Below are 72,089 nucleotides of genomic sequence, written 5' to 3' on the forward strand. Positions count from 1 at the left end.
TTGATCATTTCCTGCAGCCATTTTGTCTCTTGTATAAAAGCCACCATTACCCATCATTGTCGGTTGAATGTTTGATTTAATTTCAATTACTTTGACCAAATATTGCAGCAAAAGCAATATACAAGGCTATTCCCCAACTCTTTCAAGTTGTCTTTCAACGTTTATTTATCACATAATATACAGTATATCATACTATATATTGTCATTGTCATTATAATTACATATACCATCTTGCTCATTTGAATGCATAGTTAGCCATGCAGTGCTGTGCTGCCGGTGCACTGGTGCGTTTGCATATGTTTGTACATTTCTAAGTATACATTGCATGGTGTTTCTGTGTTTTGAATTGTTCTTTGTATTGTGCTTTTTTTAATTACTCAATATTTGCAATTTTTTGCAGTGTCCTTGTGGAGCTGTGCAATATTAGAATAATTTGAAATGAGTGATCATTTACTATAAAATTCACAATGTTGTACAGTAGTTTTGTTTTCTAGCACACATCCATTAAGTCAGTCATTAGCAGCTTGTCAATATGAGCCATACACCCCCTACAGTCCACAAAGTCAGTCAGTCATTTTCCAACCCGCTATATCCTAACACAGGATCACGGGGGTCTGCTGGATCTATTCCCAGCTAACATCGGGTGCAAGGCAGGAACAAACCCCAGACAGGGCGCCAGCACACCGCAGGGCCAAGCATGCACACTGGGACAATTTGAAGGATCGCCAATGCACCTAACCTGCATGTCTTTGGACTGGGGGAGGAAACCAAAGCACCTGGAGGAAAGCAGACATGCAAACTTCATGCAGGGAGGACCTGGGAAGCGAAACCAGGTCTCCTTATTGCGAGGCAGAAGTGCTACCCACTATGCCACTGTGCTGTCTGTAGTGTAACATATTTTTTTTAAGTAATTCTAAAATGACATTTCTCTTTGAGATTAGCTAATTCTTTGTCATTCATGTGTCACACATGAGCGCCTTGGGGACAGCTTAAAGGTTGTGGTGGTGGTGGTAATTACTTGACATTCCCCAGGGTGGCACAGTATTCTATTGCCTCATCTCTTCCTTCCTCTACAGACCAGATATTTTATAGCCTCTGATGTAACCCCTGATGTGACCTCCCATCTCCCTGGATCCGTCTCTTCCTGCCTGACTGGCATTTAACCGGAAGTATTGCCATCTTGGATTATCTGATCTGAGACTCGCATCCTTATTGACGTTTCTTTTTTTGCTGAAAAGCTGCATTTACTTTGCCTTACAGTATATGGGGTTGAACTCTTTATATTTGTCTGTCCTCTTTAACACATGATAAATTCGGTTCATTTCAAAAGTCAGGCCTTTAAGTGTGTTGTTGAAATAAATACAGCTAATAAATGAGCCACAATTTTTACACTTCTTAACCAGACAAAGGTGTGAATAAAGATACACAGAAGCAAATCATTCAACATACAGAATATTTCATTTTTTTTCACCATTAGAAAATAAACACCTTCATAAAGTAAATTACTGGGTATGTTAATAATGCTCCTTTCTTAAAGATTTAGGTGGTGTTGAGACTTTGTAATCACCATAGGCCACCAGCTCTTCACAGCTTATCTTATAGCATTTAACGTTCCCGCTATCTGAGCTCCATTGTGTTGGGTTACTTTATGGGTGTAAGATTGAATAGAGAGATGGAAGAGAGGAATGCTGTAATACAGTAAAAAACAGGCAGCAGAAATTGTGATGTAGTTCACTATACCAGAGAAAGATGGGCTCCATTGGGATGATAAGCCTTGTAAAACACATTGTGAGCAAAAGGTTTGCTTGGGAAAGGGAAGGAAAAGTATGACCTGGTAGCATGAAGTTACAGGACAGGTAACCCACATGTTAACAGGGATTCCTGATCCTCTGTCTGGGCAAAGAACGAAGCTACACAAAGCACAGTAGGACACAAGAACAATTCCTGGACAATAAGAGCCAGATGAAGTTTGGTTATGGAAGTAATGGCAAGAGGCTGGCTACCTGCCTCTATTCACGTTATAACACGTGGTTTCTAAGTAGAACTTGTGGAATTGTGTTTTCCTTTGGTAGAGAACCAATCCACAAGCTGCTTAACAGACATATTTACAGTAGAGGAGGGAAACCCAATGTGCTAGAAATACCTTGCTATTTCCTAAATTGGTAAGCATGGTAGGCCAGCAGAGTTTTGATGTGTTTTTTTTTGTTTGTTTTGATGCTTTGTGTCCTCCTTTTGTTTATTCCTCCCTTGTGGGTTTGGTAAATGCATCTGCTTGATAAAGTTAGAATTTCTAGTTTCCTTATCCAGAGTACTGAGAAATGCCAGGACATGCACTCTTAAGGAGGCTGTTTAACAATTTATTTAGAATAACATAATACATTGCACAATATCAGAGAGCTCATATTTTATCTCCACTTGAAACATTTATACTAGAACCTTTTTGTTATGTAATCTTCAGACTTTTACATTGAGAATCTTCCCTGGTGATCATCCCAAAGCACTTCTTATGCAGCCTGCATTCCTGTAGTTTAAACCCTTTACTTTATAAGCAACCTCCTGGAGGCAAGGTTATTGTTTTCCTCCTCTTTAAAGACCAACCAGTTACAGTTTATGCATAAAGTACCATATGTGCTTAAATTGCAGCTCTGCTCCTTTGATGTAAAAATGCAAATGCAATTTATCTAATGAAAGGGCAAAAGTTCACCTAAGAAAAGGATGACAGCTGGCATCCTAAGCAGTTGTTTTTCTTATATCCTCATTAAAAAAAATATGCATATTCCATAAAATAATGAAAGAATGTAGTATAAAATATTTAAAAACATTGTTACCTTTACTCAAATTTCTTGCTAATTTGCTAAATATCCACTGATTTTACAATGTGCCATGTGCTGAAGCCACTCGTTGCTTGTTGCCAAGAATATAAAGCAGAGAAAACAGGATATGAATTGGAAACCCCAGAGGTTATTTATTTTATTAGGAATTGTTAAATCAGTCATCTCACATGCCATTCTGAACCTTCACTTTTTAATCACTAGACCACACTATACAATTGAATTTAATAGCACGTGTCATAGTGCACACCAGTCTTAGCAAGCCTAGTAAAGCTGTTTACACATTCTCAGTACCCACAGAACAGTGCCATCTAGTGTTGTTAGGTGGAATGTCAAATATTAGAAAATATATGGTCATTCAATACCAAATGGGTAATTGCAATGGCCAAGCAATGACATGTGTGAAGTATATCTAAGGCTGCATTTACATATTAGGAATGCCAGTTGTGTGTTTCATATTGTTTCCCAAGGATGTATTTTTCTTCTTTGGAACATTAAATTTAAGTAAGGTGATGTTTAAAATACGACACAAGTTAGTTATATGAGCAGGCTAAAAGGCAAGGGCTGAATGGAAGAATAGTGCTATGCTTCACATTTCAACACCGCCCAATTTAATCCTACTATCACCTGAGGTTTGCTTGTGAGCTTATTATTGACATGTTACTATTGTCTGAAGGAGATAAGCACATGACGAAAAGGCTTGTGAGGTATCCAAATGGCCATTAAAGCTGGCCAGAATTCACAGAAAAGCTTCACCTAAACTCAGCCAGTTCCTAACTTTGAACAGCAGGTTAGGCCAAGCTAAGCCCCAAAAATGTTCTTAAAAAAGGAGAAGGTATATGTATACAAAAAGAATAGACCTATTTATAACCAGAAGAATATCAGAAAGGTTCTTATTTTTTATTGTTTGCTAGTTAATAGTTAAGAAATCCTCCAGCACTATTATACCATGGAAGACCCACAGAGTGTCTAATTTAAAGAAAACATGCTGGAGAGCTGAGCATAACATGGAGAAAAACTTAATTGATTGTTCACTATGAAATATTGAAGGCTAAAATAACGAAATATAACAACATACTTCGTCTTGAGAGGCAGTGCTACCTCTCTAAAATTATAAATAATAATGCTGGTAATCCAAGAGTTTTATTCTCTACAATTGATCATTTGCTAAACCCAAGTCACTTAATGGAACACCTCAAGAAAACTACCAGTGAAACTTCTGAGGCTTTTTCTATTATTTTTAAACACAAAATTAATTATATTAGAAATAATATAGTACATCCTCCCAAAGCTGATCCAATTAAATCCCAGTATTCCGTTTTAAGTGAATTAAATTCTTCCACCAGAATAACACTTGTATTTAACACTGACCCCGTCTCTCTTTGTTCATTGACCCAATGTCTTACTTGTGTTTCTGAATAGATGAGTAGCAATTTTCTCAAAGTAAATAAGGAGAAAACAGAAATGAGGATATTAGAAATAAACGATCCATTAGGCTTAAATGTCAAGATGGAGGTAAAGAATTTAGGGGTAATTATTGACTCTGACCTAAATTTTAAATAAAATACTAATCAGATTACCAGGCCAGATTTTTTTCACTTGAGGAATATAGCAAAAGTTAGATTCCTTATAACTTTGCAAGATGAGTTCACACTTTTGTTTTTAGTCAATTAGATTACTGCAACTCACTCCTCTCAGGACTATCCAAAAAAGACATCAATCGATTACAACGAGTGCAGAATGCAGCTGCTAGAATCTTAACTGGGAAAAAAAGTCTGAGCACATCTCTCCAGTTTTGATGTCATTACACTGGTTACCTGTGCCAATTAGAATTGACTTTAAAATACTGCTTATGGTTTACAAAGCATTAATAAAATCTCACTCCATCCTATATTTTGGAATGCATGTCATCTTACACTAAAAAATCATAACCCTAGATCTTCAAATGAGTGTCTGATTATAATTCTAAGAGCTAAAGTTAAAATAAGTTGTGAGGCAGCCTTCTGCTGTTATACACCTAAAATCTGGAATTGTTTACCAATAAAAATTTGCCAGCCTAATACGGTGGAGCATTTTAAAAAACTGCTAAAAACCCATTACTTTAAAATGGCTTAATCGTAGCAATATTTTAGTTTATTACATTGTATTATCATTTTCATCGAGGCCCCACAATCTGTATTAATCTTTACTATTCTCTGCTGTTCTTTTTCCATTTTTTCTGTGGTATAATCTGATCAGGGCACCATGCAATTCCTAAATTGATAGACTGAAGGCAGCACCCTAGATGTCCGCATGATCATCATCATCAAATTCTTTCATGTGAAGCCTGAAAACCATGAGGACTGATTTAGATAATTTATGTTAAGTAGATTACCCAGTAGGGGCTGGGTGGTCTCTTGGCCTTGGAACCTCTGCAGATTTTGTTTTTTTCTCCAGCCCAGCAGGTTTTTTTTTGTTTTTTTTCTGTCCTTTTGGCCATCTGACCATACTTTATTCTTTGTTACGTAGTATTGCCTAATCTTATTTTTGTTTCATATAAACTCTTCTTTCTTCATCTTGTAAAGCGTTTAGTATAAAAATGTGCTATGAAACCAAGTCCCAAATACACTAACAAAAATCAAATCCTGGAGACAGAAGCATAAAATGCAGGGGGAAAAGCAAAATTAAAGACAAAAGGCAATACCTTTCTTCCACCAAAACAACTTCAGTGAACAGCTACCTCTGGGTTTAAATAGCCAAAGGGCAGATAAGTCCTGATTTAGGGGTGGCATGGCATCTTGGGGAAACACCCACAAAGAACATCAAACATGGGCACATTTAAATAAACAGTACAAAATGGATAAATTATAGTAATATTAACTGAAAAAAACATATAATTTAAAAAATAGTAATTGAAAAAATAACAAATACAACAATTACACAAGCACAGTAGTAGCACTGCTGCCTCGCAGTTAGGAGACCTGGGTTCGCTTCCCGGGTCCTCCCTGCGTGGAGCTTGTATGTACTCCCCGTGTCTGCGTGGGTTTCCTCCGGGCACTCCGGTTTCCTACCATAGTCCAAAGACATGCAGGTTAGGTGCATTGGCGATCCTAAATTGTCCCTAGAGTGTGCTTGGTGTGTGTGTGTGTGCCCTGTGGTGGGCTGGTGTCCTGTCCAGGATTTGATTCTGCCTTGCGCCCTGTGTTGGCTGGGATTGGCTCCAGCAGACCCCCGTGACCCTGCGTTAGGATATAGCGGGTTGGAGAATGACTGACTGACTGACTGACAATTACTGTGCACAGAAAACAGATACAAACCAGGGCAAAGAAAACTTTGTAACACAATTTAAACAACTTCAATGCACTTTAAAATCACTCCCTTATTTTCTTAACCAGTTTCTTCTTTCTAAGCTTTCAGCTTCTGTGTCCCTTTTCTCATTTTTAGCCCATTTTCACTTTGTGTTTTGATCTTGTATTAATATGTGACTGATCTGTGTTTTGACCTTTAACTTTTCCTGACTTTGTGCACACCTACTTCCTTCTTTTTTCTATTTTAGAAGGATCCATGCACAAGTTTCACCTGGCAACTATGTTTTTTTTTCTTTTTTTCTTTCTTTCTTTCTTTCTTTCTCAATCTTAAAATTCATGCTGTTAATCCTGCGTAAAGAATGCCATCTGCAGCTCTTGTCACCTTGATGTGAGTAAATCTTGATAAACAACTCAAGGAAAAGAGTAAACACACAAGAGCCCTCTGGGGAATGTAAGATTTCTGCATGTCACTGCACCACTCCTATTTCAGTCCTTTTACATTTTGTTTATCGTTCATTTACCACATCTTCCTCCCATGCATCATGTTACTCCTCCAACAGTTTGCATAAACCACCCAGCACAATGGTCATAATTGGTGCTGTTTGAAATGACAATGCTCAACCTCTCTACATGAAAAACAGAATATTTCAGCAATGTAGTACAATTATGTAAATTGTATTTCTTCCGTAATTCTCTGTTACCATGGAAATGCTCTTTGTGTACAATGCCTTACCTGCAAGTTACATGGCAGAATGCCACTGAGTTACAGGATCTTCATAAAATGGAATACATTATGTATTTTATAACATTTTGGATAATATGAACCTACAGCCTCATAGCGGAAACAATTGAAGAATGGGTGACCAGTCCTAGTATTTAAAAAAGATCAATCAACATCAGTATGGATACACATTTGTTAAGGAGGAATTAAATAAAATATGCAAAAAATAGGCAGATAAACTAGTTGGCCTTGTGAATCATATAATAAATAATGACTTTCAATTTCATAGCTAACATGATTTTCATTAGTGTTATCAATCACACCAAATTTCAAGATTTTGTAATGGGGCGGTTTTAACCATAGTAAACCAGAAAATGCGTAAAAATGAATTATTACATAGGAGTACATTTTCAAAATACACTTTAACTAATGTCATTTCTCATATCAATATGATTTACTGCATGAGAGAAAAGTGGGGATTTGGAGGCTAATTTTGTGGCAACCGGTGCCAAAGACAACTAACCTAGTAACTGCCATTGAACTTGTAAACTGCATTCCTTTATGAAAAATAAGGAAATTAAAGGATCCACAGAAAATATAAGCAGACATGGGTAGAATATCTGCAAACTCCACAGAGACTGAGCCAAAAATTGAACTTAGCTACTATACTACACATTACTATGCTATACTATACTACATCCTAGGCACAAGTATGAACCACTGGACCATTGTGCGACAAGCTAGCTTTACCCTGCTGGTGATGTTTTGTCAAAATAGTAATCCTGCTCAGTACGAGAGGAACCTCAGGGTCAGAAATTCTGTGTATTTGCTTGGCTGAGGATCCAATGGTGTGAACAAAAACAACAATATTTGTTTATAGAGCACATTTTGATACAAATAACGTATCTGGATGTGCTTTAACAGATATCAATGTGAAACTTACGAAAAAAAGAAAAACAATTAAGATAAGACAATAATGTTAAAGATATGTAACAAGGAAAAAAATAAAACAAATAAATCTATACAATCTTAAAAAACAGATAAATATCAAACTACCATCTGTGGGTTTATGACTTAATGACTTTAAATCAGAATACTGAATGAACGGCTGCTCCCTCTTCCTCTTCTTCACTGCATGTTCATGGGCAACCTTATGCTAAATCATTTGTAGAAGACCTTATTCACCAGATTACCTGGTTTGCACATCCACCAAGGGGTGGTATGGAAATGGTAATATTAAAAAGAAAATTTATAGGAACAAAGTGATGTACAATGAAGATTTTGCAACAATAAATAAATAACTCTCAATCCAGTTCAAGACTGTGGGAGGCGCAGTGGCATACAGTAACTATAGGCAGTGCCCACGGGGCTGAGGATACCGTAGTAACTTTTTTACTAACATGCTTGCCTCCTTAATACTGGAATGAAAACTTCATAAAGTGTAATTATGATTATTGCTCTTTTATGTAGCTTAAATACTGTATATTGCCAGCAGCTATACCACCTGATCTTCAGAACAGGTAATCCACCTGATGCTAAACATGTTTGGGCCCAGCCAATACTTGGATTGGAGTCCATCTAGGAAAAACTTGGGTTGCTGCTAGAAGAGGTGTTGAGGAGGGGCCATTTACCCTGTGGTCTGTGTGTGGATGCCAATGCATCAGTGCAGTGACTGGGACACTGTGCTGTAATAATTGTTGTGGTTCTTCTGATGAGATATTGTATAAAGCTAAGGTCCTGAGTCTCTATGGTAATGAAACATGCCTGGACCCCTTTCAAAAAGAATAGGGCATTTCTCAATTTCCTGGCTAAATTTCCCACCATGCTTGGTCATTCTGGTTACTAATCATTCCCTGTCTCTAACTGACAAACTATCTCTCTCACCACTTCACTATCTAATGGCTAATAAGTGGTGAGTATACAAATGGTTACCATTGCATTATCCAGGTGGGTGATATGGTATTTGATTTGACTCCTCACTGTCACTGTAAAGAGTTTTGGGAAGGTAAAAAAACACTATATGTACATAATTCATTATTATTATTATTATTATTATTATTATTATTATTATTATTATTATTATTATTATTATTGTGTATCTCATTGATACATTATTTTATTTAATTCAGTTAAATTTTACATGAGGGGCCTGAGTTACCTTTATTTTGCAATAAGCCTGTCAAATTTTGCCACTGGGGAGTTGGAAGTCTTTTGCAACACCATCAGGTAAAAACTAGCCTAGATGGGTTCAAAGACCGGACTCATACATACAGCCACAAGGTGCTAATTTACAGAAAGGTTTCTGGACATGGAATTAAAATCAAATTAATGAGACACAAGAAGATAAGGTGTGAACTTCACACAGACATTACCTTAGTGTAGATTTTGAACCCAGGAACCTAGAGCCATAAGGTAGTGGCACTAACCACAATTACGATAATAATGTTGTATGCAAAAGAATCTTGCATTAACATAGTTTGTGCAAAAGTAATAACTTTTATTTAACATGAACAAATAGATTGTTACAAGATGAGTTTCATATGGTAATTAGTGCACACTTCGGAACAGTGCTTCTCAGGTCTGGTCCATTTTCTTTTGGCTTTGCTTTACTGTGCTTTCAGTCGCTTAATAATTCCACCAAGTTACAATAATGTTTTATTTTAGCAGGATTTTTAAATAGCTTTACAAATTCATAAATTTCAAGCATGGCTACATCTGGAGTCAGTCTTTGTGCCAGCAACTGTACTTAAAAGAGAAAAGACTGCAAAGAATCCTGTGAGAAATACAGTGATAAGATACTTCTAAAATGCTGTGTTTTGATATGGTGATGGTAAGCTCAGATTTATGGTTTAGGGAAGGTGGGAGAGGTATTTTTCACTTAATAGAAGTGCTCTTCCATTGCTGTATAGAACTTCAGGTGAAACATGGCACTTTTTTGTTGCAGCATTTGTTAGGACATCTATGGCAAGTCAGCAATCCCCTTCTTTGGTGGAGGGCCAGCGGGTTTCTCAGGCTCTTTGCCTTTGTCTTCAAACATCAGGATTCTATCAAGGAGAAAGAAAGGTTTAAGGTGAGTAAAACATGTGTGCAGATACACTTAAACAGGACCTGTATAAATGTTAAAATACGTTATAATGCTGTTACTGCAAGACTTCTAAGACACTGTAAGACTGCTAACATTCTAGAACTATTTTCAATTTATTGCATTAGATCAAGCCCCCATCAACATTTCACATCTTTAAGTTACAAAAATGTCACTGCGCCTATTAAACTTGGAAAGGAGCAATCAATGAATCTATTTCCTAAGCCAGGTAATCCAACTGAGTATTGTAGGAGACACAGATTCATGTGCAAAGCAGAATCCTGCATTGGATGGGACATCAGTTGATGATAAGGCACACACCCACCAAGCTGGCTTTGCCTTACCAATTAAACTAAAACTTATAACTTTGGATTAAAAAAAAAAATCACACAGTCTCATAAAGAGTGAGCAGATTGCACATACTGTAGATAGACTGAGATAGGATTTGAACCCAGAACTCTGGAGCTGTGAGGCAGCAGTCCTAACTACCATGCTACCACAGACTAGTTAAGAATGATAAAATGCAAAATACCAGTAAACAAGAAGGACTTTATAACCTTTTTCCACTGTTGCTTTGCTTCAATCAGGCAGTAATTAGCTGTGACTGGTTTCTTCTTCTGTTATTGTGATGGCAACAACAACCAGCAATAGAAGGTCAAGTAAATGCCAAACGACAGACTAGCAGCATAACAGTTGCTACAAGGCAACATGATAGTAATTGATTTAGCGTCCACAGATGCAGAGAAGAGTATCACTGTACTCTAAAGGCCATTTCCTCCTTCACCTCCTGGTCACTGATGGTCTGTTTATCTTTACAGTTTATAAATACACATTCCATTTACTTATTGTGTGAAGTGACTGTGTCATGTTAAGTTCTTACGTTTTTCAGTCTACACACTTCTATTAGCTCAGCACATACTAGACTAAACTGCCGAAAAGGATTCCATGATGTTCTAAAAGCCAATGCATGACTTAGTTTTGAAATATTCCATTGAGAGCTTAAACCTTTTATGTTTATTGTTAACATGAGCAGTAAAATAAATTCTAACCCATTTAATATTATTTTTACCAGCAGGGCTAACTGGTGCTGCCCAAGGTGGAATAAAATACAGATGTACACCCTAAGGGAATTTGTTTTCCCCCAAAATATTTTGTTGCCTACTTTGCTGATTGGCACCAAGTCCCTAAAATGCCTCTTGAGGTAATTCCCTTAATAAAGCAAAGGTGCAGTCAGATTTCAGAATGAAACATAGCCTGCACAAATGGCGAATCTGTGCAACACTTGAGGGAGATGGATCAACTGTATAGATTTGCATATTGGACAAACTAACACATTTAGCTTTGTAAATTACATTTACTTCCTTTTCACTTTTTAACTGAGTGAACAGTGAATTCCAGTGGACTGGTTGTACTGGGGACGGCCCAGTGATTATTAATACTGCATCACAACTCTAATTGTTGGATTCAGTCTCTGGTCTCAGGCTATGTGGAGTGGGCACATTACTTTTGGATCTGTTGATTTCTCTAGGAAAAATGTTTCCCATCCACAGCTCAGTGATATGCAGTTAAGATTAATTTATGAGTGTAAATTGTATCAATGAAAGTGGGTGTGTATGTTTACATCATTGTGTACTGCAATAAATAGTCAGGTAGAACTTAATTTGTCCCCAGGGGAAGATCTGATCTTTTACAGAAGCTCTTTAAATAAATACATACCTAAATAGGAAGATAAATAAGAAAGTAAGTAAATAAATAAATAAATAAATACACACACACACACACACTTTGGTCTGAACAAAGAAGAAAATTAAAAAGAAAGAAAAATTCTGACTTGTCTGGCACAGTCACAGTAAGGCATTATGCAGAGGTATTGCTGTTGGTATAAAGGAGCCCAGTAGTGTTTCTTGATACACTTCTGCTGAATAAAGGTGTTGGCTGAAAGTACTTATTAGTGTATCAGAGAGAGAATATGCAGCCTTGTTCATAATGACACTCAGTTTTGCTACTGCCCGCAGGGGGACCACAGTGTGTCCAATAACTGAAATTGCCCTTTTAATTAGCCTGTTAAATCAGTGGACCTCTCTTGAAGTGATGTTACTGGCCCAGCACATCATAGCATAGAAAATTGCCATGGCTTTCACAGAGTTATAGAAGATATGAGGGATGAACAATGGACTACTATTCTTTCTTGAGATGGTTCCTTCATTGTGAGCAATGCTGACAGAACTGGTTTTGACTTCCTGTGACCCCATAAAGGTAAAGCAAAATGACAAATTGAATGATAGTTTCTTAGTGGAACTGCATGCCAGAGAAATGGTTAGTGCTATTGCCTGCCCGTTTCCAAGACCGGCACCATCTCTATATAACCTTCTACTCTCCTTGCATTGCAATGATTTTTTTTTCTTTGTACATTGCTTTCCATATATGTGTCAAAGATGTGCATGCTGCCTTTATTGGTAAGCCCAAGCTATGTTTAGGTGTATGAATGAGACCTGCCATCAGACAGAACCTCATTGATGTTCAGCTCCAGCCAGATGTCTGATGCTGCCTGATTAGGCTATATCTCTCCATGAGCCTATAATAGAAAGGTCAAATCAAAAAATGAAATATTGGATAGCTTGAAGTGTCATATAGGCAGTTAACATCAGGCTCCATTGTTAGGAAGGTTATTTTTCTAAGTCAGTTAAAGAATTCAGAACTACACTATGATTATAAAGTCAATCCTAATGTCCTCCATTACTGAATGATTTGGACCAATTACTGTTGAGGACAAGACAAGACTTATCATTTCGGCTGCAGAGAAAATAATTGGGTGTGATTTGCCCAAACTTCAAGATTTATGTAAAGCATGCATGCAAAGATTATCTCCCAGATATTATATCATTCAAGCTCTCTCTTTTGGGAAATGTTTACACAGCACTAAAGTAATTACAGTACATTCATTTGCATTCCATTCCATGGTGGCACATTTATTAGAGCTCCTGTCCAATAGTGCCAAAGATATGGAGTTAATTCCCATTTGAATCGTTGTCTGTTTTCTGTTTATATGACCTTCCCATGGGTTTCTTAGAGTACTCTGGTTTTCTTCTGACATAACAGAGATGTGTGTCCTGATTTAATAAATGACTCTAAACTGTTTCAGTAAGTTATTGAGTGATTGGTGATTTAAATCTGGTATGAATGAGTGCACATGTGACTTATGATGAACTGGTATTACGCCCATGATTGACTACTGCCTTGTACCCAGTGATGTTGAACACAAACCCTGGTCAGGTGGAGAGTAATCAGTCTGTTTTAGACATTGAAACTACAGTACTACTGTGTAGACAACATGCAGATTGTATGCCACTCCATTCCCTGTAACTTACTGCATCTCCAGAGTGCTATAGTCTGGAAAAGAACAGAAAGCCTCCGGAAATACAATGGAGTATAACATTCAAGATGATTCTTTTCCAGTTCCACACACTTTATTTATCATGATTTTTTATTCCTCCTTTAAAGATACCCAAACTCAAACAGAAAATAAAAGTCTAGATCTGTAAACTTGTACCTACCTAGGTGTCATATAATGCTTTAAATGTCGCTTCTTTCATTTGGATTTTAATGGCCTCAGTATGATTTATTACCTCCTGTTTTATTAAAATCAATAGACAGTCCTGTTTCAAATGCTGAATTTGTACTTTTTGTTAAGTAAAATCAAAACAACATTAAAATTCTATAAAAAGAATATAGACTGTTTTTAAAAATAATTTAAAAGTATGCAGCCAGCAGCCACAACAGATCGATGCTACTCTGATTGTTTTTAGAGTGTTCAAAACTAATAATTGTTTACTGAGTCAAAACATGCATTACTTTTGTGCTGTGTTCTTCACTAAATGTTCATCTTTGTTAAATCCAAAATACTAAGCCAAGTCTGACCTAAATTAAATATTTGTTGTACTTTCAGGTTTCCAAGTATTGAACCACGAATGAGCTGTGCAGATGAGCTTTTCTTTGCCTGTTTGGATTCTCAACTGTGTTTATACAATATTGACTCACAGTTTTAAAATGGCTGATTTCTTCCCCAGCATCATGCAGATGAAGTCTTTATAGCTGATGGTTTCACCAAATCCTCCTGTCACTTCAGATATCATCTTTTTGAGCTCCAAATGAGTCTTGGCCACACCCAGCTTTTCCAGCATCCTTTTCAGGCCCATCATGTCTAAAGCAAAGAAAGAGAAAGCTTGGCGTATATAAACATTTTTATTGAGCCTAGAAGAAATGGAGGAAGGCAGTTAGAAACAAATAACTTTGTCATCTCTGAGTAAACTCTTCCAGCCCATTTCCAGAACACTGCTGAGACTGCATACCTAGTGAGAAAGGAATATTAAAGCAATGGGTGAGTATAGAACATAATGTTCTCAAACTTGATCAATCTCTGTTAAAACCATGTTGGGATGGAGAAGCACCCGGGACAAGGATACATGTTTATCGCAGGGCCACCTTCACATATTCCCTTACGATGTCAATTTAGAGTCAAAAATTAAGACAAATTAGACACAAGCATGGAAATGGAAGCCATAACCCTGGATCCATGTGGCAGCAGTACGAACCACTGTACCACCCACTAAAGTATGTATCCATGTAAAATAGGGCTGCTGCAGATAATCATGAAGACACATGTACAGCAGGCAACATGACTATAATTCAATGCAATTCAAGCAATCCATCCATCTTCTTAATGCACTTAATTAGATTTTTAATTTATTGTACTGTATCAGATGCAAAGATGAAAATAATTGTGGATGAGATTTGAGTCCATGGAAGAGAAACATCTGACTCTAAAACCCACTTCAAGAGAATTCAAAAGTTCAAAGCAATGGTGCAATTGTCTTACTTGTATTTTAACAAATGGTATACAGGCAGAGTAAGTGAATGCATAGTGAGTCAGGATCAGGAACTAAACCACCAACTTGCTGGTTTAAAGTCCTATGCTTCTGCAATTAGGCCGCATAACTTAACTTAACTTTTTGAAACCTGTTTAATACAATTCAGACTCATAGTGGATCAGAGCAAATCCTGGAAGCACTGGGCACAAGACAGGAGCCAGCCTTGGATAGAGGGCCAGTGTATCACACGTATCAGTCACACACAAATCCACCCAGGGTTAATTTAAAAGCACAAATTAAAAAAAAAAAAAAAACACACACATCTTTAGGGGTATTAGAGGAAAAATAGAATGTGATTAGGGAAAACATCCTAAAAAGAAGAAAACAGGCATACTCCACATCAACAAAGACCAGGCATTGGATTCAAATTCAGGACTCAGAATCCGTAAGGCTGCAGTTTTAGCCACTAAGTTTCCTAAATGTAACACGATAGTTACATCAAAACTAATCTCTAAGCATTCCCAGGAAACAGGTGAGGCAAAAACAACATTAAGATGAACTTCTACATTGCAAGTTAAAGCCAATGAATATAACCAAATGCAAATTCCTTTAGGTGATATCGTTGGCCATATCCTTAATACACTCCAGAGCATGCACTCTGAAATTTTAAAACATCCTTCAAACAATTCTAAGTTTGTCGAAATCAATTAGCATTTCAGTGTTGAAAGCATGTATGGTATAAAACCTTGTCAAAAGTCAGACCACTAGGACAGCATTTTTTCATTTAAGAAACATAGCTAAAGTTAGACCTCTTATATCATTGAAAGATGCTGAGAAATTAATTCACGCTTTTGTTTTCAGTAGACTAGATTACTGTAACGCACTCCTCTCAGGACTACCCAAAAAAGACATTATTCATTTGCAACGAGTGCAGAATGCAGCTGCTAGAATCCTAACTGGGAAAAGAAAATCCGAACACATTTCTCCAGTTTTGATGTCACTACACTAGTTGCCTGTGTCATTCAGGATTGACTTTAAAATACTGCTTATGGTTTATAAAGCCTTAAATAATCTCGCTCCATCTTATATATCGGAATGCCTGACACGTTATATTCCAAATCGTAACCTTAGATCTTCAAATGAGTGTCTCCTTATAATTCCAAAAGCTAAACTTAAAAGAAGTGGTGAGGCGGCCTTCTGCTGCTATGCACCTAAAATCTGGAATAGCCTGCCAATAGGAATTCGCCAGGCAAATACAGTGGAGCACTTTAAAACACTGCTGAAAACACATTACTTTAACATGGCCTTTTTATAACTTCACTTTAACATAATCCTGATACTCTGTATGTTCAATTCTTCATAATAACTATTCATGGTGGCTCTAAAATCCGTACTGACCCCTACTCTCTCTTCTGTTTCTTTTTCCGGTTTCTTTGTGGTGGCGGCCTGCGCCACCACCACCTACTCAAAGCATCATGATGCTCCAACAATGATGGACTGAAAGCCAGAAGTCTACGTGACCATCATCATCAGGTCCTTCCATGAAAATATGATGATTTATGTTAGGTAGAATGCCCAGAGGGGACTGGGCGGTCTCTTGGTCTGGAACCCCTACAGATTTTATTTTTTTCTCCAGCTTTTGGAGTTTTTTGTTTTTCTGTCCACCCTGGCCATCGGACCTTACTCTTATTCTATGTTAATTAATGTTGACTTATGTTTATCTTTTATTGTGTCTTCTATTACTCTATTCATTTTGTAAAGCACTTTGAGCTACATTTTTTTTTTGTATGAATATGTGCTATATAAATAAATGTTGATTGATTGATTGAAAAGATTTTTTGCTGTTGTTTTCATGAAAACCTTCAGAACTTGTGACATCCATCCTATACACACAGAATATATTTATATTGTATTTATATTAACCATTATAGTGTATAAATGTTGTAATAGTCACAAATCACTGCTCAGCAATGGTGAAGCATGCAGTATATCAGTTAAGTGCCAACCCAAACATCTGCTCAAAGAATGTACTGCTGTTATTATTGTGGTGATGCACATTTCCCCAGTTCCAAAACTAAGAAAAAACTGGCTGTACTCTATGGAGTCATGAGCAAACTTCATATCTTCATTGGCTTTTTTTATTATTGTTTGAAGTTTAAATCATGTACATCTCTAATCAGATCTCCTCCTTTCCTACATGAGGAATGAACACATATGAAGTATGTAAGCCTGCAGCCCCTCACCCACCTCCCTCCACCATGTTAATCTTGTTCAAATGTGTGAAATTGGTGAATAAGCAGATAAGAATATAGGCAAAAGGAATTACATCAGAAAAAAAGGGAATGTTTCAATTGCAAAGATTGGAATATGCACAAGGAGGCTACTATCTGTGGCCATTTCACCAACATGGAGGACCATGAAGCATCTATGACAGGATATATCTGGAAATACATAGAAGATGTCTTTGTCTCCATGTCTATCACAACAAAAGACAGACTGAAGCCATGGATGACTACAAAGGTCTGCATTCTTCTCAAAACATGTAATGCCTTCTTCAGATTGGGTGACAAGGCAGCCCTCAGAATATTAACGCCAAACTTTCGTGTGCGGACAGAGAAGCTAAGAACAACTATAGTCATAAAATCCATGCCCATTTTCAGGGCACCAGAGACATGTGACATGTGTGGCAGAGTATTTAGTGTATCTCTTCCTACAAAAACTGCTGTGTTTGTCCACAATTGACTGTATTCACAGAAAATCCTTTTTGGTTATGTGCTCAATGAGTATGAAGAGCAGATGGCAGACATCCTCACAGACATCTCCAACATCTCGCTAAAGTGAAGTGGTCATCCTTGCATGCTTCAAGGTCATCACCTTCATAATAGCGTCAAATAAGTTAACCATCTCCTGCCTTAATTACTACAGTCCCAAGGCGGTCACATCAGACCTATTGAAGGAATTCAAGAGACCAATAATGGGCTACATAAAAACTTGGCTCCCTACTGGACTTTATCTCATCTACTTTGCATATAACTTTTAATATTCCACATAGAACATCATATCTCCATCCTTCAAGTGACCCTTTACCACCCAATAAAAAGAACACCTATGTTATGTTGCTGTTCATTGACCTTAGTTCATTATTTAACACAATCATTCCCAGAAGTTGATATAGAAGATGAAACTTCTGGGCTTCTGCAACTGGATTCTGACCTTGTTAAATGTGAGACCTCAGAAAGTAAAAATTAGGATCAACACCTTTAGCACCACATCATTCCAGCACAGCTCAGCACCAAGGCTGTGTGCTGAACTCACAGCTGTTCACAGTGCTGAGTCACAAATGTTCTGCCAAGTGTAGCTCTAATCACATCATGAAATTTGCTGATGATACAACACTTGTGGGCTTCATCAGCAACAATAATGAGTCAGCGTACAGAGTGGAGTTGGAGCTGCTAGCAGATTTGTGCAACAATAACAATTTGTCAAATAATGTGGATAAAACAAAAAAAGGAATAAGCTGATCCCTTTCAACTTTACATCAATGGCTCCACCATACACTGGATTAAGTCTGTCACAGGTCCTTAACAAAGAGTTAATGATATTTTAACCATGCAGTGCCCAGACACAAGGTCATTTAATACAGCATGGTATTTCTCTCTCTTGATTTCGGTACAAGTCTTGATCATGTGATCGTGTCATCTGGATCCCCTTGATCATTATGGTGTGTGGATACTCCATTTCCTCATTGAAATTCCTTGGTGAACCTGATTCACAGATACTCAAGCATTTCATAGAGTAGGAGGTATGGAGTCGCCTTTGGTCATTAAAACTCATGGATACTTGATTATTTTATCTGGGGGTGGTTAGGATTAGAGTAACTGGGGAAAAGGCCCCTTGGTGCACACCCAGAATGCCCTGATGGAGAAAATCTGTCCTAAGTGACACAGTGTGCTACATGGTTTTGTGTGCTTGAAGCAAGTTGTCAGACAGCATGATGTGGTTTGGTGCTCTGTAGTTGCCTAGCGATTTCTCAACAACATCCCTAAATGCCTTCCATGGGATTTCCTTCAGAACCACTACCAGATCTTTGAACCTTGTTTCATTCATTGATGGCAAGTTTGATTTATGGACTAACAAAAATCTTTCCTTAATCTGCCTTAATCAGTTATTTGTGGAAACATCTGTCTCAAATATCAAAATCTTTAACCTCTCACTATTCATCACTTTAACAATTTTTTTCATCATTCCAGATTTACAAGAAGAGGAGGCACAAATATATATGTTGGGTTGACAAGTGGTTTATGTGCCAAACTTTTCTGCCCTGGAAGCAAAGCCTTACAGAGATGCCAGTTGTTTTTAACCTAAGGTGACTTTTTAGCACAGCTGTCCCATTTGCAAAAGAAGCCACAGCACTTTGTATATCTGAGCTGCAGTATTACTGCTCTTAGATCACTTCAGATGTTGCGCTTGTAGTTGATGTAGTGTCTATGTGTACTTATTAAATGAGAGGAAACCACAAAAATGGAATATGATAGGAATATATAAAGTTGATTTGTGTTTGGGAAGCAAAATATTAATTGTTCAGTGTAACTTATTTAATGTGTCTGCTGTTTTCTGACTGAATAAAGATTTTTTTTTTTAACTTTTTGGGTGAAATCTACCCCTAACCAGTTTTATTTGTGCCACCCCCTCATATAGTTGAAAACTTAATTTGAAAGTAACAGCTAACATCTACCATTTTTTTACAGAAAATGTGCTTTGCCTATGGTAACTTTATGAGCTTTCTTTAATCAACTTCCATAAACACTTGTGTTTTCTATTAGTCCTCAGTTTGTTTGTTGTTCTTCTAAACTTCTTGTTCTTCTTATTTTTCTGTGCATAACTTGATCAAGGCAGAAAACAATCTTTTTACAGTAACTTTCAAAAATGCAGAATATTGAAAAAAAAACATAATTCTGGAAGACAGAAAGCTGCATTGTTCTGACTTTTCTAAAATGTTTCAGAATTGTCATTCATTTACACTTGTGTACTCAATGACTCATATTTTGGCATCTGCACGTGGTGGAAATCAAAGCTCTTTGTGTTTCTGTATGCAGCACAGGCACTTATTATATGACTGATAGTATACTCTGTGAGTCCTCCAAAAGCTGAGTAGGTATTTTATTTGTAGGAGAATGAGAAACATTAAAAACATCTTTTTCGTCAGGAATGATACTATACCGATCAGGGGTGCCTTGTTTCAAACTGATATGTTCTGCTTGCTACAATTTTGAGGTTTTGAAACATGTTTTCTGTGTACATTTGGAATTGTTGTGTTAATGTTGAATTTTTTGCTATTTTTAATAATTAGTACCATGATATCACCATATTAACATTGTTATCTGTATTTTGATTATAGATACCACCATTTAGTGTTTCTATCTCATGGAAGCGACCATGGTAGCTAGTTGTTTTTTTTTATAATTTTTTTAAGCATTTTATTAAAATCAAATAACACATTCCATACATGCAAGTCAAGTTTAACAAAACTAGGTTAAAAACAAATCAACCCCCTAGGCCAACAGAGTACAACTTTAAATTAGTAAAAATAAGTAAACATATAAATTAATAAAAGAATAAAATTAAATAGAACAAAAAAAAGAGCGGAGAGAATCCACTTCCTCAGTTTAAATGCCTATTCTTAAATGTTATTAATTAGATCCTGCCAGGCTTTGCAAATGTTTTGTACAGATTGTCTAAGTGAGAATTTGTTTTTTTCCAAGTTCAGATAATATATAACATCAGTTACCCACTGACTTAAAATAGGTGAGTTAGGGTTCTTCCAGTTGAGCAAGATAAGTCTACGTGCTAATAGTGCAGTAAAGGCAATTACCGTTTGCTTTTCCTTCTCCACTTTAAGCCCATCTGGAAGTACACCTCACACAGCTGTTAATGGGTTAGGAGAGATTGTGACACCAAGGTTGTCTGAAAGGCATTTAAAGATTTTAATCCAAAATGATGTAAATTTGTTGCAGATCCAGAACAAAAGGCCCGATGAGACTGGAAATTATAATGTTCACAGGTTGGATCATGCACTGGAAAAATTTTGGACAATGTTAAACGAGATAGATGTGCTTGGAGTATAATTTTTAGTTGAATAATTGTATGCTTTGCATATGTGCAGCTTGAGTGAATTCTGTGCATGGCTACCTTCCACTCCTTTTCTGAGATGTTGAATGAGAGATCCTTTTCCAACTGTACTCTGGGATCTTTGAAAGGGAGGGACTTTAAAATGCTTATATATATTACAGAAAATGTGAGGAAAATCAGGCAGGTTTTGTTTAATAAAGTTTCTAATTTGAAGGTAGTGAAAAAATTGTGTAGCTTGAAAGTTAAATTTGTAGTGTATTTGTTTGTAGAATGCAAAGATGTTGTCTATGTACAGATCTCTAAGTGATTTAATCCCAAATATTTTCCAGACGTTAAAAACTGCATACTGTACGTTTGAGAGGGTGGAAAAAGGTGGTTCTTGTGCAGAGGTGCCACAGATAAAAGCTTCTCTATCTTAAAATACTTCCTACATTGGTTCCATATTCTGGGTGAGTGAAGCACAATTAGGTTGTTAGTATATTGGCAATGACTTGTACTTATTGGGGTATAAAGCAGGAAACATAAAGAAGTACTACAGGATTTTATTTCTATTGCGGACCAAGCCTGTGTATGTTCATCCATTTGTGTCAATGTCCAGGTTTTTATAGCTTGTACTGTATATTTGCTGCCCAGTAATAAAATTGAAAGTTATGTAGAGCCATGCCACCTTCTGCCTTATTTCTTTGTAGGGTTGTCATTTGTATATGTGGATGTTTTGAATTCCAAATAAATGAGGTTATGGTTTAATTTCTTAAAAAATGAATTGTTGATGTATATTGGAATGTTTTGAAATAGAAAAAGAAGCTTAGGAAGGATATTCATCTTGACAATGTTAATTCTTCCAGCTAAATTGAGATGAATGGTATACCATCTATGCAAGTCTTGCTTAAATTTTTCCATGTAGATGGCAACAGTTTGTTGATAAAGAGCTTTTTGTTTACTTGTGATGTTTATCCCTAGGTATTTAAACTGATTACAATGATAAAAGGGAAGGCGTCCAATCTAATATTGTGTGCTTGAGAATTCACTGGAAAGAGCACACTTTTATTCAAATTAATTCTGAGACCAGAAGTCTATTGATATTCTGTTAGGGCTGTTAGGACTGCTGGTACAGTACTTTGTGGATCTGATATATATAGTGTAGTTTTCTATATTTGCATATAGAGAAGGTTTCTGTTCAAGTCCTTCCCTGATAATCCCATTTATCTCGCTAAACAATTTTGACATTGAACTTCCAGTGGCTCAATTGCGATTGCAAAAAGCAGTGGTGACAAAGGACATCCTTGTCTAGTACAACATTCTAGTTTGAAGTAGTCTAAATTAATGTTGTTAATACAAACTGAAGCTTATGGACTGGTGTACAGTAGTTTGATCTATGCACAAATGTTCCGGCCAAACAAAAATTTCTCCAATGTAGTGAAAAGGTAGTTCCATTCAACCATATCAAATGCTTTTTCTGCATCCAATGATAATAATATCTCCAGGGTGTTAGACTTTGTGGGTGAATATATTATATTTAACAGGTGTCGAAGATTAGAATCTAAGTGTCTGCCTTTAATAAATCCAGTTTGGTCTTGTGATATTGCTGAAGGAAGCAGTTTCTCAGTCCTTCTAGCTAGGACTTTGGAGAGTATCTTAACATCATTATTCAGAAGCGAAATTGGTCTGTATGATGCACATTGTAATTAGTCCTTATTTTGCTTAGGAACAATGGTAATTAATGCTTAGCAAAAAGCTTGAGGTAGAATTTTATTGTCTCTAGCTTCTGTAAATGTTGCTAATAAAAGTGGAGCTAGCTTAATTGAAAAATGTTTATAAAATTCAGCAGGGTAGCCATCAGGGCCTGCTGCTTTCCCACACTGAAATAAGTTTAATTCATCTAGTAATTCTGAAAGTGCCCGAGGTCTATCCAATTCCTCTGCCACAAGAGTATCTAGTTGTGGTTTTTGTAATGTATCCAGTAATACATTAGGTTGTGTCTTTTTTTCTTTAAACTCAGTAGAATATAATGACTTATAATAGTCTCTAAATGTGTGCATTATATTTTTTATGGTCAATGATTTTGTCTCAGTCTGTGTTGGTGATTGCTGAGATAGCATTGCAAACTTCCTGAGCTAAGATCATATTAGCTTTCTCTCCATGTTCATAGTAATGTTGTCTTGATTTAAAGATGATTTGTTCTGTTTCTTTAGTTGTCAAGAGGTTGAGTTCTGAATGCAGAGCCTGTCTTTTCTATGAAGTGCCTCATTTGGACGCCTGGCATGTACTTGATCTATTCTGGTAATTTCACTGATTAGCTTTGATACCTTCTTAGTTTCCAATTTGCTTCTGTGGGAAAGATATGAGATAATCTGTCCTCTTAAAAAAGCCTTCAGAGTTTCCCAGAGTATTCCCGCAGAAACCTCTAAGGATGTATTTGTCTCCAAAAAATATTGATTTGCTTGGATATAAATTCTGCACATGTTTTGTCTGCTAATAAAAGTGGGTTAAGACACCAGCTGCGAGATAAGTATGTCGGGCATAATGATTTTAGCTCCATGATCAAGGGGGCGTGGTCAGAGTTAACAATAGCATCATACTAAGAAGATTTAATCATAGGCAAGAAATTGTTATCTATAAAGAAACAATCAATTCTTGAGAATGGGTGATGCACTGGTGAGTAGAAGGAATATGCTCTTGAGTTTGGGTTTAAAAATCTCCAGGGATCTGATAAGTTGTGATAAGTTACAAACTGTGTAATTGTCTTTGCAGTGCTAGATGTCATCATCCCGGTGGCAGGAGTCCTGTCTGGATTTAAAACACAATTAAAGTCCCATTCCATTATAATTTTATGAGTGTTCAGATTGGGAATGGATGCAAATTGGGTGCTTAGATATTTATCAAAATCACTTTACAGTTAAATAAATTATCCATTACGATCACATATCTCCCTTCAGGATCAGATATTAGATCTGTTACTACAAATGAGATTGTTCTATGTATAAGAATTTCTACACCTATAGTTTTCTTTGTAGAGCTGGAATGGACCTTCCAGCTCAGAAAGTTAAATGTTCGGTCATGGAGACATTGCTTCTGAATGTTTGTTGTCATTTTGTAGTCTTAACTTAAGATAAGACAGCTTTGACCTTAATTTACAATTTTCCTAGGAGTAATTGCCATGAAGTTTATAATTATAAGGATTAAAAGGACAGATTAGATATAGCTTGCTCTCTTTTTCTCCCCCCCAGTCCCCCATTTTGCCCCCCCACGTGAGGCTAGACCCCACTTCACAAAGTCCCAGTCCTCTGATGTACCTAGAGACCGAGCACATCCAAAACAAAACAAGCTAGTTTTATGACTGGTGGCAATGCATCACTGTGATGGCAGCTCTTAATGCTATAAAGCATGTAGCTCTCGACATCCATGTTTTTGGATTCGACACTAAAACATTTTTGAAGTGTTTAGTTAGCTAAAAAATATCTTTTTCCCAAGTCAGGACTTTTGTGCTTTTAGCTGAAGTATTTGCATAATATGCATGGTATTTTGGGTAGGACTAATCATTTGATTTAGATCTCAGCATGTTTTCAATCTTTGATTTCATCTTATCTCCTATGCCTTCTTATTTTTATTGTCTATTTTCATCCAGGAAGAATGCATCTTGTTTCTGATAATAAATATATCTTTTATTTTGCCAATGTGTTCTCTTCACTTCCTATCATTATTTATTTTTGTATTTTTTGCCATGATCTAAAATGTTGTCCTTACCTGTGATGCATTGTCTGTATTCATTATGAATTATATGTCTGATTGTTCCATACTATGAAATACATGAAGGTACTCATTTTGAGAACTGTATTTCATTATTTAATGAAGTGTTTGGAGACAGAGTTAAAAGGAAAAGGTGCTAATCAAAATGGAAATTGACTGATTCTGTGATTTGGAAGTCAGACTAATACTGTCACATTCATTTTATCACTTTATTTTATGCATTATATATCAGAGAAAATCAGTACACATTGTATTAAAAACAAAATTACAATGATGATTGTGTCCGAGAGACATTTAATTAAATCATGTTTCTATTTTTTGTTTTTAATCATTTAGCCACTTTTTTTCCAGCTGGTTACCATGGAAAAGGGACTTGCTGTTGGCAGTGCAGTCTGGACTGACATAAAATATGTGGGAGTGTTTGTGAGTGAGTGAGAGGTACTTTAGCTGAAGTACCAGAGGCAAGCGTCAGTATAGGTGTGTGTGTGTCTGTCTGTTTGTCCATAATGCTGTCCCCACACAAATCCAGAAGCATAAGATGATTTTGTAAAGTATGCTATTTTCTGGTGCAATTTTATTCAAATATATTTCTTTCATTTTCTTTAATGGTCCTGTCTATATTTCCAACAGTAGAATAACTAAGTTCTCTCTGAACATCAGCCATAAACTTTAATTCACAATAGATGCACTGGGTTTCCTCTGGCCATAACATCATAAATTGGTCATTTATGTTTTATTATTACGCCATCTGAATTCTGATTCTACCCTGATGTCAGGTGCTCAGGAGCTGGGCACACAGATCCACTAGCTGCTGCAGAGAAATCTATCTCAGGCTTTCTAGTGAGATGTTCCAGCAATGTTCATTATAAAAAAAAGAGTTAATAGAAAAGTTTTTGAGCTAAGTATTGATCAATCTCCGTTTCTCTTATAAAATTCTTGAGGAAATGGCCACTAGAGTTAGTACAAAGTCTTGAGCAAATCTATTAATTCTTATACCACTGTTGAAATCAAGTGAAACTTTTCAATTTCAATGTATGCAATTTCCAGTGTATCCTTCACTTGAATGTGCTTGTGTATATTTACTGGTATGTAAGAGTGTAGATCCCAAAATGGGCTATAGGCTGTGCTGGCTTCACATACTTAGACCTCTACCACTGTATGGGTATGTAGTTTGCTATTTCATTTGCAGGTAGGGCCAGGTGGAGCTAATATGACAATTAGCTCAAATCCTTTAGACACAGCTCAGATTAATTCAACCATTTTCATTACACTGACATATTTGTGCTCTGTGACTGGACCTGTACACTTTGGAGATTTAAAGGGGTTTTACTAAAAAAAAACAAAAAAAAAACAATGATGACAGACTAATTCAGGAGACTGGATTTGAATCCAAAAGCATCAGTTTCATTCCTGCTTCTTTTTATCATCATCTTTACATTACTCTAGAGTGAGCTCTGAAATGGACAGGGTTTTCCTCCAGATTTGGTTTTCCTTTGTGCCTGATGCTGCTAGAATGGGCTCAAGCCTTTATGCCACTCAATTAAATTATGCTGGTTGAAAAATGGACAAATTGATTAATTTAATTATTTTACCATGTTTTCTTTGAGCCTGCTGTAGTACTACTACAAAAACTGTCTGTTTTTTCTCTTTTAAAATTCTGTAATTAAAGCATTGGAGAGACAAAACACAAGCTCAATTAATCTAATCAAAGAGGTGTACTGTATGGTCCAAGTCCTTTAAGTTAGTGTTAATGGTAAATTTACATTAGTTTCCTAAGTTTTGAACTTGAGAATAATGTATCCTAATTATAGATGATGGAATACTTAGTTTAACCCCCTATAAGTTAAAAGTAACAGAATGTTCTTAATTGTATATTTGTGTGACAAATCAATAGCCATTAGATTGAAGTTACACAGCTAGAAAGAAAAGTGAACTGTTCAATAGATACACATAAAGGGCATATAGTTTTCTGACTACTATATACAGAGGTCCTAGTGTAAAACCTTAGGAGATATAACTAGATACTTACCATAGACAACACAAGAAGTTTCCCTTTTTTCTTTTTTTCTTGAGTGTATTATCAACCTTTTTCCTTATTTTTATGTTAACTGTTGGCTTTGAATTTCGCTAAAATCTTAAAATATTTTGTTGTTCAAAGAGTTGTACTGCTGCTAGAATGCCTTTCTAGTAGCTACATTTGAACTATTTTAAACTATTTGGAAACCCTCAACAAACACAGTTACTTTTTATGTTAGAAATCTTCCATTGCAGGACTTTAAGACAGACGTGCCTGACAAAGTCAGCTAATACAACAGAAACAAAACCTAAAGATCTGAAGGGCCTGAACTATTCTGAACTATTTGGAAACCCTCGACAAACACAGCTTCATGTATAGAATCTTATTTTCCTTATCATTTCCTTACAGTGTTTTACATAAGTCATGGGAATACCATTCGTATGCTCTACACTTCATGAATTACAGCACATAAATCAGACAAAAGCAATACAGCATAGTTACTGCTTTAATTCACCTTAATGCACACATATTTAAACAAATAATTTATATAACCATCTGATATGACCAGCATATGACTTTTTCCATATGAGAAAAATATAAACAAGATGAAATACTAGTAGTGTTTTTGAAAACTGTGAACTAGTAAAGTTCAGAACTCAAGTCTTGGATTAAATTTAAAATTAAAAAAAAGTTTTTCTTTCAATGTCCTAAAAGGATATACCACATTTTGTGAAATTCTAAATAGTGGCTCGGTTGTTGTTGGTATCAGCTTTAAAAGCTTTGAACATGAATAGCTCATAACTGAAAAAATGGAATTCAACCAAAACCTAATCAGCTCATGAGACTAACATGTGCAACTTGTCCACAAAGCCTAAAAGAATTAATGTATTCATTACAGGATCCACAAAATTTTTACAAAATACACGCAAACACAGAGAGACAGAAATACACCAACAAATAAATGTTTATCCAAAATGCTCAGAATAGTAAGGATATCAAAAATGTTTTTTTTTCTATTAAAAAGTAATTCTTTTTTTGGTGAAAGCAACAATAACATTTTTAAGAACCCAGTAGTCAGACGTCAAAATGTAAGTACTAATGTTGCTGTATGTTAACATTTTTAAGAACCTAGATGTCAGACGTCAATATGTTAGTACTAATTTTGATGCACTTTGTACACCATTTTACTACTCATACCACCTTACTGATACATTAAATATGAAGAAAGTTAAACTAAGCAAAATAAATTAATTTAAAATTCATTGGATACTATAAGCTCTGCTTATTCTTAAGGAAGCCATAACAGAAAGTTGACTACAAAGGTTAAAAAAATACAAAGGAACATTGTGTTACATCATTTTTGACTTAATGATTCATTTAACTTGTTCACCTACTTATGCAATACAAAGTTAAACAGAAGAACAAAACTTAGACAAGACATTATCAAAAAACACTGATGTCTGAGTAGAGCACATTTGATTTGAAAAGTTTGCCTTTCCTGCCAATTTCAATTCATCCAGCAGAGGTCAGCAGAAACAAAACAAAATCAGTTCTTAAAACCACTTTAGAGGCAAGAAATACAGTACATTTACAGTTCTGTTTTAGGAATCACCTTCATGCAACACATTTTACAAATTTTAATTTCTTCCTACCTATATTTTTTTTAACCCACTACTCAGTATAACGTCATCGTCGCATGACTTTCTTTATGACTGTTCACTTGGATTTCAATATTTGCATTTTTATGACAAGAGAATTGGAGCTGGAAATAATTTGAAAGAGACAGATGTTTTATCTTGAAACAAAGACACACAGAAAGAAACTAACATGGAGTTAAAAGATCTGATCCTACCTTTAATGGCTTTGTGATTCATCCTATGGAGGTGGCACACTCGCTTTTCTTCATTAATATTTTCATTATAACACTCCCACCCATACTCCCTATTCACTCTTCTCTTCTCATTGTCAATGAACCTATGCTTTATCTGACTACTTCTAGAAATGCTGGTTTGTTGCTCAGGATGAAAAGCTACTGTACATATGAAAGGTGATAAATGAGTCATCAAAGTCAGGCTAAAAAGACATGTTATTATCCAGTACTCCTGAAGCAAATATTTTCAAAAAAAGACATGTCTGGTAGGATGATATATAAAACTTCCTGTTTCTCCATTTATAGGATTACTAGAGGGTTCGCCCCCTGCTTGCTTCGCTCACCAACCCCCCCTGGCCTGCGCTACACCCCAGCCACTTTGCGTCTCTGCCACTTGCGTTGTGAAGAGGGGGCTGAACGCACCGCAAGGTGACACGGTCGCTCCTCCGAAACCCCCTCTTAAATGGTGATACGATGGGAAACAAATAGTTTTTTTTTTTACCTCCTCTGTGCTCGAGCAGCTGCTGGATGACGTGAACTGCATCTCGCGCGGCACTTCGAATATTTAAAAGCCTGAACAGCAGCTATCTGACTCTTTGTATTTTATTTCCAGCCCCAGGCATGGTTAAATCTCTTGGCACAAAGTCTCGTCTCGCAGGACATGAGTTCTTGATATTTTTTAGTTTATAATTTGAAAACTGAATAAGAATCTGAAAATCTAACAATTATACCAAACATATATATGTAGGTTGTAAAATAAGCCCGATTTAAAGCATGACATAAAAACGTCACATAAAATCGTTGCACAAAATTGTTGCAATTTTAGGCTTAGGATTTTATATATAGAGAGTAGATATAGGGATACATGTACAGAGTACATTGAAATTCTTACTTGCATGTGCTAACCAACATGTAACACATCTTTATTTTCTCCAGCACTACGATTAGTGTAGAACTACCTTACCTTACAAATGTTAGAACATGCTTTTTATACCAATAAATATTTAAGGTTGACATTTAGGCTTTCTAAGTAAAGGTGCAAAGTGGTAGCAAATGACTTAGGTTTCCCAGGCTTGCTCTTACATTCACAAATAAATTATTACAGTCCTTACAGAAGGAGCACAGTACAGAAAAGGTGAACTGTTAGCGCCATAAGAACTGGACTCCATTTTCTTATGGTCATGCAGTGAGGCAGTACTGAAGCTGAAAGAGAGACAGCCTGTCACAGTGTCATATAATACCCTTCCCATTTCAGTAGAAGTCAACTGGCCTGCATACACAACAGAGTGAAGGGAAATTCCATTTAATTCAACTGGATGAACTGCTGCTTGTAAATCGGGGGCTCTGGGTTCATGGTCAGCGTCTCTATGTGAGGATGTAAAATGGAGAGAGGAGGGACTCTGAGTGATTCCTTCCCAGTGCCAGATCAAAAAGGAACCCTTGCTAACTCTCACCACTCCTTGGGCCTCATGTATAAACAGTGTGTATGTACAAAAATGTTGCATATGCTAACTTCGAGATATATAAAAACTAAACTTTGTGTAAAGCCATGCACATCTTCATGGCAGCCACACACATGGGGCCTCATGCATAACCAGATAAGAAATCAAAAGCTCCAACATTCACCAACAATGTTGCTGTTCTGAAGATCTAGTGAGAAACTGGCCATTCATGGCAGGTTCAATGGTTATGCTTACACCTCTGGCACCAGTGAATAATAAGAAATAAAGCTATAAAGCTACAAGCAATGCAATCTTTTCATTATATGTTTTCCTTGGTCACAGTTCAATGTTTTAGTTACATAAGATAATGTAAGTCCTGCTAGAACAGAAAAGAACAGAAAGTGCCTTGTGTGGACAGTGGCTCTGCATCATGAAGGTAGATGTAGAAAGAGATGTTAGCATAGTTTAGGTCAGAGGTGTCGAACTCCATGCCTGGAGGGCCGCAGCGGCTACAGGTTTTTATTCTAACCCTTTTCATAATCAGTGACCTATTTTCACTGCTAATTCACATTTTAATAGCCCTGTTAGAAGGATTCAGTCCTCTGAATTGATTCATTTCCTCATTTAAATGCAGCCAAACAGAAATGAGACGTGAAACGAGCCATCAGATGATCGGCTAAACTGGGGCTTCAAACTCTAACCAGTTTCTTGATGAGAAGCCAATTCTTGCTGTTAATTAAACTCATTATTTAAATCCATGGCTTGTTGTTGATCTCATTCTGCCACAGCTGAGATTTCCAAAACTGTTTCTGTTTTTCATAACAACATTGTCAAAGTGTTTTGGTGAGTTGAGAGATCAACCTTACTGAGACCTTCACCTTTCTTTATTTTCAGATATTGTGTGATGTGGTGACTTGTTCTGTGTCTCATTATTATTTGGTTGCTAATGAAGGAAAAAGAAACAACTAAAGGGCCTGAGTCAAGTTAATTAAAAGCAGCAACAACTGGTCACTAATGAAGAAGATGGTTAGAATGAAAACCTGCAGCCACTGCGGAGCCCGGGGCTGGAGTTTGACACCCCTGGTTTAGGTGATCATGTCATCTTCCGATTCCAGGCTATTGTCCACACTGGGCCCAAACATTATATCCAGATTTAGTCCTCCTGGGCAATCATTTATCACATGGTAGGGTTTCTTTCTATACTAAAATATTATTTCTTGATGAAATTTTCAACAGAGCAGAGAGACAGCTTGCAGATTGCTTCATGAAATGTATCTGATCCATTTTGATCAAACTTCTTTCATCTCCTTGATTTAAAAAAATTCACATTAACCTGTCTCTCTGTGGCCTGACTATGATTTATAGGCATTAACTGAACAATGGAAAAGGCAAATTTATTTTAAACTCTATCCGCACCTTACCCCAACACAGAATGATCAACTCATCCTTTAACCTAATTTTTATTTTGTTTACGCCATGCTTTTCATTTCCTCTAGATTATACCCGTATATTACATCTAGCTACTTCACTTTCAGTATGCAAACTGAAACACTGGTGATTCTAGATTTTGCACTCATGTTCACAAAGCTCTCCTTGACCTCCTTTGGAATGGTTCACACCTCCATCTGCCCAACCTATTGGGCCCTGATTTGTGATAGATTTGATATAAGAATGTACACTGGATATATGGAAGGCATATAAGAATCAAAAATATGTTTAGCAACTGTCATTTCATCATATCAATGATCTGGTTCATAGAGCTCTTATGTAGATGACAGAATACAAAGTAATGTTTTCCAAAATGGGGGGGTTAACTTTATCATGCCCTCTATGTTTCAAATACTGAAATTCACACAGTTAAATATACTTTTCTATTCTAATGTACTGCAACAATTGTTTATAGTCTGAGTCTTACATTATAATAACCCTTAATCTCTGATTGTCTCAGAACAGCTTACAATATTGTCTCTGATTCAAGCTGAAAGTAATGAGTCACTTAAATCACTTAAAAAGTTTAACAAAAACATAGAGTATCTGATAGGAAAATGCCTTTGTAAAAGATGGAATTCAGTTAGAGTTGATTTTATTACACTGCCCGCATTGCTAATATCCTTCCATTCCTCTGTTTATCTATGTTTTGTAGTGTCTGGCAGAACCTAATCTGCATCAAGGCAGGAATTAACCATTGACTAATCATCGTCCATCACATCTCAGTTTTCAGTACTGTTGTGATTTCATCCTGCATATCAAGGGGAAATTATTGGATCTGGTCAAGTTTGAGTATAGCTTCAAATCATGATTTCACATCTCAAGAAAGAAGAGGTCTATTGAATAGTCAAATAAATCTCAGTTGAACTCAAAAAGGTGTCTGAACTACGACAACAACAGTATTTTTCTTCTATAGCACATTTTCATACAAAGGATGTATCCCAAAGTGCATGTCAAAGAAGTAGTCACGTACAAAGAAAGAAATATACAGTATATACATAAGAATATTAATGAATAAATAGCATGCAAATGATAAATAAGACATACTTGCATAACAAAGATATATAATAAAAAGAAGTAGAATCCTTAAATATAGTATTGTTTTCTTAAGTTCCTACATGACACTCTGATAATAAGCTGAAGCTTTTAACTGAAGGCCACATCACATTAAAATAAAAAATGAAAAAGATCTAACTGCAAAGCTTATGAACTGAACAGTTGCATGAATAAGTAAGAGTTTACTAACAGGAGAACAGTAAATGAGAGAGATGGTCAGACACACAAGAAAGCAGTCATAACAGAGTGTGAATATCAGATTTATAATTATATAGTTATATATATATACATACACATATTATAAAGGTCTGTCTACTATCTAATGTATGCATAAGAAACTACTATGTATTTGCAAAGGTGTATTTCTCCCTGTGTAATGTCTGTGCAATGAAAAGTTACAAATAAACTGAAGTAAATTGAATGCTAAATTCACAAAACTAGTTCACTTACCATACACAAGGTAATGTTTACCTGCAAAGAGCCATCTATTAAAATCCTTTAAATATGCCTCGTGGAAGAAGCAGTTGCAAAACAAAGAATGTCATGGTGGAAATTGAGCTGTGGAGTATGCCTACTCCGTCATTACAGTAGACTATTATGTTTTTGGGGGCATTGTATACAAAGGTGGAATGTCAACATTTTAGACTTACGGAAAGTGAGTGCAAATGCTGTTATCCACAGTGTTACCTCTGACCTGAAATGAGCAATCTAAGTTGGAACATTGCAACATATGAAAGAAGGAGTCGTAGAACATCAGAGTGATGATAGTGGCTGGTCGAGGTAAGAGACAGCAGTTTTGGCCATGGAGTAAAGCTTATGCGCTAATATTACTTACTTTTCCAAAAACCTTTAAAACTCCACAAAATCTCATTTTAGTGAGTTTCATGTTTTGCAGTTGGAAAATTGCATACAAACTTAATTTTGTTAAACTGTATGTGGATAAAATCCAGCTTTGTACTTATCACTAGTGTTGACTACATCATGAGCAGACTACATCTGTTTCCCAAACTGCTATGCAAAGTTTTCTTCATTAGGTATAAATGTCAAGAAAATAATCAGTTTAATGTAGTATATCAAACTCAAATCATTAAACTTGCTCTCCAGGTTTGGTTTTGCCTTGAGCCCCATTCTGCCATGATAGGACCTGCCTACCTGTGAAACTGAACTGGGTGAAAAGTGGTACTATGGCAAATTTCTGGATTATTTTATTCTTTATATATAGCAGTATTAACAGAGTTATCAAACACGAAACTGTAATAGCTTTAGACACTCTCAAATAATCAGAATTGTGTCATGAATTAAAGAGTTACAAGATCTGCCATATGTGAAGACACCAGTGCATAACACAACAGGGTGAACTCCTCTAACACATCAAACAGTCTGACATCAGGAGAGCCAAAAGAGCTCAGGAATCTGAGGCTGAGAAATTAATCTGTGGCATATTCTTTCAACACTTCTGGCCTTGTCCTTTGTTATTAAGTAATCATTAAACCTTGGGATTTTCAATTGTTTCATTTACTTAACTATATAAATGCTTTGATTTTATGATTTTCCTTTTTATTTTACTTAAAAAATGATTCAGATTACAATAAAATGCTATACAGTCCACGTCTACTCAATTCTATGACAGTTCTGTGATACAATATTACATTCAGTTAAATGCTGCTTGTAGAAACAGTCTGGTCATTCCATTAATGCACTCAATTGGCTGACCTTGTTATACTAAAAGACATTTACATGTTGAGTGGGGTTTTTATGATGTTGTTGGCAAGGAACATACTGATATTTTTACTGTCCGAGATGATCTGAGAGGTAAACTGTATTGTTTTTTGAGTGTCTACTTAATATTTTAAAAATATGAAATCTATTCCAGAGCAAATCATATCAAGTGTAACTTTACTGACTGAAAAAGTGAAATTCTAGAAAAAGTAAAATGATTGTGAAAGTCAAAATGTACTGTCTACATAATGTATTCCTTGAGTTTGTTATATTAAGTTTAAACCGTGATAAAGGTCTTGTCTGTACCAGAGACATAAATATTTTTATCAGGTGCAGAGCAGATAATGGTCTCTTAGGAGAACTGGTTATAGCAACTTCTATGGTCTTGTTAGTAACCCTTCCCTACTGACACTGTGCAATATGCCTGCGGTTTATGGAAGGAGTTTAATTAGATATGGAAGGAGTGACATTTATATGTGATTCCTGGAATAAATTGTAATGGAAATGTGACCTCAGACTGCATAGCATTTTAATCAAGAGCTGGGACTGTGGACAATAGAGACACCTGAGGCTACTAGAGGGCGCTCTAGGAGGATTGCCTTGTGGCATAATTTCACATGTTGACATCTTTTAGGTTATGCAGGTTTGTGGCTCAGCACTGTATTGAATGGGAGAGGGTTGAATATAGTTTGAAAAATATCTCACAATGGGTTGCCTCATGTACATCAAACAATGGATGCTATGACTGACATTGGTGATTATCCAAGGGTGACCCAACCTGACAGTTGTTATGGCCTGGGTTGTGAGTAGTTTGTGGGAAAAAAAGTTTAACAAACACTGCTTTTGTATCCAGAAGCTGAACCTGGCCTCAGAGGTTATTTCAGGAAGTAGTCATTGGCCAGAGCTTAAAAACCCCTTCTAATCATATATACAGACAATGTGGAGTTGGGAAAGAGAGCCTGTCAAATGCTTAACTGGTGAGAGGAAGAGGGGAGCCATAATTACAACAAGTTTTGATAGAACTATTGTTATATAAAATTGGGGAAATGCAGCAAGGACCCAAATGACAAGAAGGGACCAAATCTTCTATTTAATAATACTTAGCGAAGTAGCCAAGCTTTAGTTTTCTTTGTTTATTTTGTTGATTTCTTTCATGTGTTATCCTCTTCCTTTTGATTTTTATTTTATAAACAAAAACACCCTTTTATGTACTTCTTTAATTCTTGGCTCTATTTTGCCATCAAGAGCTTCTTGCAAGAGTCTCCCTCAGGCTAGAATAATTACTTACTTGTCATATAGATAGATAGATAGATTATTAAAGCATTAACTTCTCAAAAACAGTTCTACTTACCTATATCACCTTTATCATTTAAGTCAAAGTCCATGTACTTCTCTGAAAAACAAAATTAAAAAAGAATTAAGTCAACCAGCTAAATGCCTTTCCCTGCTACATATTTCTATAAGGATTTGTATTTCTGACCTATGCACATCTCTGTTTGGACCACAACATTTTTGCCAAAACAGATAGGGTACATAGGAGGAAGAGGATGAAATTACAGATTTTCATGAACCTGAAAGAATGATAGGATCCATCACTGATTTGATAGAATGTGCAAAATGTGGGAGAGTAGGGACCACTGGGGAGTGCAATTCCTTCTTGTTGTGAGTGATGCCCAAGTAGTAAAACCTCTGAGGTTCCTGCAGTTTGTTGACTGAGAAGATACCTTCAGGATTTCACTAGGATGCTACAGGGGAATATGAAAGCTTAAACTTCAGATGTTATGGTCAGAGTTGAGCATAAAAAGCATAAGTCTATTGATCGATCCTTACATCAATTGTACAGTTGTTGTGTGGTAGTGTAACAATGTGGGGAATGTTTTCCTTCCTTGCATTTGAATGAACAGTGTACTCACGCTTTATTCCTCCCTATGTCATCACTCTATGTGACAGTATATCCTTTATCAAATCGATACTTACAGCATATTAATGCACCATGTGACAAAGCACACATGATCTTAAACTTGCTTGATAAAGATGATCTTGATTTCACTTTACTCCAGTGAAATGCACAGTTCCCACATCTACATCCAACAAAGCACACTTAAAATGAGATGGAAGAGATATTTTACAGTATGAAAGTGAGGTAGAAAAATAATGATGCCTTTCTAACCTATCGGAAACATCAAATTAATTATACTTTTAAACACCCACTGTATATAACCATGAACACTTTATTTCTTTGTGAAATAAAACAGTTAATTTGTCAGTTACCTAATTAAGAAACTGATAATGAATTACCTAATTAAGAAATGGTTACTGAGGTTCTAAGTAGGAAAGTTTCTGCACCTTAGCCTGTGTGAGGGAAATAAATGATAATTGCATTGTTCCTAGATCTCCATCCAACAAAGCACCCTTGAAATGAGGTGAAACAGACGTTTTATAGTATGAATGTGAGGCTGAAAGATCTGCAGGAGCTGTCTAATGCTATCAAGTTACTGGGGCCAATAAGATGTAGTAAGCTAAGACATAGGCATGTGAATTAAAGGTTCAATTACCACTTCTAAATCATTATGAAATGTGTCATCCTAATATGTCTAACAACATTTTCCCTGTGTTCACGCAGATTTCTTCTGAGGGCTCCAGTTCCTTCCCATAATCTGTGTTGACAGATCAGTTTAAGAATTCAAATTGAATTGATTTGTACAAAACTGTTTCTCTGTGTTTAATACCTAGCAATAACATAATATCTTGGGCTAGTTCAGATTAACTAAATTTATTCAGTTAGCCATAACTATGAGTCAGGTGTGGAAAAAAGAAAAATGTCCCTCTGTCCTCTTTTCTTCTATACTGTCATACCTTGGTATTTGATTGTAAAATGTTCCTGAAAACAGGTTGGAAAATGAAAAAAATTGGATATTGAACAGCTATTTCTCATTACTTTAGATGGGAAAAATATTGATGCTTTCTTAGCCCATCTAGAAAACCCCCAAATTATTTCACCAAATATCACTAATACATTCTTAAACACCTACATAACCATGAACACTTGATTTTTTCATGAAACAATAAAGACAATTTGTCAGTTACCTAATTAAGAAACTGTTGATGTACTATCTAATTAACAAAATCATTACTGAGGTTCTAAATAGGAAAGTTTCTGTAACTTAGCCTATGTGAGGGAAATGAGAATTAAACCAAGTCTTCACTTCTCTTGTGAAGAGAGAAGGCTCGCCTCCCACTATGGTGGACCTGTCACAGCAAAATGTAGGTATAAAATTTATGTTAAAAAAAGAAACGGAACTACTTTTTGTCTATTACACTTTTTTGAAAAAAATTTCAAGGAACATATTTGAACATTTTGAAACATATTTGAGAATAAATGCAGGCACTTCAGAAATTTGTTGTATTCAAGCGAACAAAGGTTCAAGACAAGGTAGCAGGACGCAGCTCAGGAGGAGCTCCAACAACAATAGACTTGAATATTTTTAGAGGCATGTCAGATCAAATGCGCCTCAAAGTGATCAAACTGTCTGGAGATTGAATTTGTGGCATTAAAAAACAAGAGTCGATTGTGTGACAAGTTAAATAAAGAGAGATGATCACCTATCATTTTCCATCTTTTGCCTCGTGCATACTGAACACTTTTATACTCACTCTTATAGGCTTCCAGTTTTTCTGCAAGGTCTTCTTCATTGCAGTATTTAGGATCATCTAAATATTCCTGCATAAGAAAAAATTATTGGCAAACTTAATAATTATTCATTAATCCAAAAGACAAATATCTCAATTTCTTTTATAAATGCTCACTTAGTTTGCATGAATACCTCAAAGAAAGTACGTTGTAGTAAAAGCATTTTTTTATCTAAAAAAATACATTGTCACAAAAAATGGAAAAGGTGTTTAAAATAAAATAAGTGTGAGGCAATGGTGGATTTCTTTGCCATGACACATTGCCTCTCTCCTAGGTTTTGGACACTGGTGTGGTCTGTCCTTGCGTGCCTTTCAGTTCAGTTCTGTGGCTGCAGCTGCAAAATGTTCTTTGAGGGGCTAATGACCAGTCTAGACCCGAATCTCTTATTGTGTAGGTTTACTCCATTATCTTCATTTTGTTAAATGTTTTCTGATAGTGTTTTCTGTGGACTGTGATCTGTAAAGTAACACTTGATTGAATAAGTGTGGGGTAGGTTGCAGGAACTCCAAATTGGACAGAACTTTTCAACTTTGTGCAAACGATTGGAAGGCCCAACTATCTATCCATCCATTATCCAACCCGTTATATCCTAACTACAGTGTCATGGGGGCCTGCTGGAGCCAATCCCAGGGCACGAGGCAGGAAACAAAGCCCGGGCAGGGCGCCAGCCCACCGCAGGGCATACACACACTAGTGAAAATTTAGGATCGCCAATGCACCTAACCTACATGTCTTTGGACTGTGGGAGGAAACCCAAGCAGACATGTGGAGAACATGCAAACTCCATGCAGGGAGGACCCAGAAAGTGAACCCGGGTCTACTAACTGTGAGGCAGTAGCACTACCCACTGTGCCACTCAAGGCCTAACTATTTATTTTAAAAATGTCTTTCAAAGGGGAATCCAAGAGTTGGATTAGCAGAACATTGTAGCTACTGTACATCCACACTACACTCTTAGAAATGTTTTTTTAAATGGCACTTTAGGATGCTTTACTTGGTTTTGTTTTTACTCATAGAACTATTGCTTGACAAACCATTTCATCTGGAAATAGTTCTTTGCAGAAGTTTTTTGAAGTTGGTTCTTTGTGCTTTGAAAAGCTTCCTAATATGGGAAAAATGAAATCTTTAATGTATGGTAAGCTACCTAACAGGATACTAACGGATTAGAACTTAGCCTGTAGTACCGGGGTGGCCCAGAAAAAAGTGGCTCGCCTCAACCGAGACGACTACATTGCATGGTGAAGAGAAAAATGATCACATTTGGTACTCACTTATACAGAAAATGCTGAAAGTGATCTCTTTGTGTGTCAATACATCTCTGTGCTTATTTCAGACACGACCACAGCCACCTATCCGGCAGCAGACGAGATGGGTGTCGTCTTGGTGGAGGTGGGCCACTTTTTTGTGGGCCACCGTGTATTATATGCAGCAAGAGTCCTTTTAAAATTATGAGCCATTGGTATTTCAAACATCTTTTACCATGCATTCATGGTTATTTACTGTGTGTAGCCTGTTAAGAATCTAATCAAAGGTGCTTTCTGGAACCTTCACAGGGATGAATCTTTATGTGAACCAATATTGGTTCCACTATGGCATCACTCTAAAGAGCCACTCTCCATTAATCTCAATTTTTGCCTTTCATTCAAACTATCCAGGTGTTCTTAACCCCTGAAAATGGAGAGCTTTCCAGTGCTCTATATTTTCTGAAAATGCGATGAAGTGGGGATAAGTGAAAACGAAAAGTTTTAAAAACACAGACACTAATCACACTTTATTAGTCTGTGGTTATCACATGTCCTTTTCCTGCTTGCACTCTGCTCACTACAATGTCTCATTACCTGATTGGTCACCCGTTGTGGAAGAAAACCATAAAGCAATGTAGAGGACAAAGAGGAGCTGCTGTCCATGGCGTTGTGTTGCATCCAAATTGCGTTTTGTACAGTTTGAATGCTACATACATACACAAAAGGCAAACAATTTACTGACTGCTACAGCACTGTGAAAAATCCATCCCTTCAAGGAGGACACTTCCTTTTCGTTTTTCTACTGGTATGTGCATGCCCAGTACAGGCAAATGGCTATATTATATGAGTTTACTGTCATTTTATTGTGGATGGAGGTACTTTCAGAAAGAATGTAAAACTCTAGTGTGGATAGAGATTGTTTTTGTTTCAAAATATCATTTTAAAATGAAAACATAGTAGTGTGAATATAGCCCACGTGTATCATGTCTTGTTCTTTTTAAACACAACTGCACTAAGGAAAATAGGTAAAATATTAGTTACTGACATTAATTATGCATGTACTAATGCAGCATTTTTCCACCTTTAAGTATTTGCGACCCGAGCTTTCATAACAGTTTTAATTGTGCCCCCTAACGTTTTTTTGAAAGGAGCCCACTAATACCAATTTGTTCTTTTTTAATTAAAGATATATCATAGATGCATATTTCATTATACCTAGTCAACTTTTATCGACATTTATCTAACTCTATATTTATTTTTCTAGTATCAGAATGTAGTTTAAGTTAATTTGTTTTGGTTTCAATAGATGTATTTTTCATATTTTTGATTCTTGTGTTCTTTTTTTTCTCATCTTCGCGCCCTCCTTTTTTGTTACTTCGTGCCCCCCTAGGGGGGCCCACCCCACAGATTGAGAACCACTGTATTAATGCACCTAATAATACACTGTCATAACAACAGAAATACAAAGTAGGACCAGTGGAGATGTCACTAAAAAATCATTTTAAACAATATAAAAAAGTGACCTGATTTATTACTATCATGATCACTGAGCTTTTAAATTTAAACCAAGGAGAACACTTTCATCAGATGTCAGTTATTTTAGAAATAGTACAAGAAGGATGCTAAATGTAGCAAAGATCAAAAAATGGAAAGACAATTAATTTATCATCAGTTTTTAGGAATAGTGCTAAAATAAAACTAAAAAGAAAACCACAATTTTCCAAGTATAAACAAGGAAGTTTTTGAGAAAGTCTTTCATTATACTTTTATAAAACTTTTAATGGCTGTCATACTATTATCGATAATGACCACCTAGCATCATAGTGACCCAGATGGATGCATTCATGACAGAAATTGTCCTTGAAAGTTTAAAACATAAAATCAAGACACCCATGAAGAATAAATACACAAAATGGTGGCAAAATGCCATTAGTAGAATTAATACAAAATAATAAAAAAGAAAACAAATGAGGAACATATTAATGTAATCCTAGCACTGACTTGAGCTTTTTTTTTTTGCTTTAGCTAGTTTGGCCTAGTTAAACAGAGTAGTTTTATAGTTCCTTTAGACTTTCCAAAGTAATATGTTCATTTTTATTATAACATTTGTTATTCTGCGATGTTTTCTTAATATACAGCATGTGACAAAGTGTGCATGTGAAAGCAGTAGCCCAATTTAGACAACATGCAGCAGTTAAAGGGAAGCAGAGGAGGCACTTCTGATGCTTCCTTTTTCCTACTTCAATGAACTTGTAATGGCACCTACTGATAATGACACAGAGCTGGTGGGTGTTGAAGGTTTGTTACGTTTTCGCTTTTGCAGTTGCCTAGAGTTCTATTCTAGCTCCTCCCCTTGAACACATGAGCAAGGTAGTGGGCTTTCACAAACCAACAATAGACAAATTCTTTTGTGTGGCTATTTTGTTGGTGAAATATATGTGCTCATTCTTTGATAATTTATGGGTTTAACGCCATGTCCGGCTGTGACACATTGTGACCATTAAGGGTACCTCAAAGCCCCAAACCCCAAATACATCTGCAGTGTCATGCATGCGTGCCACAGGGTTACCCTACGGGTTTCTCCCAGATATGAAATTCCACAGCGGGCCAAGAAGGGGCCTCTGTCACTAACCATGCCATCTTTCATTGCTTCCAAAGTACCGAGAAACTGCTCAGTGAGAGCAACTGACCCTGCCCTTTCCGGTCTTAGGACAGTCTTAGGAGGGTCACTTATTGACTGGAAGCTCGAAGAAATGGAGTTCTTTCAAATATCAACCAAAGTCATCAGAAAAGCCTTGAGAGGCAGTCAGTTCATTGCACAGAATGCCAGTGGCCAGCTCTTTTTGGTTGTTATTGCTTCATCACTCATGTTTTTTTTTTTTAATGTTTGAAAGTAAACGGGAGGCCAAGTTGGCGCCCCAACATTTAGCTTGTCTTTTGACCCATCATTCCCTTGGATGACCACAGCAGCAACACAAGTCCTGGGTTCAAATAAATAGTGCCTTTTTCAGACTGGCTTCTTCTCCAGTACAATCCAACCTACAATTCTCTCTCTTTCTGTTCCTCCTCCACTCCTTTCCAGGCAATCTTAATCTTTATCCACTTCTGACCCTGACTCACTTGGGAACCAGTCATGCCCTGTCAACTACTGACCAAGAATGGGAATAGGAACCTTCTTGAAAGGATGCACATTCAACCATAAGCGCCATCCATCCTGGGTTGGATACCAGTCCATCCATGATGTCCATCACCTCTTCTTTAGGGTTACAATTGCCATGACTGCCATCATAACTGTCAAAGCAGACATTGAAGTAGCAGAACATCTACTTCAAAGCCTGTTTCACACAGCTCTGCATGTGAAAGGAAATGACTCTCGCAATGGTTTCTTCTTTTAGAAATTAATTTCTAACACAAATGATAGGCACCTACATGCTGAATAATGTATGAAAGTCATAAACATATTCACGTATATGTGCATTCAGAATGCCTACACATGCATTAATGTGTGTCTCTGCATAAATAGAGATTTGTGTCACACTAAATAAGAGAGGAAAGAAAGTACAAGAGCAAAAATACAAATTAATGAAATGCAGATCAAAGACATTTTGCACAGTTATTTTCGAGGAATCTCCTTTATTGGGGTCAGTTATGGTAAGTTGTATGTGGATGTGGGACAGAAGATGAGGAAATGGCAGTGTGTGAGTAGGGAAGAGGACCAGCCAGCCCACATGGTAGTAAGAGGTCTTCATGTGTGTAAATAGGCCTTAAGGTGTCTAGTTTGTTATTTCTCCAGGCTTTGTATAAGAAAGGGAATCCAATATTCAATAAGTCATTGATTGAAACTCATATTTACTTAAATTTAGTACCTTAACAACAATAATTTCAAGGAACTTAGTTTAATAAAACTTATATAAATAAAATATCAATTCAAACATATACAGTACCATGAGGAATACATGTTCCTCAGTAGCCCCTAAAAAACCACTGTTCATCAATGTATTGAAAAAAATTACAGGGAATATTGTGCCCGTATCAGAATTGAAATCAATACAGAAAATCCAGACATAGGTGCTTGGGGATGTTTCTGTCTACTTATTCATTTTTATTTTGGTGGATATGGTTCTCAGAAAACTCAACTGTATCAAAAAATAAAAGAATGAGTGTGGGAAAATGTTTACTTTGTATTGCATGTCTTCTGAAACTGTTACCCTACACAAGACATTACACGTTGTGAAGGATGGCCGGCTATATATATTCCGGACCACACCTCCAAGCCGCCAGATGGAGCCCTCCCAGCGGCATGGAAGTTTTCCAAATTCCAGCAGAGCCTCATGGACGTTGTAGTTTTTATGAACAGCCCTGCTGGACACCATGGGGGCCACCAGGAGCTGCCATAGGGAGGCTTGGAGAGTACTACGTGCCCTATAACCCGGAAGTACATCCTGATCACGAGAACAGTAGGAACAACGTACTTCTGGGCTGAAGAAAAAGACTTTGTATCCGACCCGGAAGTGATAAGGAATCTCATGGACTGTAGGGTGGATTCACTTCTGGGTCAGGAGATATAAAAGGACCATGGGAAGTCACAGACGCTGAGCTGAACTGAGCTGGGAGGAAGGGAGGAAGGGTGGCTAAGTGTCTGGGAGTTGGAGGATTGGTTATTTGATTATTGAGAATTGTTTATTAATAAGTAGTGTGGAGTGGAGGGTGCTTAGTGCACATAATTATTATAATAAAAAGAATTGTTGCACTTTTACCTGGTGTTTGGCGTGGTATCTGAGGGTTCAAGGGAGCAATAGCGCCCACTACTGTCATAACTACTGGAAGTAGTGTACTAACAGGAGTAAAGAAGTAAGTATGCAGCTGCAGAGTATAGTTGTGCTCCATTTTAGACCAATTGCAGCGAACATTACAGGTGAGATGAAGGTGACTATGCCTTGTAAGAAAAGGAGTTGGTAGTATGAGTTATGCTTCTCTTGAGCAAGTAATAGGACAGCTGGGTTTAATAAAATGGATAGATGTATACTGAAGTGTAAGCATTGTACTACTAGATACATCTTGATTAGCTAAATAGAAGTGTTAAAATGGGAAAAACAGACTTAAACAGATTTTATCTAAAGTGTTAAATTAATTCACAATCATGTACTGCATTAAAACATGTAATATGGGTACCATACTATTGATGGTAAAACGGTAATAAAAAAAGCACAATCTGTTGTAAGAGTTTCATCTTATCTATATATTACTGGCAGAGCAGAAGCTGGTGTGGCAATCATAAGGTTCTATAATTACCCATGTGCTCAGCAGTCTAGGACTGCAGCAGAGCCACAGCATGTCTGTGAAGTGCACACCACTTTCCAAGTTTGTCTCAAGGAGGCCTTGACACCTTTATTTTATTTTACTTCAGAATAACTGATATCTGTAGAAGTCTTTGTGGTTCACGGATACATTGAAACTTGAAGGTTTTAACTTTATTCTGGGATCTTTAGGAGTATGGGGACTTCAAAGATTCTAAACATTAGTTAAAAATGCTGCTCACTGAAAAAATGTTTGTGCATCTTACGTATCTCAAAGACTGAGCCTAGGCACCCTGCAAAGGAAGCTAATTTCAGCTGCTTTTATCCATGACGTTGTTGTTCCTGTCACTACCCAAAGCTCATGGTCATAAGTGAGGTAAGAAATGTAGATCAAATGCTAAATGGAAAGCTTTGCATCTAAGTTCTCCATGACAGACTGGTACTACATTCAAATAACTGCTGATGCTGCTGTCGCAGACCTCTCTATTTCATAGTCCTTTGTTCAATCACTTTTGTACAAGACCCTGAGATAATTAAACTCCTCTGCTTGAGAGGTAACTCCATCCAACTTTAGCTGAGAACCATGAACTTGGAGGTTCTGAATCCTCATCTCAGATGCCTAACACTCGGCTGCAAACCACCCCAGTGTACACCTGAGATCATCACCCATTGAAACGAACAGGACCACATCATATGCAAAAAACAAAGATGTGATCCTAACCACACCTAAAGACCCCACATCCCCCTGGCTGCGCCTGTCTATAGAAAATTATGAACAGGATCAGTGACAGAGGGCATTCCTGGTGGAGTCCCACACTCACTGGAAAATAATATGACTTACTGCTGGCAATGAGAATGAAGATTTTGCTCCATAATTAATAATTACACAAAGATTTGAAAACCAAAACTCACTATTTGAAAATTTAAAATTACAGAACTTAATAAAAACAGTAACATAAAAATAAAAAATGTTCAATGAAAAGAAACAAAATAAAAACCATGACAAAAGAAAACTGAGATCAAGGATTAAGCCAGGTTAAAACATAACACCACGACACTCATTCACCTTCAACCAATCAGCTTTCAACTTACAGTAGCTTCTGATATTATAAAAGAGGGATTTATGTTTGAGAGATGATTTATCATTTCTTAGAAATTTAAGAGATTTAACAAAATGGTTATTAAATTTTTTACCTGCAAGCTTGGAAGATTTTGTTTTTTGAATTTGATGTCTTTTGTTTAATTCAAAGTGGATTTTGTGGGCTTTTTGTTACACATTCTGGTATATGATGTTAGAGGTTCAGTTTAAACCGAATGATTGAAAGTGTATTGAGGGTGCATGACTGTTCTGAAACTAAAACTGTCCAAGGATCAACAGAAACCCAATGATATCAGGTTGCCCACACCATTCCATGTGGTCACAACCTGACAAGTCACATAATTGTAAGGCAAATTTTGGATCACTGGAGGAAAGGTGACTAAACATTACAAAATGAAAAGCAAAGTAAAAAATAATCAACTGGCTGTAAAAGTGTGACCATTTCCAACTGGAATTTGCAAATGTTTCTGAAAATATGTTTTCACTTTGTCATTAGGGCTTATTGAGTCCAGAGTGATGGACAACAATATCAAATGTATCCATATACAGTTTAATCTACAGCACAACAAAGCATGAAGAAAATGAAGTGGTCTCAGTACTTTATGAATCCACCATATACATGGTGAACAGCACATCATCTTGCGGAGTCTGTTGTGAGTTCACAAAGCCCTGTGGCATGTCATTTAAAAACGCTCAGCACAGGAGGGAGGGCACAATACTACCATACAGGACACAAATAACAAGCAATGTCTAAAAAAAGCACTTTCGTTTTACACCACACACACCCAAGTAAAAAACTGCCTTACTAGCAGACTTGCAGATTATTTTTATGCACATGTCATTAAAGTTGCAAATCATGAATGATTATTTGCAAGAGCTGTCACCAAGATGCTGTTATAATCAAATACACAACCAAATGGTTTGAACTGCTAGTATACTGCTTAAAAAAATAAGGGAACACTTAAATCACACATGTGATCTGAATGCACAAAATTCTCAAGTGGAAAATCTTTACTGAGTAATACTGTGTAATTCATTGAGAACAAAATGATATAGCATATAATAGTCAATGGAAACCTAAATCACCAACCAAATGAGAGGTGAATTCAACATCATACTGAAAATCAGAGTCAAAAATTGAAATCACAGACTGATCCAACTTGTGTGAATTTCATCACAGCACCTCATAATGTAACTCTATAGTGTGTATGGCCATCACATGCCTGTATGCACTGCTGACAACGTCTCGACATGCTCACAGGGGATCTTCTCCCAGTTCAGGATCAGGGCATCAGTGAGCCCCTGGAAATTCTGTGGTGTTACTTGGCGATGTCGGTGCACCAATACATATTGTTCAGGAGGTTCTCAGTTGGATTCAGGTCTGGGGAATGTGCGGGCTAGTCAATGGCATCAATGTCTTCATCATCTAGGAACTGGCTACACATTCCTGCCACACCACCAGGAGGAACTCAGGGCCCACTGCACCAATGTAAGGTCTGACAATGACTCTGAGGTACCTCTGAGGTACTTTTGCTTGGCACGTGGATGTCCATGCGACCTCCAAGGATGTGCCTCCCCAATCCATCACAGATCCATCGCCAAACTGGTCATGCTGGATGATGTTGCAGGCTGCATAACATTCACCACGTTGTCTCTAGACTCTTTCACATCTGTCACATATGCTCAGTGTGAACCTGTTCTTATCTGTGAAGAGAACAGGGCACCAATGGCAGAGCTGCCAATTGAGCTGCGTGGTAATGGGTTGTGAGCACAGGTCCTACTAGAGCACAGGTGTCGAACTCCAGGCCTGGAGGGCCGCAGTGGCTACAGGTTTTCATTATAACCCTTTTCTTAATCAGTGACCAGTTTACACTGCTAATTAACTTATTTTCCCTTCATTTTAATAGCCTTGTTTTTAAGGATTTAGTCCTCTGAATTATTTTCTTTTCGTTTAAATGACAGCTAAACAGAAATGAGATTTGGAGTGAGCCAACAAATGACAAGCTGTATCTGGCCTCAAACTCCATTTCATTTCAACAGATGACCAGCTAAATTGGGATTTCAAACTCAACCAATTTCACTCCAACCAATCTCTTAATTAGATGCCGATTCTTGCTGATAATTAAACTTGTTTAATTCCATGGCTTGTTGTCGCTCTCATTCTGCCACAGCAGACATTTCCAAAACTGATTTTCTTTTTTTTCTAAGAACGCAATCAAGATGTTTTGGTGACCAGAGAGATCAGCCTTATCGAGACCTTCACCTTTCTTTATTTTCAGATATTGTGTGATGGACACAGGTGAGCTGATCATGTAGTGGCTTGTTTTGTGTCTCATTATTGTTTGGCTGCTAGTTAAGGAAAAAGTAACAACTAAGGGGCCAAGTTAATTAAAATTAAGGCAAAATAATTAGCAGCTAAAACTGGTCACTAATTAAGAAGATGGTTAGAATGAAAACCTGCAGCCACTGCGGCCCTCCAGGACTAGAGTTTGACACCCCTGTACTAGAGGATGTCTCATGAAAACTAATGGAGTCTGTTTTTGATAGTTTGCTCAGAAACATGCACACCAGTAGCCAGCTGGAGGTCATTTAGTAGGGCTCTGGCAGTCCTCCTCCTGCTCCTTCTCACACAAAGGATCAGATACCAGTCCTGCTGCTGGGCTGTTGCTTTTCTACGGCCCTGTCCAGCTCTCCTCATGTACCGGCTCATCTCCTGGTATCTCCTTCATGCTCTTGAGACTGCCCAAAAGAAACAGCAAACCTTCTTGCAAAGGCACATACCATCAAGTTATGCAGGTGAAGCTGAAACCTTGACAAGTTTCAGACATGATGCTGAGACATCATAGCAATGAGTTAAATGGAAAAGTGTATTTTTGTCAATTCAGCACTCCTGTGCCTGATTGCTCACCAAAATCCATTCATTCTTAAAGGCAAAAAGGTTGATTGGTGAGACAGCTCAGTAGGAGAACTCTGTGAGTAAACATTATACTGTCATTTACCACCATAACCTTTACAGACCAAAAAACAGTTATGTTTATATTAATTTAAGCAGTTCTTGGGGACTCTTCCATTTCTATTACTTATTTATTGCACTGTGCATCTTTGTAATAATTTCTTTGGGTTTATTTTGCTGTTTGTAATTCTTTCTTTAAACTTTTGCAAGACAGTTTGAGGTGCAATTTTTTCCATGAAAAAAGTACAATATAAATAAATGCTGTTGTTCTTGACTGGTGCTCCATCTTCATTTCGTTTCTGCCACGGCAGGGTTTATACCCCATGACTCTGAACTCTATTAAATGAGTTCAATAAGGAATGATTGGATGGACAGCCTTTATATTCTAGTTAAAGTTCTAGGGCAAAATTTCAAAATGTATTCATTCCTTTGTATAAGATGATACAAGATATTTGCTTTTGGAAAATAAAACAGAAACAAACGCCAATAATCCATATACAGTATTAAAACTTCATTGATGAGAATTTTCAAAATTCCTTTATCAAAACTAAATTAATCTCAGAGAATTGTGTGAGTTTTGGTATGTGGCAGTGGACAACTAAAAGAATAAGGAAGGCTTACCTTCTTTTATTGTTATACATGAAATTGATGACTTCAAGAGAAGCTACCTACAATTAATGGCACAAGAACTGAAAAGTTTGAGAAAAAATATCCTAGAAATACATGTATGGTATATATGGCTTTAACTAACTGGTCCTCGTGTAAAAACTTTCCTCATTCTTGATCTTAGTGGAAGATCTATTAAGGTTTATTTTAAAGATGCTCAGAAATTGACTTCCCATATTACAGTATATCACAAACAAGTTTCAGATCCAGACTTACTCAATTCTGCATCTTAGTGGCATAAAAGTTTATGTGACTTAGATGAGAAAAGCTGATATAAAAGAACATGTCTACTATGATGATAATAAAATCTTTGGTTTAATTACACATTTCCAGATGCTCAAGGACCCATTACAATATAAAATTATAAAACTGCACAATAAAATAAAACACACACCTATTAAAATATACAATAAACAGTAAAAATAATCAGAGCATAGATGATACAATTTATGGCACTGAGAAGGGAGTTCTATAAATGTTAGTTTTAATACATTTTGTATACAATAAAACAGCATTAAGACACCAAATACTATGATGGAGGGAGTTCCAGACCTGAGGAGCAGTGAAATTAACAACCTGATCTCCCATGGAAGACAGGCAGACTAATGGTACAACAAGAAGCCCTGAAGTAGAGGAGCACACTGAGTTGGTCGCATATAATCTTTAGGAAGATGTTCTAAATATGTGGGAGTCAGGCCATGGAGTGCTTTGAAAGTGATGACAAGAATCTTAAAAGTTAAGGCAGTACTTAAATGGGATCAGTGAAGTTTTTGTAGGATAGAGGTAATGTGACTATAGTCCTTAGTTTGACTCAGTAAGCCTGCAGCAGAATTTTGAACCAACCACAACTTGTTTATAGGTTAAGCTGGGATACAAGACAATAAGGTATTACAATAGTCTTACATGGCTGTGCCAAATGCATTAATAAATGTCTCAGCTGCAGAGCAGGACAGTGAAGGATGGAGTCTTGAAATGTTCCAAATATTATTAAAGGTAGCACGGGATGTAGCATAAATGTGAAACTGAAAAGTCAGTAGTATCAAAATCAATACCACATCTCTTGCCTTGAGGTTGTAAAGGAATGGGAGTATCATGAATTCAGACCTTAAAATGTCCAATTTATGAAAGGGTAGCTTTAGAGACAACAAGGAGACTTGAGGACTTGTCACTATTAATCTTGAGGAGATGATGTGCCAGTCAAATTTTAATATTATGGGGGCAACTAACCAAACAGGACAGAGAGCAAACATGACATGGTTTAGTAGAAATATAAAGCTGGTTGACATCAGCATAATAAGCTTTAGCTAAAACAGTGTAGAAGAAATAGATTTACAGATCATCTCTCAAATCAAAATGTAATTACTGTACGTGGAGATAAATTTGAAAAATACGTTGTGGCATGTAAGGCCCAAAGAATGGAAGTGTTGTGCAGTACGAAGATGCTGATGAATGGCATCAATTTTAGAATGGAAAATTAAATACTGTACTAGCCCAATACACCATAAATCACAAAAGAGGGCAAACATTGGGCAATGCAATGCGTACAGCAGTGAGGGACTCAAAACATATACAGTGCAGGCCAAATGTTTGGACAGACCTCCTCATTCAATGTGTTTTCTTTATTTTCATGACCATTTACATTGGTAGATTCTCACTGAAGGCATCAAAACTATGAATGAACACATGTGGAGTTATGTACTTCACAAAAAAAGGTGAAATAACTGAAAACATGTTTAATATTCTAGTTTCTTCAAAATAGCCACCCTTTGCTCTGATTACTGCTTTGCACACTCTTGGCATTCTCTCGATGAGCTTCAACAGGTAGTCACCTGAAATGGTTTTCACTTCACAGGTGTGCCTTATCAGGGTTATTTAGTGGAATTTCTTGCTTTATCAATGGGGTTGCGACCAGCATTTGTGTTGTGCAGAAGTCAGGTTAGTTGGACGATCATTTATTTTTCAACAGGACAATGACCCCAAACACACCTCCAGGCTGTTTAAGGGCTATTTGACCAAGAAGGAGAGTGATGGAGTGCTGTAAATGGTCATGAAAATAAAGAAAACACATTGAATAAGGAGGTGTGTCCAAACTTTTGGCCTGTACTGTACCTTAAACTTAATAAGTGCAGATGCACTTTATCATTTTAGACCTTATTGCTCAAATGACATTTTTGTGCTTAATTTTAGTTAGCTTACTTGTTAAGATTCACAAACTTTAATGATTCCATTGCACACAAACAGCTTCATGTGCACCTCTTATTCTCATGAAATAATCAATTTAAAATCATGAGTAGCATCTTTTATTCACTTCATTATTTAAAACACTCACATAATGTCTGCTGCTATTCTTGATTTCTTTAGGATGAAAGGATTCTTCTAACTTTAATTTGATACCCTCTAGTCCTTATGTGGCTATAATGGCTCAGTCATATGAGTACTGGAACTGAGCAGTAAAAACAATAAAGGTGTCTTTTTTACATATGTTGGTTTTTGATTGTGCCTTCAGCTATTATGTTTTCAGAATACGTCAACCTTGATTATGTGATCAGTAGTTTAAATGTGTATTTTCTTCTTCACTCTATAAGGAATATGTAATAAGTAAAGGTATTTCATTTTAAATAGTCAAAAGAGGAAAGATACATAGTTATTGCAGGCCACAGATAGATGGTATACTCAAAAAAACACTATATGTGGAAAAACAAAGAATATAAAGTGCCCTCAGACACCCTGCTAGACAGTAACCACAAAGTGTCAGCCACTTATTCACAGTGTTCAAGTGCAGCATTAGGGGTGCTACAGCCCTAGAGGAGTGCATGTTGAGGGGTCTCACTCGGTTGGTGTCCGACACTTTTTTTGTTGCCCAGCCTTGAGGTCGGCAGTATACATAAACGATACAAGGCCCCTGAGAGTTCAAGAAGCACAAAAATGATTTCATATTCCTCACAGAACAGGCTGTGGCTTCACCATGAATACCCTTTTATACCTTTTATGATTTTTACACCCAAAAATACATATATAATTACATAACATTGTGCTAAATTATTTTCAAAGTTTAAAAATGATTAATTAATAGTTTTACACCAATGTTGCACAGAGACATTAACTATAAGATGTTTTTAACTGAAATTACTTGAAATGAGTCTTCAGTTGAAGAGTAAAGTTGCAACATTTCTAATTAAACAACATTCAAGTCTTTGTTTGCTCAGGGATAGTGCAAAGAAGCAGCAGAGGTACACAGAAAAGTGTTTGCAAGTTGCTGTCACAGTGGGTGGTATAACACATCTCTTTAACATATTTAGATTCCCAAGATAGGGAAGTTGTGACTTCCTCATAACAAAAAATAAATCTACAGAGCTGCTGATAACATAGAAAGTTTAAAGATTATAGACAATTGTAATACTTGAGGTCAGACTAGCCAGTGACTAGCAGCAGCACAGTGGTTCTTTGCGGTGCACTAGCTCTTGTCACGTGACCCAACTCAGTCATCTTTTGTGTCTTTTTTAATCTACAACAGTTAACAGGAGTTACTTATATAGAAAAGCAGCTAAAGGCTATGAGCTCAAAAATAGAATCTCCACAGACTGAAGAAGATGTGTTTGAATTGACTGACTTGTAAAAGTTACTGATAGTCAAACAGAGAGTGTGGGAGGATATGAGACATGCAGATTCGATGTATTGGCAACGCCATAAAATGGCCCTAGTGTGTGTGCTTACCCTGTGATGGACCGGCACCCTGTCCAGGGATTATTCCAGCCTTGTGCCCCATGCTTGTTGGGATAGGCTCCTAGGTTAAGCAGGCTTAGAAAATGGTATGGTATAATAAACAAGTCACTCCCCAGTGGATGCAATTTTTATTTTTAATTGGAATAACCAATTATTCTTTATAGGCTGGGGTACTGTGCGGGTGCTGAGAATGTTCTGACTGAAAAAATACTATGACAACCTAAAAAGTCAATCCCAAAGTTTCAAAATAAAAATGGACACAGTTTTTTTCAAAGTCCCTCTCATAATGTTAAATAGTGATATTACTTTGCTTTGCAGATAAAGTGTTCTTCTTTTTGGACAAAATTAAAGTAGGAAGGTGACTTACATTGGTTTTGTATGCCTGATGAGAAGCAATCATGGCCTGATTATGTCTCCTGCACTATTATTTATATTACAGACACAAAGTGCTTGGCTCCTATCCTGCCAAGAATGCCTACAGCTTTAGCAGTCTACCTCCCACTTAAACAATTTTTGCATGTCTGTTTATTTTAGAATCTTGGAACTTTCCCGTTGCTACCAAAAACAGGTGTTGGTTTCCCACAACCTCTTTATTTCAAAATAAATGCTAAATGGATAATACTCCTTTGCATTTAGTTCCAGAATTCTTCCAAAGTTCAGTAGCCCTGATTTAAATTAAATGGACTTGGAGATGAATGGAATGATGAATGAGTTACATCAAGGGAGATCCCTGATAAGATCAAATTGAAAAGAACTTTAGAGTGGCAGCAGAATTTACAGTATTTTGAATCTCATATATTCTACCAAATAGTATCCACTTTTTCTTCTTGTCTTCGATTAACTCACCCCCCTTTCTACTCTTTTTGTAAGTTTGCCACCCACTGTTTGCAGATATTTAAACCTCACTCATTTTCGGACTACTAACATTAAAATGAGCAGTAAAATAATTCCTGACACCCAGAAAGAAGTAGTTTTGAAAGTTCCTAAAGTCTTACTGTCTACCACACTACTTGGTTGCTTATTCCAAGTATCTATTGTTCTCTGCTGTCACACACATGCACATGGGAGGCAGTTCTGAGTCATACCGGGATGTGACAGAGTGCACTGACTCTTTTTCTCCCTTTCCTGCAGACCATTCACGGGAGATTTCACCTGGCCCTCTTGACGTCACTTCTGGAAACAAGCCTATGGAAGGAGACCTTGCCGGCTCCGGCCCCTGTGATGTCATGTCCGGGCTCGAACCAATGGCTGAAGACCTTCATGAGCCCGACCCCTTTGATCTCACTTCTTGTCTTCCCCTTTCAAAGCCTCCACATTTCCCCTATTCCCTCAGTTCTGTTTTGGACTCATCAGTGCTGTATATACTTAATGACTTTGCAGACAGGAAATCAATTATACGAGTGGCTGCCCCAAACCTTTCTATGACTCTGAGTCGAGTTTGTGATACTGTGTAAAGAAAAACTTCCTAATGTTTCTGTGAAATGTACCCTTAACAAGTTTTCAGCTGTGCCCCTGTGTTCTTGATGAACTTATTTTAAAATAACAGTCTCGATCCACTGTACTATTACCCTTTCATTATTTTAAACACTTCAATCATGCCATCACTTAATCTTCTTTTGCCTAAACTGATAAGGCTCAGCTCTGTTAATCTTTCAAACATCGGTAAAAGAGTTGTATACATCAAATTTAAGATTGCTGAGAAGGCCAGTCTCAGGATTACCTTAACATTTTCCCACTCTTGTTTTAGAGCAATAGCAGACATTACTTGAATGTTGATTATGAACATAACAGGCTAATATTTGGTTCTGAGTAGCTGAATTTGAAATAAAAAGTCTGCAGATCATCAGGGCTTGGATCATAATCTTTGATTTGAAAAATTTTGGTGCACTGTGGCAGTATAGCCTTGTGCTATACATTGTGGCAGTATAGCCTTGTGCTATACATTGTGGCAGTATAGCCTTGTGCTATACATTGTGGCAGTATAGCCTTGTGCTATACATTGTGGCAGTATAGCCTTGTGCTATACATTATGTCCGTATAGCCTTGTGCTATACATTGTGGAAGTATAGCCTTGTGCTATACATTGTGGCAGTATAGCCTTGTGCTATACATTATGTCCGTATAGCCTTGTGCTATACATTGTGGCAGTATAGCCTTGTGCTATACATTGTGGCAGTATAGCCTTGTGCTATACATTGTGGCAGTATAGCCTTGTGCTATACATTGTGGCAGTATAGCCTTGTGCTATACATTGCTTAAAAGGAAATAGAGTCCGCCCATTTGGTCTTTCATGTGCAAAGCTATTGAATCTACAAAGCCAATCAACACAGCCTCAGGGACAAAGCAAGCATAGACCTTCAGGTTGGACACATTGACATTATCAAACATTCACCCATGCCAGGTTAATTTTGAGTTACCAATTATGACAAACAAGAGGAGAAAAGTCAGTCCATTCAGCATGTTTAATTAGCTAATGGCTAAATTGTTTCATATCTTACCCAGATACTTTAATAGTTTTCAAGGTTTCTTCTTCATACTACATGACTTGGAAACTTGTTTCCATATTCCAATGAATTGTGTGAAAAAGTACTTCCTGGACTCTTTCTGTAATGCACTTATCCATAACTGTCCCAGGTGCCATTGAAAACCCATCCATCTATCTATTTTCATAACCCGCTTGTTCAGGACAGGGTCATGGAGCGGCTATAATCTCTCCCAGTAATTATCTGGTTAAACAAGGAGCAACACATGAACAGGATGCCAGTCCACACTTGAATATATGACTCACCATTAAACTGAATAAATTAGGCTGAATCAAGTTTATAAATACCTTTGAGAATTTTAAATCCTTTCACATTTTCAATTATGTTACTATGACCTTTCTGCAGTGGAGATCTCCATTATGCACAATACTAGACATTAATTCACAAGGTCATTGTTCAGACAATAGCAAATGTCTCTCAATTTATGCTCAAGCATCTGTGCCAACATGGCCCTGTTTTATGCTTTTAGATGATGTAATAACAGATGACAAGTGCATTGAACTAGACCTCTCATTGGGCGTCCCTGTAGACCCCTGAGCATATTAGTGCATTCTGTCAATAAACACCCGGTCATCATTCATGTGACCCCCTGAGCTGTTAGTCTCATTCTGCAGTAGGTCTTCAACTGTATTCCAGTTCCATCATAAGTTCTCTGTTTATGAGATGGCCCACCTAACAACCAGATATTATTCCCGATTACTACATACCTTTTTCATATTGTATTTCAGCTAAAATATGTTCATTTTTGAAGAGGGAATTTCAGAGTCACCAGACTGAATCTTTTGAATAAGGCAAGATATAATAAATTAAATTGATCAGAGTCATCTTTCCCTGTCCCTTGGGTTCAGGGGACTGGACCACTTCACAAAGACGTCTGACTTTATGCTAGACAATTTTATCGTTCAGGTGTCAGAATTAAATGGATGCGAGTGGAGCATTTCAGGACGTTTTATGCTTCATATTAGTCAAAATTTATCCTCGTGCTTTATGGCGTTCACCCTTGCCTGTAAATTTCCTCATTCTCTGGCAGAACGCACCACTCTGAGGTCACATCCCATTCAACTTGTAGCCTGTGGTGATTGAATTTTTAATGTTAGTTTAAATGAAAGAGTACCTTGTTTATTGAGTCCAGTCGCTCCTCCTGCTGTGCTTTAAGGATGCCATATTCCTTACCACCTGAAGAAAACAAAACGGACATTTAACACAATGTCTGAAGTGACTTTCTTTAATGTGGTTGCTTGCAGCTCTTCAGGGTCCAAACCACGGCCTAGCCAACAATAAACGCAACTACAAAGCACTGTCCACCACTTCCTTTTAAAATACTTCTAACAGGTCACTGTCTTGAATTTTAGCCACCAACAAAGAGATGCTAACTCAGTGTGAAAACAAGGAACCACTTAAAAAGAATACCTCATACTTTTAAGTAGGCACATTGGGGTGTTGATGTATACAGACATGTTTAGCCATTACCTGGTATCAAATCATTTCATGCTTAGACTTACTGTAGCGTATCTTCAGTCGAATAACATACAAAAAAACAAGGCTCATTCTGGAAGCTCAGGTTGCATGTCAGCTTGACTGTTGTCATTTTGTTTTATTATTTAAGGAAGAGGAGAAAGACATTACTTAGGTGACTCAAATTTGTAAGGACCTGTCAGAATGCAACATTTTCTGGAAGGCTAATGGGAGAAAAACAATCTGGAGGATAAATATACACTAAAATAATGATAGAAGGGGATTGCCTTAGAGAAAAAAACTGAATTAGGAATAAATCCATGTAAATAGAAACGTGTGGAAAGCTGTCTAGTGCACCATTTGGAAAGAACACATGGCTCACAAATAGACAGATGCAATACCAGTAAGATTTAAATTGTATTATAAACAGTTGGTGACACTAATGCTAATAAGATTTTACACCCTTAATACATAGACACAAAAAGCAAATGGCTCCTCTAAAATAAATGTGAAAAAGTTTCTTTTTTTTTAATATATAAACAGACAGATCTCACCTTGCAGATCTCGGCTCATTGCTGCGTGCCTGACCGCTGTATGAAACTGAAGTGTCCACTAGAAGGAAGTGCAGCTGAACTTTTTTATTTAAGCTCTTGGTGCCTTACTTCCCCTTCTTGGTAAAATAGGAAGTGTTGCATTGCTTCAGATTGGGGGAAGGTGTGGGACAATAGGGGTGGGTATGTTTAAATATAGGGAACTAAATATACTTACTAGTTTGTCTCATTTGACCGCAGATAATTAGCTCAGCAGCATTTTGAACAGAGAAAATATAGTATAGAGATAAAAAAAAAACTGAGTTAACAGTATGAACATTCATTTAAAGAAAAACTATCAAGCTGTTATTTTTGACAACAAAATAATACTTGAGCATATTTGAAATACTAATTTATTTATTTTTTAAACTTCATTTTTACACTTTGCAGGAAAGACAACCGGAATCGATTTTAAGGAGTTAGCACCACCGAATGGTGATATGACAAATTACACGGTCTTAGATATGTTGCTTTATTTTGATTTTCGTATTGAAGTTTGTCATAGTAAATGCCAATCAAAAGACCTTGTGGACAGAAAAAAACACAATTTATGGTCACATGTGTATATTTTAGAGCACAAGCAGCTTAAATGCCTTACTAAGCACTGCAAAGTGAGCAGGAAAAGATGTGGAGCTGATATTTTGCATTTGTGAATTAAGTATAAACTCACTTCTGTTAAACTGTAATGCCTTGCTTACCACTGTCATTAGTGTTTATCTTATATCATAGCACTAACTCTCATTTCAAAAATATAGTTTTTGGCCTTCATTTGTTTTCTTATGCCTGTGTAAATTGCCTTATATTCATTACCACAATCGGCACAACGCAGTCATTTTTAAACTCTCAATTCTGATACATGTGCTAGTAAATCTAATAATGGCTGACAATATAGGCATACGAGGTGTGGCAGAAAAGTAATGAGACTGGCAACACTGCAAGCGATCTGGCAACGCTGCGCTGTTGTCCTTGATAGAGCACGTGTATCAGTACCCTCCCATAGCTCAGTGCGAGTTTCAACTCCTTCCGTTAACTACGTGATTTTTGTAACTGCTATTAGTGAAGTTGTGTTTTTGGTTGTGCATCACGCAAAATGGAACAGCGGAATTTGGAGCAACGTTGTGCCATTAAACGGCAAGTGTGACGTTTGAAAAGTTAAAACAGGCCTATGGGGAACATTCTTTATCCCGAGTTCAAGTTTTTCGCTGGCACAAATCATTTTTGGAAGGCAGAAAACACGTTGAAGATGAACACCGTTCAGGGAGGACTTCAACTTCGAAAACCAATGAAAACATCGAACGTGTGAACACTCTTGTGAGATCAGACCATCGTTTAACATTAAGAATGTTGAGTGAACAATTAAATTTGAACAGATTTACCGTTCATCAAATTTTGACTGAACATTTGCACATGCGAAAGGTCTGTGCCAAAATGGTGCCGAAAAACTGCCCTCTCCATAACAGAATTTTTGACCCCAAAAGGCATTCCTGTGGTTCCCCAGCCCCCTTATTCACCTGACCTCAGTCCGTGTGACTTTTTCCTTTTTCCTAAACTGAAAAATGTCCTCAAAGGACGTCATTTCGGGACTTTAGAAAACATCCAAAAGAGTGTAACGGACGTGCTGAAGACCATACCGGTTGAAGACTTCCAGCGCTCCTACCAACAGTGGGAACAACGTCTCCATCGGTGTGTAGCTGCCCAAGGGAACTACTTTGAAGGGGATAACATTTATGTTTGAAAAAAATAAAAACTTTGGTAAATAAAAAATCAGTCTCATTACTTTTCTGCCACACCTCGTAGAGTTAGCACTGTTACCTCCTGACTGACTGATCGGCAGCACAACACAGTACCCCTCTAAAATTGTGGATTAGAATTTGTCTAAAATGTACATTGATCAGAGTCCACATTATTGTAAAGTTCAAATGATATCAAATTTGCGAGGTTCCTTTATTGATCTTGAGCTTGTGTCTCAAAATGTTCCTTGCTTTAAAAATGCATAGCTTTAATTTTCTTTACAATATACTTTTAATCTGTTAAAACCAGGTTTCTCAAACCAAATTTTAGTCCGCTACATTTCTATATGGATATACTGACTGACAATAGCAAAGACTTTTGCCAGGTGTATTTAAACCGTTTTGCATAAACATGTATATTTGTGGTTTAAAAAGACAAACTGCATATACAGTCCATTAAACTTACACAGTTGAATTGTTAACATGTTTGTGATTTTTAGGTCATGGAACTTCTTTTTGGCTCCCTAATGCTGAAACGTGGGATATGCCATCTGAACTCATTTAAATATCACAGAAACCAAGACCTACATGTACTGTAGACTTCAGCAAAGAGTCGCTACTTTTTGGATTTGATCTTTGCAAAACCACTTCTCACATGAAATTTCTTTGTAGTGCATAACCTTTTAATTGAATTCTTCTTTGAACCTACTTTTTCGTCATTGTAAGGAGTCAGTGCCTTTTTTATTGCATTGGGCACAAGGCCCAAACTGGTGATACGCAAAACATATCAAAACTCAGTGTTTCACATCCCCCCTAAGAAACTGCCAAACAAACAGTGTTTTGCTTCTTGCACAATTTACTCTATTTACACAATAAATAGTGGAATTGTGCTAATGGTAAATTACTGTTTTCTCACCAAATTTGTTTCAAGCCCAGCACATGGAAACGCCTGTCTAGATGTCATCTTTTTGAGCAATAAAGACAGAGTAATAAAACAAATTTTATTGATTCTTTAGGCAACAGCAATCAACATGTTAAAATTTGAGATTATCTTTGAAAACACACAAAGGTTTACCAAAACAAAGATATACAATTTGTAGAAAGCAGTCTGTATAAGGATAAGGAGGTATCTAGAATACACTGAATGTTAAAAGTAAAAACTCTGCAACTATAAATGACAGGTGGTGTCTTTTCAGAGCCTTTCTGATCTTGGTTCAAAACAAGTTTATTCCTAAAACCAATAAAGCAAATAAAAAAATTATCTAAAATGGATAAACAAAGGCATTATGAAAGTGGTAAAACTGGAATGACCACTGTAAAAGAAATTGAAACAACACCCAAATAATTCTGACTTAGAGGATTACCAGACACTACATCAAGAGATCAAAAAAAACATTTGAAAGGTGAAAAGAGAAAGTAAAAAAGAAACTTTCTTGTAAAGCCAAAAGAAACAGCAAGCATTTTTTTGTGTACTTCTCTAGTGCAAATAGGATAATAGAGAATCTAAGAAACCGCAGGGACACAAAAGGAGAAATCGTTAAAAAATGAGAAGGAAATAGCAAACAAACTGAACAAATATTTCACCTAGTTATTTCTAAAGGAAGAAACAAATGGAATGCCCCATGCGGAAGTAAAGACATACTCTGAGCTCCTAGATTTTAAAATTGAGAGTCAGATGTGCTTCAAGCCCTTGATACATTAAAGACTAATAACACCCTCAGACCTCATGGGGTTTTACCAATTGCATTGAAAAAAACAAAAGATGTCATTTATGAATCCTTATTAGGATATATAAAGATGCAAATGTAATTCCATTGTTCAAGAATGGAGTCACATAAGATTCCTAGTAATTACAGACCAATAAGTCTTAACTTCTATAATATAGAACTATAATTGAAATAAATTAGAAAAGTACCTATTTTAAAATGTTGTGTAATTTTCCAACCACCTTAATCTAAACAAGGGTCGCATTGGAGCCTATCCCAGCTAGTACAGTGCGCAAGACAGGAACAAACCCTGGACAGGCCACCAGTCCATTGCAAGGTGAATACACCCACACACCCATACAAGAAACACACAACAGGGCCAATTTAGTGTTGCCCATTCAGCTAACCTACATGCCTTTGGACAGTGTGAAGAAACCTGGAAGAAATCCATGGAGTCACTGGGAAAAAATTACATCTCCATGAATTGGGGACTAGGGACATGAACCCCAGTTTCCTCACTGCAAGGCAGCAGTGCTACTACTGCACCACCTTGCTGCCTATATGGAAATAACATACTAAATAATGGCCAGCATGCGTTTATAAGAGGGAGATCCAGCCAAACAAATCTTTTAGATTTTTTTAACATGCAACTTTAGTAGTTGTCAAAAACAAATTATATGATAAAATTTATTTGGATTTTCAAAAAGGGTTTAATACCATCCCACACCAAAGATTAATTCTGAAACTAGATGGTGTTGGCATTAGATATAGCCTACAAAGCTGGACCTCAAATTAGTTAACCTACAGGAGACAATCTACAAGATTTAGACAAACTTCAGGAACTCAGCAACACTTGAAAAATGCAAGTGCAAAGTGCTACACATGGGTAAAAGGAACGTCATTTATAAACATAACATGGGAGACACTGTCCTATAGGATGCAAACTCTGAAAAGGATTTAGGTGTTTAATGCTAACACAACATTTCCATCATCTATGCAATATGCAGAATCTTTTAAAATTATATTGTAAAATCTGTTGAACATATATCAAGTGATGTTATGCTTTGTCAATATAATGTCCTAGTGATACCACATCTGGAGTACTGTGTGCAGTTCTGCTCCGAGCCACTGCACCCCCTTGATGGAGAAGACTTTGTGTTCTTTTGAGCAGGAATTGGGGCTAATGTGTGAAGTTCCTTGCGAGGCCGGATCCTCTCTGAACTCTCTGAAAGAGACTGGTGTTTGTATCTGCCTGAACAACAATACAGTTTCTACTCCTTGTAAAACCTTCTGTATTCTCTTGTGCAACTTTGTGACCCAAGCATGACAAGTGGTACCACAAGTGGGGTGTTGCACAGTTGGACCCTCAATATGTCCCCCTACCTCTGGACCCAGAGGATCTGCCACCTCTTCCCACTGTTCTCCCTAGAGACCTGCTTGTGAAGATGGGTCCTAAGGTCAACCTGGAGGGTTTCCTCCTCGGCTTTGAGTATATGGCAATGCTGATGCATTGGGGCAGATCAAACTGGGCTGCCATCATTACCCCGTATTTATCTGAAGATGCCGTGTTGGTCTTGTGAAACCTTGACTGCATAGTGGAAAAGGTTGCCATCAACACAGTGCTGTCCGGGATAGCTGAACAGATCCGGGATGAGTTGCTATGGTATAATACTGACTCGCTGAATATCTTGGCTTATAGATTGGAAGGCGCCCAGGCTGCTTTGAGGCAGGGAAGAAGCTCTTATCTGGCTCCTAGCCCTCTACAGCCCGCCAAGCCCCTTCCTACAGGCAATCACCACTCCTTCTTGCCTCAGCCACGGTGGGAGCAGCCTGCCCCTGCCTGTCACCCTTCCCTTGCCCAAACACCCAGGGCTAACGACGTTTCTGTCGAGAGCCACCCTGTGGGAGTTCTGAGTAGAAGACGCTGTCGCAGGAATTCTGGCGCTGGTTCTGAGCGCAGATGCTTCCGCTTTGTCCAGACCCAACATCTGGCTAGGGAATGTATCCTGTCCCCTGCTCAGTCCATGGAGGTTGGGTTAGCTGAGGTGTGTTGCTCCCAGGTCCCCTCTAAGTCTGTGAAGAGAGATGGTTTCAGGGTGTCGGTCGCGTTGGCCGGCTGTGAGATCCCTGCCTTGTTAGACTTGGGTAGTGACCTCTGTGTGATCAGACGTGGCTGGCTGCGGGAGACTCCCTCCTCTGGCATGGAGCGAGTAATTATATGTTGCGTTCATGGAGATGTTAAGGACTTTGAAACTGTGCTGCTTCCACAGAAATATAAGAGATGAAACTTTAAAGCCTGGACTGCCATATCCAATTCCTGCTCTTGGCATTTGCTGCTAGGGAAGAGAAATGCCCTATTTCATAGGGTCTTGACTGACTTCAAAGCGCCTGCGATAACTCTCCCAGAAGCTTTGGAGGGAGGGAAGGGGCTGGTGGCTGACAGAGATGGCCAGGGTTCCAGTCTGGAAATTGACTCAGATCTCTCCACAATGGGGGAGATTCCTTGGATTTTCTTGAGTGGCTGTTTGGTCCTTCGACCTAACCAGAGGCGGTCACTGCACCGGCCCCTGGGAGGCATCGGCACAACAAAGAACCACTGTGTTGTCTGGTCGGATGATTGTGAATGGTCCTTCAGTGATTTAAAGTCCGCTTTGTTGATGTACCCTGTTTTGAGAAACTCAGACTTCTCTCATGAGTTCATCCTGCAGACGGACACTAGTACGTTCACTTTAGGTGCTGTCCTGTCTCAAGTTTTCGGTGGTGAGAAGCACCCCATCACATTTTTGAGCAGGAAACTGCTTCCCAGGGAGAGTAATTACTCGACTATTGAATAGGAGTGTTTGCTGATCAAATGGGTTGTGGAAATGCTCCATTATTATTTGTGGGGACATAACTTTACCTTGCTGACTGTTCCTCTTTAATGGCTCTACAGACAGAAGGATAATAACTCTCATTTTATGGGGTGGTTCTTAAGCTTGCAGCCATTTAATTGTATTCTCCGTCATCGCCCTCGGCTCTGCATACATCAGTGACGACGTCCTCTCTCACCTGGCAGAGCCCAGTTTTATACATTGCTTAGTTCATGAAGGTGTGAACAAAGCTGAGGGTGGGGGTGTGACCACAGCTGCAGGGGGATGCAACTACCCTGACAGTTTTTCAATGGGAAATAAATACACTCTTCAGCTCCTTTTGCAGGATCAGTTGCAGGCTTTGAATATTTAAAAGACCTAGCCACGGCGGTCTTGTGTTCTCACTCTCCTGTCTCTCTTCCCCAAGACTCCCTCTGCTCTAGCCGCTGCTTCCGAGCCACTGTACCCCCTTGATGAAAAAGACTTTGTATCCTTTTGAGTAGGAATATGGGCCATCAAGTTTGACAGCTGTTTCTTGCAAGACCAGATCGCCTCTGAAAGAGACTTGTGTTTGTATCTGCCTGAACAGCAATAAAGTTTCTACCCCTTGGAAAACCTTCTGTACTCTCCTGTGAAACTTTGTGACCCAAGCTTGAAAACATTTATTGTCATCAGATTGTCTGGCTCAGCACTGACTTAGCTGTAGAATGGCCAGTAGGGTGAGACATTAAGTTGGCCATGGTCAGCAGGACTCTGACTATATCTACTGTAGCTTGTCTGACTACTTTTCTACAATCTGGCTGTGGTTCTGTAATCAGCCTATGGACATATATTGTTGTTTTTATTTATGTTAATTAATTTCTATTTTGTTTTTGATGTATTTGAACAAATCTGCCAACTCATATCCGATATCTCTGTATTTAGTGAATGGTATAATGTTCTTGCATGTTGCCTTGAATTTTGTACTATTGTATTGTATTTCTGAGATGACAATGATAGATTGGCCATCTAGCTCTGTAAAGATGAATATTTATGTTCTGTTTTGGTTATTATATATTTAGCCCCATTTTTTGACAGCAATTGCACACCCAAACTATTTGGAAATGAAGTGCAATCCAATGCCTCTCTGTGCCTTTCACAATATTTCTTTCAATTTTTTTCCCAACAAGGGTTTTTTTGGGAGTTGTTTCTAATAGTTTTGTTAGGGAGTCAGAGTTATTCCATATGTGATTTTTGTACTATATAAAAAAGAAATTGTTGTTGTTGAATTTAAACCTGCTTTGTCTTGAGCAGCGGAGACTGCATGGGGACTTAATCCAGGTCTTCAAAATCCTCAAAGACATCTATAAAGTAATTCCAGCAGAATTCTTCAGGTTAAGGGTGAATCACATTCAAGGAAACAAGTGAAATTAAGGAGAAGTGCAGGACTGAAGACAAAGCACTTCATTACACAAAGAGTTGAGGGAATGTGGAACTGCTGAGGTATGCAGCGGAAGTAGAAACCTTGACAACCTTTAAAAAGTACCTTGATGAGATATTGAGACAGTTTAGTTACTAACTAAATAAATGAGCTTGATGAACTGAATGGTTTTGTCTTGTTTGTCCTATTGATGTCCTGTTGATTTCCTATGATCTTATGTTTGTATGTATTTAACAAGAAATGTGTTTATTTCTTGTATGGAAATTTTTTCATGTGTTAATTCTGCATGTGCATGCCTATCATTTAGTATTTAATTAAAAATCTCTACTGATAAAAAAATCACCAGACTCATTTCCAGTTATGTGGAGTCATTCGCTTTAAACTATTAGATGAGTGTTAATGTTAGCACTGGTAAAAGGGCAGCTAGTTTGCCAGTTATAATAGCGGTCTGAATCATAAAGATGCATCTGAAACAGAAATGAAACTTGCATATAACTCATGTAAGCCCTCATCTGCAGGAATGAAAAAAACAAAAAAGGGTGGTTGCTCCGTTAACATTGAGAATCAAGTGGCTTTTCAATATATCAATGTTTCTTGTGGAGAAAACACAGGTAAATGTACGATGATGTGTTTTGTTGTGTCTCTGTGTGGAAAACATGTCATAATTAAAAAAAAAACACACACACTGTGTCTCTGCAGTGAGGCGACTGAGAGTCCTAAATAGAATTAATTGGACTTGGATTCAGGCGATTATCTGCATTAAGCAGCTGCAGAAAAAACACAAAAGTTTGAACAAGTCTTTCGGGATCAGTATTACTTATTTTAAAACCCCCAAAATCTCAATTTAGTGAGTTCTGTGTTTTGAAATTGTGAAATTGTGAGTGAAGCGAAGTTTCACATCAGTTTTGTGAACTGTATACAAATTGAAACTTGGCTGCTTCTCTAATCATTAGCAGAAATCAAGAGTGGGAAGGGTTGCAGAACAAACCTCCATTTACATCCACACTTACTCATACCGAACCAGTTAAGAATCACACATTAACCTAAAACCGATTAACAATAAGGGGATTGTGTAAACTCAACACTGCAGTTTGAAGCTAGAGGCTGTGCTTTAGCAGGGAAGCTAACCACTGTTCAGCCATGTCACTCATGCTTGTGAACTGAGTATAAGTCATTGTAAATAAATACATGGATGTTTAAGGACATGAGATTATTATCTTTGGAAAAAGCAATTATCTTATTACAATGAATGTATTATGAAATGCTACAAGTCTGATGATGATTTAATCAGTTCTCCCAGTCTCTCTCCTGCTGACAATATATAATGAAATGAAACATATAACAATAATTTTTTAACAAAATGTTTCAGTGATAACAGGATGCCCAGTCTCATCAAAGCAAAAAATATGTTGACTCATGCCTGTCTGTTTTTTTGAAAATTTGTTTAAACAGAAAAGAGTAGTATTGTTGATAAATAATAAACTATGCTCAAATAATACTTAATAATGTTTACTGTTCTTTTTAGTGTTTTTTACAATTAAAATGTTCTGTCTGCATACTTTCTTTTTCCTCCCCTGTGAGATTAATTGGCAACTCAAATTGGCCTTGAAAGAGTGAGTGTGGGTTGGTGCATAAATGTGCCCAGAAACACACTGACATCATTTCCATGTGTGGTCCCTGCATTGTAGTCTAGTCTGCTGAGATAGACTCTGACCTTCAGAAAACCTGAGTTTTATTTAGCAGATTTGATAATGCATTGATATATGAATGCTTACATTCATATAAATAGGTAAAGGAAAACTGTGACATACTGTACTAAGCCAGGTTATCTCTGAAGCTGACATTTCACACACTACATGGGGCTAAAATCTAGGTTAGACTACTAGTGTAACAAAAGGTATAAGCTTCAAAAAGTACTATACATACATGATGCAACCATTTTAATTAAGAAGGAACCCTCAAATATTTTGTGAAAATACAACTGTAGCATAATATATTCTGACAAAGAATATCTTAAAGAGATAACCTTGAACAATTTTGGAACCACCATGTAGGTTATTTAGGCTGAATTAAGCTTTTGCAGTTTGACATAAAGGGGGAACCTTATCACAAAGCAAAGAGAAAGATGGCAAGTGAGACTCCAGTTTGACCTAACTAAGGTTCTTAGAGGAATGCATGCATACACTCACTTTACTATAAAGATAAATGCGCCAGAAGGGCTCCAAAATACTACATGATGAATTTCAGGTTTCTTTTTAGGTGCCTTCACATACAGTGGGTACGGAAAGTATTCAGACCCCCTTCAATTTTTCACTCTGTTATATTGCAGTCATTTGCTAGAATCGTTTAAATTAATTTTTTTCCTCATTAATGTACACACAGCACCCCATATTGACAGACAAAAAAAATAATTTTTGAAATTGTTGCAGATTTATTAATGAAGAAAAATTGAAATATCACATGGTCCTAAGTATTGAGACCCTTTGCTCAGTATTTAGTAGAAGCACCCTTTTGAGCTAATACAGCCATGAGTCTTCTTGGGAAAGATGCAACAAGTTTTTCACACCTGGATTTGGGGATCCTCTGCCATTCCTCCTTGCAGATCCTCTCCAGTTCTGCCAGGTTGGATGGTAAACGTTGGTGGACAGCCATTTTTAGGTCTCTCCAGAGATGCTCAATGGGGTTTAAGTCAGGGCTCTGGCTGGGCCATTCAAGAACAGTCACAGAGTTGTTGTGAAGCCACTCCTTCGTTATTTTAGCTGTGTGCTTAGGGTCATTGTCTTGTTGGAAGGTAAACCTTCGGCCCAGTCTGAGGTCCTTAGCACTCTGGAGAAGGTTTTTGTCCAGGATATCGGTGGACAGTGGACAGTGAAGCATGGCGGTGGCAGCATCATGCTGTGAGGGTGTTTTTCAGCTGCAGGGACAGGACGACTGGTTGCAATTGAGGGAAAGATGAATGCGGCCAAGTACAGGGATATCCTGGACAAAAACCTTCTCCAGAGTGCTAAGGACCTCAGACTGGGCCGAAGGTTTATCTTCCAACAAGACAATGACCCTAAGCACACAGCTAAAATAACGAAGGAGTGGCTTCACAACTCTGTGACTGTTCTTGAATGGCCCAGTCTCTGAATCCAACAATTTTAATACAGCTTTGTACAGAGCTGGCTCCTACCTGTACTGGATGCTAGGAAAGAATCAACCTTGGATGTGGCAGCAGCATCTCCAGGCAAGCTGAAGCTCGCACCCACTCTTATTCACATTACAAAAAAGTGAGTAGCCAAGTAACCCAATCTGCTAATGTCTGGGATGTGTGAAAATAACAATGTATGAGAAAAGAACACCTTACAGATATGAGGAGCACGTGCAGACTTCAAAAAGAGAGTAACTGGGCAGGGAATCAAACCCAGAACTTTGGTGGTATGAGACAGTGGCCCCTGAGAAGATGTCACCATACTAACCAGCAGTGTTTTTGTCATCAAATAAGAATGTGACCCATATAGATATTTAAATCCCTCCAAACTTTGGTCAATTTTTTTGGCAGTATAACAATGCTTAAATGCTTAGATTTAGAAGTAAGAAAACTAACATTGTGTACAACTGTCAGATATATACACAATACAAATTTAGATTCAGGAAGCTGATGAAGGACTAGGGTTTCACCTAGTGGACAGGTCAGATCTTCTTGCCACTGGCTATTGTTAAGTATGACTACCAATTAAACAATTACACGAAAATGAAATGTGCTTACTATGTATATTTATTTTGTCATCACAAAGATAGGAAAGGCATGCAGTTTTGATGCAGGGTAAGCAATAGGTTTGCCAGATTATCTGAGTTAAACTATCCAAAAGCCATTTCCATAACCACATTAATCTTTAATTCTTAGTAAATATTGTTAGGCAAAACTTTTATCTTTCCCTGACACTGTAGAAATGAATGGGAACTGCCAAAAACTGCAATATCTGTACAAACAGGGTGGTCCCTTATTGAAAAGTAACTAATGTTTCAGGACAATAACTGAGTAACTGAACAAATGTTATACAAAATATCTCTAAAAATACTTCTCTCTCCAAGCCTATTTACCCCACAAGATGATGTAAAAAAAAAATAGCTGTTTTGGGGGAACCTTTCCAACAATGCTTTGTTCCATTTGAATATCAATGGTGATTTTATGCCAATGAGATATGTTTGCTTTGTTTAAGCATAAATTAACCAAGTTATTTTGACATCTAACAAAACTATGTCAATTGTATTAGAAATATAAAAATGTACTTCAATCAGCTTAATGTAGCTGTGTAATGTCACTTTGTTTTTAAAAAATCATTGATAAAACTTTAGAACATGTCCATTATGAGTGGAGCCACCCTAAGGCAATAGGGTACTGGCCAATGGCTTCTGTGAGTTGTGCTAGCAATTAAAGCAATGAAACACATTACATGTGTTCTTATCTAACTTAGCTGTATGAGCAATGGATAAATAAAGCCATGAAACCTGCTCATTTTGAATAAAGGCAATTTAAATGAACTGTCAGCAACAAACCCTTAAAATTATTCTTTTCAAGTATATTTCAAACCAATACTTTTAATAGGTTTATTCACAAAACTAAAATTCAAGAAAAACAGAAATAAAAAGTTTTAAATTCAAAATGACGAACTTACGGTTCTTTGGACAAAAATTCACCTACATGGGGCCCAATAAAATTCTTAGAAATTTAAGGTGAAATATTTGTATTAGATGTATTATGCAAAATATGGAAAATTTGTCCGATTTAACAGTAACAACAATTATACACATTAATAGCACTGGAATGAAAAATTGCACTATTTTGAATAAATCATTTATTGTAAATTGTTGTCAGTTAATTGATTACATTCTCCTAGTAAGCTGGAAATCTATTGGCTTTCTCTGGGGAAGATGGTGTAAAAGAAGAAAGACAAAGTATAGGGAGTTGTATTTTTTTAATAACGTTTCTATTATTAAGCAATATGAACATCTCAAGAACAAAAATAATTTCACACAGGTTTAAATCAAGAATTATAAATATACAAGAGAGGAACTATTATAGCTATTCAGAAAAACATCCTGCCACTAGAGCCCACCAAAGCCCACCCTTACCCATCCCTGATTGAGTCAATTGAGAAGATACAATTTCCCTTTGTGATAAAAGGCAAGAGAGAGACAGAGAGAGAAAGAGAGAAGACACCCCTTTAGACCCCTTAACTGCTTGGAGATTCAGAGTCAGTAAAACAATGTTCATCACTGTCCACCACCTGATCAGAGAGCTCCGGCTTCATTAAGAGGTTAAAGCCCGGGCTGCAATTTCTCTAAGGAAAACAACCTCATCTAAGATAGACTATGAGGAGAAGAAGAAAGATTTAAAAGAAGGACATCAATAGATAGTATAGAAGGTAGACCAGAATGTAAAAACTAATGGACAATCCCAAAACATTTATCAAAAAAATACCCGGAAAAGTTGTGAATAAGGTTTAATGGACAGACCTACTGTGGGAGAGCATAGGGAGCTTACATTTTGCATGCACCAAAGAAAATAACGGCTTAAAATGAATTGAAATGCCACAGCTTGAATGACATGACTTCGTTCATATTTCTTTCAAAAATCTTACATAGTTTTACAAAAAATAAGCATTTAAAATCATTTTAAGTAACAAACAAAGTGTATTCAGTAAAATGGAATCTCCACTTTCAGCACTGTAGGGCTAGATGTGATCATTAGAATAATCTAGACGAGAACAGGCCATTGAACGAACAAAGCTCACCAGTCCTATCCACTTAATTCTTCTAAAAAACATTAAGTCAAGTTTTGCAAGTCCCCAAAGTCCTTCTGTCTACCATGCTATTTGGTATTTGTGTCTGTGGTTCTCTGTGTAAAGAAAAACTTCCTAATTTTTGGGTGAAATTTACCCTTAACAAGTGTCCCCATGTTCTTGATGAACTCATTTTAAAATCACAGTTTCAATTTGCTGCACTAATTCCATCCATCATCCAACCCACCACATCCCAACTACAGGGTCACAGGGGTCTGCCAGAGCCAATCCCAGGGTGCAAGGCAGGAAACTAACCTTGGGCAGGGCACCAGCCCACCGCAGTGCGCACACACACCAGGGACAATTTAGAATCACCAATGCACCTAACCTGCATGTTTGTTGACTGTGGGAAGAAACTCACACAGACAAGGGGAGAACATGCAAACTCCACCCAGGGAGGACCTGGGAAGCGAAACCGGGTCTCCTAACTGCAAGGCAGCAGCGCTACCACTGTGCCACCCTTGTACTAACTCCCTTTATAATTATAAACATTTCAATCATGTCAGGTTTTAATCTTCTTTTGCTTAAACTGAAAACCACCATCGCCATCAGTTGATCTTTTCATGCCTTACATGTACAATACACATGAGCACACAAGCAGCCAGCACACTGAAAATTATAAAATGGGGGTTAAAGCTGCCTATAACCCATAAATGTTAGCTGAAATTTCAATGTGGTTGCAATTTTTACTTGTCAAAAAAAATAAACATCAATACATTTGAAGTTTATCTAGCAAATCAACCAAAATTATAAAGGTTTATTCATAGTTGCCTGTGTGGAATAATATTCATATTGTTTTTCCTTATATAATGTGTCTCTGTTAATGGGTACCATCATCTGTCTGATCACTTTTCTATTTTATTGCTGGAATGTCCTAAAGAATAAATTGCTTTAAAGAATAAGAAGCTTTACGTTGCTGCTACATGTCTGTTTAAATGATGCTTCTTTACAGATTTGGCTGTATTGTATTCCCTTCTATCTCCATTGATATTTGTTTTCTGTCTTAAATCAGGTATTCATAAATTTCATAGCTTGACAGTT

At 37.2% G+C, this 72,089-nt stretch overlaps 1 protein-coding gene across 1 annotated transcript; it reads right to left on the reverse strand.

Annotated features, from left to right (window-relative positions):
- Positions 1–9,315: 9,315 nt before the first annotated feature.
- On the reverse strand, positions 9,316–57,586 carry LOC120539060 (allograft inflammatory factor 1-like). The gene is made up of 6 exons (XM_039768778.1): positions 57,483–57,586; positions 56,588–56,649; positions 37,912–37,978; positions 35,609–35,650; positions 13,960–14,122; positions 9,316–9,883 (listed from the first exon to the last, which is right to left on the reverse strand). The coding sequence occupies exons 1-6, from the start codon at positions 57,499–57,501 to the stop codon at positions 9,799–9,801; spliced, it is 438 nt and encodes a 145-aa protein (XP_039624712.1). The 5' UTR covers positions 57,502–57,586; the 3' UTR covers positions 9,316–9,798.
- Positions 57,587–72,089: the final 14,503 nt, after the last annotated feature.

The sequence above is a fragment of the Polypterus senegalus genome, chromosome 11, assembly GCF_016835505.1.
Source record: "Polypterus senegalus isolate Bchr_013 chromosome 11, ASM1683550v1, whole genome shotgun sequence".
NCBI classification, from domain to species: Eukaryota; Metazoa; Chordata; class Cladistia; order Polypteriformes; family Polypteridae; genus Polypterus; species Polypterus senegalus.

Bases quoted from the DNA above. Each gene is read 5' to 3' on its own strand.
- LOC120539060 (XM_039768778.1), bottom strand. The intron at 37,979-56,587 runs GTACTCTTTCAT...TTTCTTATGCAG, and splicing joins GACTGGACTCAATAAACAAG to GAATATTTAGATGATCCTAA. The intron at 14,123-35,608 runs GTAAGTAGAACT...TCTTTGCTTTAG, and splicing joins AAATGATAAAGGTGATATAG to ACATGATGGGCCTGAAAAGG.